Source organism: Papaver somniferum, chromosome 11 (assembly GCF_003573695.1).
Source record: "Papaver somniferum cultivar HN1 chromosome 11, ASM357369v1, whole genome shotgun sequence".
Classification (NCBI taxonomy): Eukaryota; Viridiplantae; Streptophyta; class Magnoliopsida; order Ranunculales; family Papaveraceae; genus Papaver; species Papaver somniferum.
Window position 1 is genome coordinate 52,342,199 of NC_039368.1, and position 72,089 is coordinate 52,414,287.

At 34.7% G+C, this 72,089-nt stretch overlaps 2 protein-coding genes across 2 annotated transcripts; both read right to left on the minus strand.

Moving 5' to 3' along the window:
- Nucleotides 1–19,935: 19,935 nt before the first annotated feature.
- Nucleotides 19,936–23,074, minus strand: LOC113320773. The gene is made up of 3 exons (XM_026568670.1): nucleotides 22,987–23,074; nucleotides 22,784–22,847; nucleotides 19,936–21,189 (listed from the first exon to the last, which is right to left on the minus strand). The coding sequence occupies exon 3, from the start codon at nucleotides 21,187–21,189 to the stop codon at nucleotides 20,494–20,496; it is 696 nt and encodes a 231-aa protein (XP_026424455.1). The 5' UTR covers nucleotides 22,784–22,847; nucleotides 22,987–23,074; the 3' UTR covers nucleotides 19,936–20,493.
- Nucleotides 23,075–49,622: 26,548 nt separating this feature from the next.
- Nucleotides 49,623–51,658, minus strand: LOC113320670 (WAT1-related protein At5g07050-like). The gene is made up of 6 exons (XM_026568558.1): nucleotides 51,253–51,658; nucleotides 51,033–51,149; nucleotides 50,686–50,935; nucleotides 50,400–50,558; nucleotides 50,166–50,317; nucleotides 49,623–50,082 (listed from the first exon to the last, which is right to left on the minus strand). Exons 1-6 carry the CDS (start codon nucleotides 51,516–51,518, stop codon nucleotides 49,818–49,820), a joined length of 1,209 nt encoding a protein of 402 aa, XP_026424343.1. The 5' UTR covers nucleotides 51,519–51,658; the 3' UTR covers nucleotides 49,623–49,817.
- Between the last annotated feature and the right edge of the window lie 20,431 nt (nucleotides 51,659–72,089).

The following is a 72,089-nucleotide window of genomic DNA, read 5'->3' on the forward strand; positions in this document are numbered from 1 at the left end:
CCTAGAGACCGGTTCTCAGTTTTTGAACCAGTACCTGTACCCCTTCCTCGGTTTGGACAAAACTAGGTACGGTTTCACCGGTTTTGGCACGGTTCGGTTTATCGACTCGATTCCTGTGCACTTTTAGTTAAGCAACTAATTGCATTTCAGTTTAATCCGCGAATTATTTGGAAGCTCCACAAAAGTCGCGTATGACTGTATGAGTGACGCAGTTCCGACAATACGAACGACTCGGCGTATACTTCTAGGGTGTGGATACCCCCAATCAAGACTCAAAAAAAAGAGAATGTTGTAGTGGATTGGGTTTTCTCGTTAGTGTGCTTCGTCATAAACCCATAATATTAATTTATCATTGGCTACCATTTCAGAAGTTTGAGGGGGTGTTCCAGGAAAAGGGTGCAAACAAAAGTAATTTTTCCTTCAATTTTGTTTAGCAATCAAAGAGGCTACAAAAGGACAATCACTTTATTAACGAACCCCATCTTTGGTTTACCAACCAACCCACATGACGTTTGGTTTATTTTATTTTTTAAAAATTCTTCTCCTTTCTTCTTAATTCCTAACACTTTCTTTTCGTACTATTATATAAAGATTAATTAAGTTGTGATTTGTTTTTTAACAAAGAAGAAAAACAGAACAACTTGGAAAGATATAATGCGTATCTCTCTTTTGCCATTTCTGAAGGCTTTTCTTTGATCTATAAATGTTTTTGTCGATTGTAAGTAAAATAAATATAATGCGTATCTCTTGAGAATAAGAATTCTCTTGCTTGCATCATATAATTATATGTTGTTAATGGATAATTAATCTAGTATACTAAACAAAAACAATTCTAACTTCAATGATTATATTCATGTTTGATGAAAAATTGATTAATCATTTATATAGTCTTCTTACAAAAATATGCTACATAATTTACCTTTACATGTTCTTAAATAAGTATAAGAATAACTTAAAATTTGGTAACGTTATTAACGTATAATTTTGAAATCATTTCAATCGGGTTAAAGCAAAACTTTAACTTGACAATATAGTGTTATTTCTCGGATTCTTTTTTGAAAATGTAGTGGAACGTCATAACAAATAAGGCTCATAAGATACCTCTAGATATAAATCACTTGCATCCGAGTAACGCGTTAAATTTCTCTTTGCTTTTACTAACGAGGTATATATTTTATAAACAGGTTTCTATTTTTAAAAACAGAAAAAACAGAAAACAGGAAAAAACACGTTTGGTAGAGGTGTGTTCTGAAAACGTTTATCATATGTTTTCTGTTTTTGAAAACAGAAAAATGAAAGCAACAAATAGTCGTTTTTCTGTGTTTTTTTTTCTTTTTCTTTTTTCTTTTTCTTCTTTTCAGAACAAAGTAAGAGCTTGCGGAAAAGATTGCACGTGCAAGAATTGTTTTTTATCATTATCTCGACGAGTCTTTACATTTGATTTTGTTCAGTTGATTTTCCTTGATTTTCAAAACAGTATTTAAGTTTCCTACTAAATAATTTTTAGAATGAAAATAATGAAAAAGGTATGTTTTTAAACAATAAAAAATTATTTTTTGAAAACTGCTTTTAAAAAATCCTACCAAACCGGCCCTAACATTTTCTACTGTTTTCGTGTAAAAAAGTTATTGCACTAGTACACAGGTCACAGTTCAATTAGTTCCCACATGTCACAATTCAATTAGTTCCCAATGTGTCTACAAAGTTAAATATATATCCAACCGTTCTTAAAAATAATTGATTTATTTTTATTAGAAGAAATGTACATTAGCTTTCCATATTAAAAAAAGAACTGAAAAAAAGAAGTGTGCATGATTAATAGAAGAAAAGAGAAAGTGGAGTATTCTTTCAATCCTTGTATGTATGTAATTTTTAAAAAGAAAAAATCAAGCCGGGTGTGGGGTGAAAAATTGAATAGAGAAACAAAACCCCATTTGCTCCATATCTGCTTATTCCAATTTAACTTTTACAAAATATTGTTCTGCAGTTCAATCCAATCCAATATATAGAAGAAATATAATAAATAATAAGCATGATAATTAACAAGCCAGACACATAACTAAAACAAACCAAGAAGATAATTACAGCAAGATTGAGATTAATCTATAAGATTAGATCGAATTAATTAGTAGTGGAAATCTGATTTTGCATAATAAACACATACTCCTATATTAAAGTTGATGCATTTCTCTTCTTCCTTCCTACAATGTCTCCTTTTAATAAGACAAATTAGGAGCTCGAATGAAAAGCACGTATAAACAAAGACAAAACCAAAAGTTGGCGGAATCTGTGGAGAATCGATGTAGTTTAATCACGCATTGCTTGTGTATGTCATTCTCATCTAGTGATTTCTATGCATACGTACAAAGTGGGTTATCTCTGTGTATCTGTTTCATTGTTAGGGTACAGTTATGTCATCTATCATATTTAATTTGATTTCGAATCAATCATGTTGATTATGACATGCACTCTTTTGGGCTCTTGTTGTGATAATAGCTACTATCTTATATTTAATGTAAGAAGAACATTAACTTACCAATTCCAGGGTAGTAGAAACAGATGTTAGGAGAAGTGTAATTAAACGATTCTTGATAATTTCCACGGCAGTTACAATATGTTTGTTTCCACGAATTGGATGTCGGGTAATCCAATTCCTAGGGAATGCATCCAATTCTTTGAACTGAACGGGAAAATGAACTATTTGTAATTAAGAATTTTAATTCTTACGAACCCAATTTCCTCCAAAATAGTAGATTTCATTGCATTAGTCCAATAGTGTAACGAAATTGGATTCCGAGATAAAAACAAAGATAATTGAATTACCTCAACTGAACATAAATTTTTAGGAATTCAATCGAATTCCTTGGAATCCAATTCCAAGATTTAGATTACCCCATAATTGAATTCTTAGCTTTCCAATTCTCTCAACACGGAATTAATACATCAATTATTTATAGCTAGCTATGCATGACATGTCGAACTTAACGATGATACATGTTCGCCTACATGGCATCAATGTAAAATGCATGTCACACATAATTATCCAAGGGGGATTATGTTCATCCAACATTGATTTTTATCTTAATCAAATTTGAATCCAGTAGAAGCATGAATCATTCTCGTGGTGGGCCATAATGATGGGCTATCTAAGAATGGTGCGGTTGTGTAACACTCTTCCTTGGATCACCACTATAAGAATGTTGTCTCGTTAAAAATCTTACGACAAAAATTCAACTGGGATAAAAACCGACTGAAGGAGTGCAATACTAATAGCTTGAAATGGTATTGATTGCCACAAATTTTTCCCCTCCACCAAATTTGTGTTAGGGGAGTCGCATGGGAAAAAACCTGCATACTTAAAGATCATAAATGAAGGTGGCTGCTTCCACAAATATTTTCTTTTGTTGAAATTGCATCAAGAAACCACTTGGGACAAAGTCTGAATACCTTCTACGAAAACCACTTGGTACAAAACCTGAACACCAAAAGCTCATAATAATGCTGACGTCGATTTTAATGTTGGTATGTTAAAAACTTTGTCAGGAAAACCACATGGGACAAAACCTGACTAGTTGAAAATGTTGGAGCACTGCTCGATTGAACTCGCAAGCGTTGCTATATATCTCAAGCTTGTTTTCAAATTTAGTTTCCAAAACTATAAGTCTTGATTTCTAGTCTACTTATAGCTAAGTCTCGGATTAGGATAGCAAGTGTAGTTGATCTTTAGACTTCATGGCGTTCATCGAATGAAGATGAAGAACTACTCAAGGGAACTTGTGGAACTTCATAAACAAAAAGTATGTGGAGACTTGAACTCATATATCACTCAAAAGTCTATCTACTCTGTCTCCTATTTGAGACAAAAAAGTCGTATTGCTATATAGACTTCAATTATACACATTTGGTATTTCGAGCCGAGTTTCTCTCGCTTATCTATTTATGTGTTGGGAAAGCTTTAACCAAGTTCATCTTTTAATCTTGACAGAGATCAAAAGATGATCATGTGAAAATCGCCTTGTAACATCTTACATGATTTGTGTGAGACAGTCATTTGACGTAGACTCAGAATGTTTCGTATTGATCATTCGATCACTTGAAAATTGCTTTGAAGCTAATAGTTTGTGTGAGACATCTATTGTCGTCTTCCAAGAATGTTTCAATGATTGAAATGAGGGTTTAGAACACATAACCATGATTGGATATAAACATAGTGTGTGTATTCACATTTGCGTAAAGTCCAAAATTCGTGAACTTTGGTATGCGTATTCGTACGCGTACTAGCTGATTATGGAAGTCCGGGAACCAAGTATGCATACCCGTACGCATACTGGCGGAAGTTCATGTTCCGTGAATATCTGCTGGAGTTTGGAAAAGTAAATGGTTTGCATACTCGTACGCGTACTGCGGTAACCAAACTCAGTCCGGCTACTTAGGTATGCGTACCCGTTTGCATAATTAAGTAGGCTATGTTCTAAAATCGGTTTGTTCATGAACTAATACATTTATATAATAAGGAATGCAATCTTTTGCAAACCGTGGCTATAATGTTGATGAAATGATTCGAGTGAATCAAAATCGATTTTGCTTCAATTGTGTCTTGTATACCTTCTATGAGAATATAAACAATTGAACAACTCTCCAACTAATTTCATTTGAGTCATTTGAACTAGTTATGATAAAGATGAATATGGTTGATATGAAAGTGCTCATATGGATAACCATTGGTTAACTATTGTTGAACCAACTAAGTGTACACGTTTAGGTACGGTTACCTTTATCTAAATGACGGTACATTTCATTTGTGTGTAACAAAATAAGTTCGATCTAGCGTTTGAAAGATATTAGCCTGAATCTAATCACGTTTTCATCTAACGATGAATATTGAATGCTTTGTTACCAAGGTAACATTGATTGAAAACCCTGATTTGGAGACAATATAAAGGATAAATCTAGCAACTGGGAAACCTAATCCCACACCTCCTGTGTGATACTAGTTGCGACTAGAGTCGATTCTCCTTTAACCTTAGGTTTTTCACGAAACCCTGTAGGTTAACGACTTGAAGACTTCATTGGGATTGTGAAGCCAGACCCAACTATTTTCTCTGTAGTTGCATGTTCTGAACTTGTTGTTTTCTATCGTGATTGAGTACTATCTTCTTTAAGATTTGATCGAGATTTATTCTCCGATAACAAGATTGAAAAGTAGTCACAAACATCTTCATCTCGTCGTTTGTGATTCCACAATATCTTATTTCATTAATCGATTAAGATTATTGTGAGGTGATTGATAATACCAGGCTGTTCTTCGGGAATATAAGTCCGGTTTGTCAATTGGTTCTTGTTCACCTTTGTGACGGACCAGTGAATTCTCCCTGTGAATGAGTCGGATTTCAACCCATCCAACAGGGTTAAACCCCGGTACGCCACTGAAAAAATATAAAGTTCACATATAAAAAAAAATATATGATCAAAATTACAGACTTATAAAAAAAAAACATCTGGCATTGCCAAAAATACACTAACTCAAAGAGACTAAATCACCACAGGTAAAGGGAAGAGTTCCAAATTCAAATACAAAATCTAAGGATTAGAAAGTTTACGGCTTAAAATGAGAATCCGGAAATAAGTTGAGAGTTTTTGGAAATATATTTACTTATACTAGCAAAGAAAATTTACACAGATTTGGCTCAAAGGAAAAAAAGAAATTTACACTTTTAGTTAAGCTTCTGGTACTAAAAAAATGACGATAAGCCTTTATCATTTTCATAAATAATTGAATCTAAAAGAAGTCGCGATGAAGAAAAACAAAGTATACATTTCCATAAACACTAGCTGGATTAAACCTTATAATTACTAATTTAACTCAAAGAATCAAAATGACATCTACTACTCTTGTACAGTTTAAGTTTAACCAAATACATTAAAAATTGAGAAACGTATGGAGTGTAAATTCAAGAGGATAATATGTATAGGAAGGTTTTGATAACCAAGTGGAGGAAAAATATACATATTCCTGTTACTGGATCCAACACAACCAGTGAAATATCAGTTCAAACATTTACTTGTCTTAACTCAGATTAAACAAACGAAATCCTTATAATTTCCTAGTAATATCAGTCGCCATACAAATTAAATGAAAAAAATAGAAACTCATATACCTTTGGTCTGACATGACATTTGCAATTTTTCATAAACAAAACATCATAAATGTTCATCTAGCAATTCAAGATTTAGAGAGTACATGACCCGAAGTCTAAACAGGTAGTAAAATGCAAATTGCGACCCAAGTTCACTGTGAAGTCTACTGCAAATCCCAAAAATCAGACCTTAGCATTGTTTTTGTATATACAACAAGACACGATAAAACCTGAGTCAAACACCGATATTAAAGCTATAAATCAAGCCAAGATCCCCACATTTTTATGTACAACAAAATATAAGAAAAGCATGGTTCATAGGAAACATAAGACTATCCTGGATCCATCCCCGTGATATACATATTATGAACAACAAAACTACTGACTTTTGATGCGCGAAAGCCTGCCGTAATCTCTACCCGGCTTACTGTTGCAAGCTCATCTCGTACTCTGTGGGAAAACAAAACCAAAACGAGGTGAGCCCACAGCCCAGTAGGAGTTATAACGGCGAAGGAATGTAAATTCTTGCGTAATATTAAATGAATGGACAAGAGTAACAGCTAAAATAGTTCCAAATAAAAAGCCTTACACAATTGAAGTTCATAACAAGATAAAGATCTATAAATCAACTTAGGTTACTCTACTATTCTTTGGCCAGCGACGATGTCAGGGTAGTTCTGATTACCAGCCACCGTTACAGCTAACGATCTTCCGGGTTGCCACTCGTAAGTGGGGGGCTGATCGAATTTTATATAATGGTAAGAAGGTTATCGTTCACTCGGACTTGATGATATTGATTTTAAGAATTAATAAACTAAAATAAAAGAAAAATATATACAAAATATTTTCACAAGATGAAGGGAGTTATTGGGACTAGGATTTCGTCGAATTCATAACATAGGGTTCGATTTATTTATTCTCAACAATTAAAGCTCAATAAATAAAATTAACATAGACTCTGATTTTGCCAAGATAGATTCTCAAAAGATTAGTTGTAAATCCTAAGCATGATGTATCAAAATATTTAAGCTAAGCATACTTCATCAAATTAAATGACAACCAATTAATTCAAATCATATTTCAATTAAAATTAATGCAAAAGTCTTAAAAAGAATAAAATACTTTTACCCATGTATGACACTCGTCTTCCTCCGTCGTCCCAGTGTTGGGGATTATCTCATCACGTTGAAAACACACTTAAAATATTTATTCATGGCTCAAAAAGTGGTTTACAAATGATGAAAATGTGAGAAAATTATTAAAGCAGTGATTTTCTTTTCTCTCCCAAAACTCTCCCCAAATGTGCTCTCTAGCTCTCTATTTATACACACAAATACACATCACTCAAATATATTCTTCCATAAATCCAAAATCTTCTTCTTTTTAATTAAAAATATCTTCAGGAATTTTTCCTTATCTTTATTCTATATATGTCTTTACTAAACTCATATCTTCTTTAATTTGCAGAATAAAATCCAAGATAACATCTTCTAAGGATATCTTTCTTGTTTAATACAAGATAACTTCCTTTTTCTTCAAAACTTCATGTTTGTAAGGCAAGAAGATATTCTTATCTTAAAGATAATAAATCCTTTACCGTTGAAACCAAATTTCCCGTCAATTTTTCTTTTCAAATCAAGGAAGAAGATGGAGCCTCCTTAACCAGTAATGGGGTGCGATTAGCCGTTGGCTCCCTGGGGTGCCCCTTATCAGTTAGGTTCCCCTTATCCAAAACTGAGAGCGCGAATAACATGTGTCCTCCGGGTGCCTATACCAACTTTTCGAGCCGAATTTTTCAAAAATACCTACAAACACATAAAACACCATAATAAGTAGAAAATCGAGTACCAACAATACTAGAAATTGAGGACAACTCGGTCAAAAAAATGTGTCTATCAAATAACCCCAACTTATTATTTGCTAGTCCTCGAGCAAATCTAATCTAGAAAAATAAAAATGGCTACACTTAGCACGTGCAGCAAGCCGTTAAACCGCTAGGTGGCCCTAACGGCGGAGTGTTGTCTCCGGAAGGTTTACCAGAGGTGTACCCACAAAACCTTTACTCTGGACCCTAGCTATTTATGCAAAACCTTGGAAGGCACTAAAGAATCTCCTTGGTTGGCATACTCTCATTGACTACAGGAGGAAGTACCCTGATGCGAAATTCCAATTGATGTACACGAGTTTGCACTCAAGCATACTAAAATTCATATAAGTGACAGAGCTCTACTCAAATAGTTTCTGTACATCATAACCGGAGTCAACCAATCACATGGAAAGATTAAGAAGATGTATGTAGAGAAAAACATAGATGGTTTTAATGTTGACTAAGGTGAACCTATCCTAATGGACTGAGATACCGGTCTGACTAATGTCAACACAGCTGGCATATACAAGGGAACCAACGGGTGATAATCCTAACTAAGGTGAACCTATCCTAATGTGTCAATTTTTTTTTTTATATCTCAATCACTCTATTTCACCCAATTACTTATAAGAAAATAAAAACAGAAGGTGAAAAGGATTCAACGAGATATGGCGAAACTACCATTTTTTTTTTAGATTCTAACACCTGAGCTCTATGCTTTTATAAATAGACTCTTTAGATGTTTCCATCTAATCAGATTGGTTCCTCAACTCCTATAACCAAGATGCGTCCATCCACTTAGATTGGTTAGTGCCATCCTTAATAAACATAAATTTCTAGGCTCTGGAGTTTATTTATTGCAACTAAAAAGTTTCTCCCATACCCCCAAACTTAAATCTAACATTGTTCTCAATGTTCTAAAGATAAAATTAAAATCATATGAACAAGGAGAAACTGTTACCATTTGAAGCAAAAGAGTTAAGGAAAGATATTACCGTATTGCATGAGATTGGGTTACCTCCCAAGAAGTGCTAAGTTTAACGTCTTCAGCCAGACCAAGAAAGGATCAGTCACCTTATAGAATCATAAAGTATAGCCGAAATAACTGCGGATCACCAAAACCAAATAGAGCTATCACAAGTAAAACGAATCTGCAACATGCCAAGAAAATTAACAAATAAAGCACAACCTTGTCTAGTTTCTTGTTTAAGACAACTACATCTAGCTGTGGTTCATATTCAGGTTCTATAACAGGGTCTAGATAAAATATTTCCATGGGTTGCATTTCCTCATAAGTTAGATCCGAATGTTCAGGTTCCAGAGTCTGGAAAAACTCAAATAAAAACTTAGAAGCACATAATAATAACCTGAATAACTAGGGATCCTCTAAGTCAATCATATTTGACTCACACATCTTACCACAATGAGAGTGGTGGTGTTCCTTAAATAAATATGTCGACCCTAATCTCCTAAAGTAATTAGGTTTAGTCTCAAAACTCAATAACTGACACATTTCAAATTAAAACGTTCCCACAATTGGAATAAAAGTTTTTGGTGGGAAAACAAAATCAATCTGGGTATCATATCCTGGGTAAACCACATCAACCATAGGATGGGTTTCTAACAACTGAACTTCTTCCTGGACATTATTAGGTTCAGCAGAGCTAGTATGACGGTAATCTGGCACAATGGTTGAGGCACATATATCAAGTCCCAAGTGAGGGACCTTTCTAAGAGTTAAAGCACACAGAGAATGATAGTCACCCCCAAACTTAGAGTTTTCAGTGTCTCTAGAAAGACTAGTCACAACTTCCCTAATTTCTAGGTCATCAGATTCCTGAAAATGGTCAATTGATTCTTCTAAGTCAGGTTCATCCTCACTCATCTCTACGATTTCACTTTCTTTGTCTAAGACTATTGTTTCTAAATCGCTAGACTCAAAATAAACTCATTCCTCTAAACCATCGTTGGCTTCGTGAAAAGGAAAAAATACATCGTCTAAAACGGGGATATTTTTAGTCAAATCCTCGTCCTTTTGAATAGGTGAATAATTATTAAAATTATTTGGATTTGTACTAGAAATAATATTATCATTATAAAGCTCAACCGGAATAACAAATTCCCGATCACTATGCCTATATATTTCATATTCTTCATCAATACTATCCTCATCATAATCATCATTATATGAAAATGGTTGAACCTCATCTAAACAAGTAGTGTTACCAATTATAACCTCGTCATCTTGATTATGTGAATAAAAACTATCCTCATTTTCAAAGGTGGTATTGGGAACACTATATTGGAATTTAAGACTATCTTGAGCAAATTTTTCCACAATCCTATTTGTACTCTCAGTAAATTGCTTGAGGGACTCTTCTAGAGACATCTTAGTTGACTTCTCTACGGACTCTTCTGGAAGCGGAATATTATAAGTATCCATCATAAATAAGTGAAACTTCTGTGTTGACTCATTGAAACTCTTGAGAGACTCTTCTAGAGAAATAGGAGGATCGTTTTGCTCGTATAACCCTGGGGTGTGCGAATAGTAATTGGGCTCACCATGGTATGAGCAACTTTCAATAGGTTGATGTTCCCAATCACTATTCACACTATGGTCAAATTAGTAATGTCCATTCTGTTCAGTCGGATATTCGTTGTATTGGCTATTATAATACCAATTCGACATTCTTAACACAAAATAAAACCCACTGACAGGGGATTCGTGGGTGGATAGAGTCTTACCTCTTGTACCAGACGGGCGATGAACCGTTGAAGTCGACTCAGGCCACCGACTCCAATGTCAGTGTACGAACCTGAGGGGCCGAGATAGTATCGTAACTGTCGTCCTTCCCTGCAGCAGTTTTATTTAAATAATCCCTTCCTTAGGGTTTTAAAAATAATAATGTCCAATGTTCCAAAAATAAAGTTCAAAAGGTCCAAAAATAAAAAATTACAAAAATTAATTATCTATTTACAGTTTCTAAAAATAAAATAACATAAAATATCTATATACAAAAATATTCTTCTTCACTCCTTTTGGATTCCTCTTTTCTTTCCTTCTTTGGTTTCACTTTTGTTTTCAGCACTTTCTCCCTTTTTCTTTAGCTCAGCTCCAAATCTGAAAACAAACAAGAAATACCAAAAGGCGTAAAAAAGAACAAAAATAATAAAAATAAAACCTAAAAACAAATCTATACAAAATCCCGCGTCGGCGGCGCCAAAAATTTAATCGAATTTTATATAATGGTAAGAAGGTTGTCGTTCACTCGGACTTGATGAGATTGATTTTAAGAATTAATAAACTAAAATAAAAGAAAAATATATACAAAATATTGTCACAAGATGAAGAGAGTTATTGAGACTAGGATTTTGTCGAATTCATAACATAGGGTTCGATTTATTTATTCTCAACAATTAAAGCTCAATAAATAAAATTAACATGGACTCTGATTTTGCCAAGGTAGATTCTCAAAAGATTAATTGTAAATCCTAAGCATGATGTATCAAAACATTTAAGCTCAGCATACTTCATCAAATTAAATGACAACCAATTAATTCAAATCATATTTCAATTAAAATTAATGCAAAAGTCCTAAAAAGAATTAAATAATTTTACCCATGTATGACACTCGTCTTCCTCCGTCGTCCCAGTGTTGGGAATTAGCTCATCACGTCGAAAACACACTTAAAATATTTATTCATGGCTCAAAAAGTGGTTTACAAAGAATGAAAATGTGAGAAAATTATTAAAGCAGTGATGTTCTTTTCTCCCCCAAGACTCTCCCAAAATGTGCTCTCTAGCTCTCTATTTATACACGCAAATACATATCACTCAAATATATTCTTCTATAACTCCAAAATCTTCTTCTTTTTAATTAAAAATATCTTCAGGAATTTTTCCTTCTCTTTATTCTATACATGTCTTTACTAAACCCATATCTTCTTTAATCCGTAGAATAAAATCCAAGATAAAATCTTCTAAGGATATCTTTCTTGTTTAATACAAGATAACTTCCTTTTTCTTCAAAACTTCATGTTTGTAAGGCAAGAAGATATTCTTATCTTCAAGATAATAAATCCTTTACCGTTGAAACCAAATTTCCCGCCAATTTTTCTTTTCAAATCAAGGAAGAAGATGGAGCCCTCTCAACCAATAATGGGGTGCGATTAGCAGTTGGCTCCATGGGGTGCCCCTTATCAGTTAGGTGCCCCTTATCCAAAACTGAGAGCCCGAATAACATGTGTCCTCCGGGTGCCTATACCAACTTTTCGAGCCGAATTTTCCAAAAATGTTTATTTTCCAAAAATACCTACAAACACATAAAACACCATAATAAGTAGAAAATCGAGTACCAAAAATACTGGAAATTGAGGACAATTCGGTCACAAAAATGTGTCTATCAGGGTCCCCAATGGGCCTGACATTCCTATAGTAGAGTCATCCAGTTTCCTATTTTGGCTTGTTCACAAGAAGGAAACACTCACAATACACAAGTAAAAAATTCATAAATGAAAATATTTCAGTCAACTGCAAACAATGAGTCACTTCATAGAATATTGCCAAGGCACAGACTGAGCGTAAACAGAAATACAAGGCATAAGCAGAAATATGCATAAGAGTTTAGAATGATGAGGTTATACATTTAATTCATTTACTTAACATTTCGCCAACTTTGAGCATAAAGAATCAGCTAAGGAAAATCATTGGATTGGCTTCTTCTTAGGGTTTCAAAAAAACACGGAGTTTACACAAACAAGTCTTATAATCCATAAAATGAAAACGTGGCATCGGTTAGGAGGACGGAAAGCACCCAACAAGGTATTCTAAAATTAAAGCAAATGTTCAACCCAAACCAAGATAAATGTGGAAGTGCTGAAATAAAGGGGGAAAATTAATATAAGATTGAAAACCAAATTTTAAGTGCAACAAGGTGGGTTTGGATTTGTAAAACAAATCAGGTAGAATAGACTTCATGGCCAACAATGAGAAAAACCATTTATCTCTAATCGTAAGTCAATTAACAGTAGCAATGTGTTTAGTCCATAAGGTAAGCATACATTTAAAATTGAGCTGTTGTAACAAAGACATCAGGGAATTGAGTTGGTATTGCAAACAAAATAAAAGGCAACATCGTTTGGGATAATTAAGTTTTGGGTAGAGAGAATAATAAAATAAGGAAGATTTACAAAATAATTTCAATTCATTTTTAGCTATCAGTAAATTAAGTTTTCAAATACTGTCTCAATGGGTCATTTTTGCAAGCAAGTCGTGGCTAGTTTGGAATTCAGTGCAAGGCTTAATTTAGGATGGAAAACAAAGCTCAAATAGCTTCATAGCATTTTAAATCTCAACAAAACCATTTATGACATTGAGAATTTTCCAGAATTAGACGTGCAAGGAGTAAACAAAAGGTTTTAAACCAAAGCTTATTGTGGTGCAAAAATCATTGAATGCATGTGTAATTGGCAGGAAAATTACGAGCAAAAATCTATCAAACCACGATTACGGAAACACCCAAATGTTCAAACCATTGATTTAAGTGAAAAGAAATAATTATGCAAGTGTGGTGCAAGATTAGAAAATTTAAATCTGTAAACATGAACAACAACAAAATTGAGAACAAAAGAACCCCTACCTTTGCAGAATACAAATTCAGCCGGAAACGGATGGTGGGTTATACTTGAATTTCATTTTTAAAAGAAAATAAAATTTCTTTTGCAGAAGAAGAGGGGAGAAAATTTCAGTGGAACTTAAAAGAAAAAGGAGGTACTTTCCATTATAAGTTACTGAGAAAAATATCTGAACTGCCCTAGCTGCTCATGTCCGCCACATGTGTTACATGCTTCAATTCCCATAACACCTACTAATTAGACAACATTAATTTCACTAAGGGAAGATCATTTAGTTATGAAAACCTACACTTGGTTCAGGGCACTCCCACTGCTATAAGCATCCGATGCTAGAGTCGCACACGCTCACTATAAATTTCTAGAAAAGTGGGTATTAGGCTCAAAGCCCTAGAAAATTTTAGCGTCGTTACATCATTACCCACTAAAAAAATAATTTGGTCCCCAAATTCAAAATTAAACAGAAGAGCATCAATCAACCACTATTGGGGTTGGAAAACGGTACTTGTATCTAGTTGAACACATGCAATAATTGATTGAAATCAAGGAAGTCTAAAAGCGCTCACTCACTAGTTAAATACATATTAAAGAAATGTTAAAATGTTTATATATTGTATTGATTGAAACCAGAAACGGTTGGTAGTACAACAACGTCAAAAACAAACAAAATGTAAAATAGGTTGGCGAATTTTAAGAAATTTAAAATTTTCTAAAACAGTAGCCATAAATTGAAATTTAGAGATCATGTGGGACAAAATAAAATGTTCAAAACTTTAAACATTTAAACAGTACTTCAAAAATCAGTAAAAATAATGTAAGCATTCTATTTTCATTACAAAACAGATGGTGTAAAAATGAAGTTAGTTTTGAACGAGGTTGTGTAACGTGAACAAGATTTTCTTTCTAGTACAATGAAAAATTCATTTTTATAACTGACATGAACGAAGGCTTCATCAAGTTAATTAATTTATCGGGCCATTAAATTAGAGATGCAACAAGATCTGAGAATAATAGAAAACCGAAAGAATCAAGTTCAAATCTATGAATACGGCTAAGTTAAATGATATGACCATGTGAATGAACGAGTAAAACCGGTATCGAATAAGGATTTAATACGAGAACAATAAATCAGGAAGTTACCCTCGATTATGGCATTTCCTGCTCCCTCCTTAACCTCTGCAACATGATTTATCTTTCCCTGGACATTTGGTTGTCTTGGTTGGAAGGGTGGCGCATTGGTACGTGGTTGGTAAGGCTGTCTCGCATAAAAGTTCATTTTCTGTTCAGTCGACTGTTGAGGTTGATTCACGTTCTGTGGAATAGGTGGTGGTGGAACGGGACAATCTTTAACAAGATGATCATCTCCACGTAAAAAACAACCCTTTCCTTTGCTTTTGTTGGTGGTATTCCCAGAACGAGAAGGATCAAAACGAGGACGTTTTCGTTGAGGAGATAAATCATTGTTATTCTTCTTCTTACTCGGCTCATTTTCTTCCCTTTCCTTCTGTACTTTTATCCAGTTAGCTTCAGTAGATAATGCGGCTCCCAAAACCTTCTTATAAGTTGGGTGTTGTAGAGGAAAAACTTGGGCGCGGATTCCTGGCTTCAATGCATCTTCTAGTTTACGAGCCTTCAATTCCGGGGTCTCGACAATATGTTTTCCATAACGTTGGAGTTCATTAAATTTCTTATTTAACTGAGTAACCGTCATGGTCCCCTGCTTCAAGGTAGCAAACTCAGCACACTTCAGGGATCGGATAGTGGGGGGAAAATACTTGTCAAGAAACAACTTTTCGAACTGCGCCCATGACGTACTTGTTTCGTCTCCAATTCTGTTTTTGGATTCCCACCAATCATCTGCATTACCTTGAAACATATATGTAGCAAAGCGTACTCTATCTTCCTCAGCCACTAAATATGCGTCAAACTCCTTTTTATACACTTTAACCACTTTACAACTTCTACGGTTTCTTCATTACCATGGAACACTCTCTCACCAACCACTTTCCGGAATTCTTTCAAGTCCATAACATTATTAGGCCGTGACTGGTTCTGGTTCCCAATAACACTAGCCATAGTTCGTACGGATTCTGCAAATTGCTCACAACTTGCTTTCATCATTTTTGCAACAACAAGATTTGGCTTTACCATTTCTCGCTGCAGCAACACCTTTTAGCTTAAGGACCCTCGAAGGCATCTTCGCAATACAAATACATTTATAAGAGTTAGAAAATGTTAGTAATGTTCATTACTAACAAGCGCATTAATATGTATATCACGGTTTTTGGCTTTCCCCAATACCCCAAGACAAAAAGACAAAATCAAATGACTCTTTCAACCAACAATCTGTTAGTTCAGATGAGAACACTCAACACAATGATGATTTGATTAACTCGTATCATAACAAACTATTGGAGTCTCATAACTAACCAGTACTACAATTGAAAATATTTTCAAATTCAGTCCATATACACGAATCACAATTCAGTGGTGTAAAATGAGAAGATAACACATTTTTACACAAAGGATCCAGAGTATGAAAATACGAACAAATTTTTGGGAAATCAATCATTTTAGTGAAAACGTAAACCAAACACAGTCCCTGTAAATCGGAACCTTTGCTCTGATACCAACTGTGACGGACCAGTGAATTCTCCCTGTGAATGAGTCGGATTTCAACCCATTCAACAGGGTTAAACCCCGGTATGCCACTGAAAAATATAAAGTTTCACATATAAATAAAATATATGATCAAAGTTACAGACTTATAAAAAAAAAGAAAACATCTGGCATTGCCAAAAATACACTAACTCAAAGAGTCTAAATCACTGCAGGTAAAGGGAAGAGTTCCAAAGTCAAATACAAATCTAAGGCTTAGACAGTTTATGGCTTAAAATGAGAATCCAGAAATAAGTTGAGAGTTTTTGGAAATATATTTACTTATACTCGCAAAGAAAATTTACACAGATTTGTTTCAAAGGAAAAAAGAAATTTACAATTTTAGTTAAGCTTCTGGTACTAACAAAATGACGATAAGCCTTTATCATTTGCATAAATAATTGAATCTAAAAGAAGTTGCGATGAAGATAAACAGAGTATGCATTTCCATAAACATTAGCTGGATTAAACCTTATAATTATTAATTTAACTCAAAGAATCAAAATGACATCTACTACTCTTGTACAGTTAAGTTAAACCAAATACATCAAAAATTGAGAAACGTATGGAATGTAAATTCAAGAGGAAAATATGTATAGGAAGGTTTTGCTAACCAAGTAGAGGAAAAATATACATATGCCTATTACTGGATCCAACACAACCAGTGAAATATCAGTTCAAACATTTATTTGTCTTAACTCAGACTAAACAAACGAAATCCTTATAATTTCCTAGTAATATCAGTCACCATACAAATTAAATGAAAAAAAAAATATAAACTCATATACCTTTGGTGTGACATGACATTTGCAATTTTTCATAAATAAAACATAATAACTGTTCATCTAGCCATTCAATATTTAGAGAGTACATGACCCGAAGTCTAAACAGGTAGTAAAATGAAAATTGAGACCCAAGTTCACTGTGCAGTCTACTACAAATCCCAAAAATCAGACCTTAGCATTCTTTTTGTATATACAACAAGACACGATAAAACATGAGTCAAACACCGATATTTAAAGCTATACATCAAGCCAAGGTCCCCACATTTTTATGTACAACAAAATATAAGAAAAGCATGGTTCATAGGAAACATAAGACTACCCTGGATCCATCCCCGTGATATACATATTATGAACAACAGAACTACTAACTTTTGATGCACGAAAGCCTGTCGTAAGCTCTGCCCCGTTTACTACTGCAAGTTCCTCTCGTACTCCGTGGGAAAACAAAACCAAAACGGGGTGAGCCCACAGCCCAGTAGGAGTTATAACGGTGAAGGAATGTAAATTTTTGCGTAACATTAAATGAATGGACAAGATCAGCAGCTAAAATAGTTCCAAATGAAAAGCCTTACACAATTGAAATTCATAACAAGATAAAGAGCTATAACTCAACTTAGGTTACTCTACTAGTCTTTGGCCAGCGGCGATTTCAGGGTAGTTCTGGTTACCATCCATCGTTACAGCTAACGATCTTCCGGGTTGCCACTCATAAGTGGGGGGCCCAGTGGGCTTGACATTCCTATAGTAGAGTCATCCAGTTTCCTATTTTGTCTTGTTCACAAGAAGAAAACACTCACCATACACAAGTACAAAATTCATAAATGAAAATTTTCCAGTCAACTGCAAACAATGAGTCAATTCATAGAATATTACCAAGGCACAGACTGAGCAGAAACAGAAATACAAGGAGCAGAAATATGCATAAGAGTTTAGAATGATGACGCTATAAATTTAATTCATTTAGTTAACATTTCGCCAACTTTGAGCATAAAGAATCAGGTAAGGATTGGATTGGCTTCTTCTTAGAGTTTCAAAAGAACACGGAGTTTACACAAACAAGTCTTATGATCCATAAAATGAAAACGTGGCATCGTTTAGGAGGACGAAAAGCACCCAACAAGGTATTCTAAAATTAAAGCAAATGTTCAACCCAAACCAAGATAAATGTAGAAGTGCTGAAATAAAGGGGAAAAATTAATATAAAATTGAAAACCAAATTTTAAGTGCAACAAAGTGGGCTTGGATTTGTAAAACAAATCAGGTAGAATAGACTTCATGGCCAATAATGAGAAAAACCATTTATCTCTAATCGTAAGTCAATTAACAGTAGCAATGTGTTTAGTCCATAAGGTAAGCATACATTTTGAGCTGTTGTAACAAAGACAACGGGGAATCGAGTTGGTATTGCAAACAAAATAAAAAGCAACATCGTTTGGGATAATTAAGTTTTGGGTAGAGAGAAGAATAAAATAAGGAAGATTTACAACATAATTTAAATTCATTTTTAGCTATCAGTAAATTAAGTTTTCAAAAATTGTCTCATTGGGTCATTTTTGCAAGCAAGTCGTGGCTAGTTTGGAAATTCAGTGCAAGGCTTAATTTAGGATGGAAAACAAAGCTCAAATAGCTGCATAGCATTTTAAATCTCAACAAAACCATTTATGACATTGAGAAATTTCCAGAACTAGACGTGCAAGGAGTAAACAAAAGGTTTTAAACCAAAGCTTATTGTGGTGCAAAAATCATTGAATGTATGTATAATTGGCAGGAAAATTATGAGAAAAAAATCTATCAAACCACGATTACGAAAACACTCAAATGTTCAAACCATTGATTTAAGTGAAAATAAATAATTATGCAAGTGTGGTGCAAGATCGGAAAATTGAAATCTATAAACATGAACAACAACAAAATTGAGAATAAAAGAACCCCTACCTTTGCAGAATACAAATTCAGCCGGAAACGGATGGTGGGTTATGCTTGAACTTCACTTTTAAAAGAAAATAAAATTTCTTTTGCAGAAGAAGAGGGGAGAAAATTTCAGTGGAACTTAAAAGAAAAAGGAGGTGCTTTCCATTATAAGTTACAGAGAAAAATATCTGAACTGCCATAACTACTCATGTCCTCCATACGTGTTACATGCTTCAATTCCCATAACACCTACTAATTAGACAACATTAATTTCACTAAGGGGAAGATCATTTAGTTATGAAAACCTACACTTGGTTCAGGGCACTCCCACTGCTATAAGCATCCGATGCTAGAATCGCACACGCTCACTATAAATTTCTAGAAAAATGGGTGTTCGGCTCAAATCCCTAAAAAAATTTACATCATTACCCACTAAAAAAATAATTTGGTCCTCAAATTCAAAATTAAACAGAAGAGCATCAATCAACCACTATTGGGGTTGGAAAATAGTACTTGTATCTAGTTTAACACATGCAACAATTAATTGAAATCAAGGAAGTATAAAAGCGCTCACTCACTAGTTAAATACGTATTAAAGAAATGTTAAAATGTTTGTATACTGTATTGATGGAAACCAGAGACAGTTGGTAGTGCAACAACGTCAAAAACAAACAAAATGTAAAATAGGTTGGCGAACTTTAAGAAATTTTAAATTTTCTAAAACAGTAGCCATAATTTGAAATTTAGAGATCATGTGGTACATAAGAAAATGTTCAAACCTTTAAACATTTAAACAGTACTTCAAAAATCAGTAAAAATAATGTAAGCATTCTACTTTCATTACAAAATAGATGGTGTAAAACTGAAGTTAGTTTTGAATAAGGTTGTGTAACGTGAACAAGATTTTCTTTCAAATACAATGACAAATTCATTTGTAGAACTGACATGAACGAAGGCTTCATCAAGTTAATTAATTTACCGGGCCATTAGAGATGCAACAAGATCTGAGAATAATACAAAACCGAAAGAATCAAGTTCAAATCTATGAATACGGCTAAGTTAAATGATATGACCATGTGAATGAACGAGTAAAACCGACATTGAATAAGGATTTAATACGAGAACAATAAATCAGGAAGTTACCCTCGATTACGACATTTCCTGCTTCCTCCCTAACCTCTGCAACATGATTAGCTTTCCCTTGACATTTGGTTGTCTTGGTTGGAAGGGTGCGCATTGGTACTTGGTTGGTAAGGCTGTCTCGCATAAAAGTTAGTTTTCTGTCCAGTCGGCTTTTGAGGTTGATTCACGTTCGGTGGCATCGATGGTGGTGTAACGGGACAATCTTTAATAAGATGATCATCTCCACATGAAAACAACCCTTTCCTTTGCTTTTGTTGGTGGTATTCCCAGAACGAGAAGGATCAAAACGAGGACGTTTTCGTTGAGGAGATAAATCGTTGTTATTCTTCATCTTACTCGGCTCACTTTCTTCCCTTTCCTTCTATACTTTTATCCAGTTAGCTTCAATAGCTAATGCGGCTCCCAAAACCTTCTTATAAGTTGGGTGTTGTAGAGGAACAACTTGAGCGCGGATTCCTGGCTTCAATGCATCTTCTAGTGTGTGAGCCTTCAATTCTGGGGTCTCGACAAGATGTTTTCCATAACGTTGGAGTTCATTAAATTTCTTGTCTAACTGAGCAACCGTCATGGTCCCGTGCTTCAAGGTGGCAAACTCAGCACACTTCAGGGATCGGATAGTGGGGGGGAAATATTTGTCAAGAAACAACTTTTCGAACTGCGCCCATGACATACTTGTTTCGTCTCCCATTCTCTTTTCGGATTCCCACCAATCATCTGCATTACCTTGAAACATATATGTAGAAAAGCGTACTCTATCTTCCTCAGCCACTAAATGTGCGTCAAACTCCTTTTTTATACCCTTTAACCACTTTTCATCTTCTACGGGTTCTTCACTACCATGGAACACTCTCTCACCAACCACTTTCTGGAATTCTTTCAAGTCCATAACATTATTAGGCCGTGACTGGTTCTGGTTCCCAATAACACCATCCATAGTTCGCACGGATTCTGCAAATTGCTCACAACTTGCTTTCATCATTTTTGCAACAACAAGATTTTTGGCTTTATCATTTCTCGCTGCAGCAACACCTTTTAGCTTAAGGACCCTCGGAGGCATCTTCACAATACAAAGAAATTTACAAGAGTTAGAAAATGTTAGTAATGTTCATTAGTAACAAGCGCATTAATATGTATATCACGGTTTCTGGCTTTCCCCAATACCCCAAGACAAAACGACAAAATCAAATGACTCTTTCAACCAACAATCTGTTAGTTCAGATGAGAACACTCAACACAAAGATGCTTTGATTAACCCATATCATAACAAACTACTGGAGTTTCATAACTAACCAGTACTACAATTGAAAATATTTCCAAATTTAGTCCATATACACGAATCACAATTTAGTGGTGTAAAATGAGAAGATAACGCATTCAGAGTATGAAAATACGAACAAGTCTTTGGAAAATCAATCATTTTAGTAAAAACGTAAACCAAACAATGTTCCGATAAATCGGAACCTTTGCTCTGATACCAACTGTGACAGACCAGTGAATTCTCCCTGTGAATGAGTCGGATTTCAACCCACCCAACAGGGTTAAACCCCGGTATGCCACTGAAAAAAATATAAAGTTTCACATATAAAAAATATATATGATTAAAATTACAGACTTATAAAAAAAAAACGTCTGGCATTGCCAAAAGTACACTAACTCAAAGAGACTAAATCACCACAGGTAAAGGGAAGAGTTCCAAAGTCAAATACAAAATCTAAGGCTTAGAAAGTTTACGGCTTAAAATGAGAATCCGGAAATAAGTTGAGAGTTTTTAGAAATATATTTACTTATACTCACAAAGAAAATTTACACAGATTTGGCTCAAATGATAAAAGAAATTTACTATTTTAGTTAAGCTTCTGGTACTAACAAAATGACGATAAGCCTTTATCATTTGCATAAATGATTGAATCTAAAAGAAGTTGCGATGAAGACAAACAGAGTATACATTTCCATAAACACTAGCTAGATTAAACCTTATAATTATTAACTTAACTCAAAGAATCAAAATGACATCTACTACTCTTGGACAGTTTAAGTTTAACCAAATACAATAAAAATTGAGAAACGCATGGAGTGTAAATTCAAGAGGATAATATGTATAGGAAGGTTTTGCTAACCAAGTGGAGGAAGAATATACATATGGCTGTTACTGGATCCAACACAACCAGTAAAATATCAGTTCTAACATTTACTTGTCTTAACTCGGACTAAACAAACAGAATCCTTATAATTTCCTAGTAATATCAGTCGCCATACAAATTAAATGACAAAAAATAAAAACTCATATACCTTTGGTGTGACATGACATTTGCAATTTTTCATAAATAAAACATCATAAATGTTCATCTAGAAATTCAAGATTCAGAGAGTACATGACCCGAAGTCTAAACAGGTAGTAAAATGCAAATTGAGACCCAATTTCACTGTGCAGTCTACTGCAAATCCCAAAAATCAGACCTTAGCATTTTTTGTATATACAACAAGACACGATAAAAAATGAGTCAAACACCGATATTTAAAGCTATACATCAAGCCAAGATCCCACATTTTTATGTACAACAAAATATAAGAAAAGCATGGTTCATAGGAAACATAAGACTACCCTGGATCCATCCCGTGATATACATATTATCAACAACAAAACTACTAACTTTTGATGCGCGAAAGCCTGCCGTAAGCTCTGCCCGGCTTACTGCTGCAAGCTCCTCTCGTACTCTGTGGGAAAACAAAACCAAAACGGGATGAGCCTACAACCCAGTAGGAGTTATAACGGCGAAGGAACGTAAATTCTTGCGTAACATTAAATGAACGGACAAGAGCAGCAACTAAAATAGTTCCAAATGAAAGGCCTTACACATTTGAAATTCATAACAAGATAAAGAGCTATAAATCAACTTAGGGTGATCTACTATTCTTTGGCCAACGCTGATGTCAGGGTAGTTCTGGTTACCAGATACCGTTACAGCTAACGATCTTCCGGGTTGCCACTCGTAAGTGGGGGGCGCCAGTGGGCCTGACATTCCTATAGTAGATTCATCCAGTTTCCTATTTTGGCTTGTTCACAAAAAGAAAACACTCACAATACACAAGTACAAAATTCAAAAATGAAAATATTCCAATCAACTGCAAACAATGAGTCACTTCATACAATAGTTCCAAGGCACAGACTGAGCATAAACAGAAATTCAAGGCAGAAGCAGAAATATGTATAAGAGTTTAGAATGATGAGGCTATACATTTAATTCATTTAGTTAACATTTCGCCAACTTTGAGCATAAAGAATCAGCTAAGAAAAATCATTGGATTGGCTTCTTCTTAGAGAAGAACACGGAGTTTACAGAAACAAGTTTTATGATCCATAAAATGAAAACGTGGCATCGGTTAGGAGGACGGAAAGCACCCAACAAGGTATTCTATAATTAAAGCAAATGTTCAACCCAAACCATGATAAATGTGGAAGTGCTGAAATAAAAGGGGAAAAATTAATATAAGATTGAAAACCAAATTTTAAGTGCAATAAGGTGGGCTTGGATTTGTAAGACAAATCAGGTAGAATAGACTTCATGGCCAACAATGAGGAAAACCATTTATCTCTAATCGTAAGTTAATTAACAGTAGCAATGTGTTTAGTCTATAACGTAAGCATACATTTAAAATTGAGTTGTTGTAACAAAGACAGCATGGAATCGAGTTGGTATTGCAAACAAAATAAAAAGTTACATCGCTTGGGATAATTTAGTTTTGGGTAGAGAGAAGAATAAAATAAGGAAGATTTACAAAATAATTTCAATTAATTTTTAGCTATCAGTAAATTAAGTTTTCAAATACTATCTCATTGGGCCATTTTTGCAAGCAAGTCGTGGCTAATTTGGAAATTCAGTGCAAGGCTTAATTTAGGATGGAAAACAAAGCTCAAATAGCTGCATAGCATTTTAAATCTCAACAAAACCATTTATGACATTGAGAATTTTCCAGAACTAGACGTGCAAGGAGTAAACAAAAGATTTTAAACCAAAGCTTATTGTGGTGCAAAAATTATTGAATGCATGTATAATTGGCAGGAAAATTATGAGCAAAAATCTATCAAACCAACATTACGAAAACACCCAAATGTTCAAACCATTGATTTAAGTGAAAATAAATAATTATGCAAGTGTGGTGCAAGATTAGAAAATTTAAATCTGTAAACATGAACAACAACAAAATTGAGAACAAAAGAACCCCTACCTTTGCAGAATACAAATTCAGCTGGAAACGGATGGTAGGTTATGCTTGAATTTCACTTTTAAAAGAAAATAAAATTTCTTTTGCAGAAGAAGAGGGGAGAAAATTTCAGTGGAACTTAAAAGAAAAAGGAGGTGCTTTCCATTTTAAGTTACAGAGAAAAATATCTGAACTTCCCTAGCTGCTCATGTCCTTCACATGTGTTACATGCTTCAATTCCCATAACACCTACTAATTAGACAACATTAATTTCACTAAGGGGAAGATCATTTAGTTATGAAAACCTACACTTGGTTCATGGCACTCCCACTGCTATAAGCATCCGATGCTAGAATCTTACACGCTCACTATAAATTTCTAGAAAAGTGGGTTTTAGGCTCAAAGCCCTAGAAAATTTTAGCGTCGTTACAACCTTGATTTATCAAAACACAGAACAAAACTCAAAGGTTTATCTGTGGGAGATAGATTTTTCTATACAATAGACTTTTCTGTGTGATACAGATTTGTTTATCAAGTCTTCGACTTTGTGTCGTAGAAATTCTTAGTTATAGGTGAGATCATCTAAGGGAATCAAGTGCGTAGATTCCTGCTGGGATTCAGAGACGTAAGGAGCGCAAACGTACCTTGATCAGTGTGAGATTGATTAGGGATCAAATACATTCCAGACCGAAGTTATCTTGGTAGTAGGCTAGTGTTTGTAGCGACTTAATACAGTGTGGTGTTCAAATCTGGACTAGGTCCCGAGGTTTTTCTGCATTTGCGGTTTCCTCGTTAACAAAACTTCTATTGTATGTGTTATTTCTTTTCTGCATTATATTTTGTTATATAATTGAAATATCACAGGTTGTGCATTGAATCGATCAATTGGTGAATCCAACCTTTGGTTGCTGATTGTAATTGATTGACACTTGAACATTGGTCTTTGGTACCGTTCAAGTTATTTCTCTTATATTCAATCGGCTCGCAAATTCCTATTTATTTGATTACAGATTGAATTAAGAAATTGATATACAACTCTTGGATATACTTTTCTTGAGATTGAGTCTGTCTGTTTAGTTGATTATCTCGACAGTATATTGGAGTTTTTCCATACAGATTGCTAAGGGAAATATTGGGTGTGCTTGTTAGACCCCCGCCTTTTCAGAAAAGAGTACAACGTTGGATCGTGTTACTCTGGACAATTTAACAAACAATAAATTATCGAGGAATTTACTTGTAAATTATCCTTGAATGTTGGTAGTCAGGCTAGTGTCTGTAGCGGCTTAATAATCCTGTGTTCAAATTTGGACAAGGTCCTAGGTTTTTACTGCAGTTGCAGTTTTTCTCGTTAACAAAACTTCTGGTGTCTTGTGTTTTTCCTTTTCCGCATTATATTGTTTTATCTTTATAATAGGAATAACACAAGTAGTACGTAATCAATCTTAGTAGATAAGTTCATATTAATTATGATCAATTGTGAGATTCGTTCTTGTAGAATTCGTATCTTGAAATACAGATAACAAGTTTCATACTTGAAAGACTTCAGATTCAATTATTTGGATACGACTAGATTGATATTGGATATTGACTTTTGAGAACGTCCAAGTACTCGTCTGCATAATCAGGTTTGCGGGCTTTATTGTCTTGGCTTCCTGATTATGAAGAGATAGTGATATAAACTCTATATACATATTGTCAAGGATTTTTAATCAGGTCTACTTGCAATTGGAGTATTAAATTATGTTTATACAGAAAGTTGGTGGTGTACTTGGTACCCTCTCCTTTTCATTTCGTGTCTTGAGTAATATTACTTGAAATTCCATCTCCTTTGATGTTTTCTTCTTGTAATAATGTGTGGATCCTAGTTATGACATTCTTTATCAATTGTAGCCACTAATAAAAGGGAATAAGATGAATCCGGGTTAGAGGTCACATACCTTGTCTGGTTCATGACCCAGTCAACTGAAATGTCAAAACGGTGAGTTTAAAATATAATGACTAGCAATAGTACTGGCGTCGATGCTAACTTTGCTTCGTGCCTGTACAATTTATTGTTCAAATATATTCCTTGTACTCAGGGTGAGATCCCAGTAAGTAAGGCATATCTCTGGAGAATATATTAGTAAAGTATACTTGTATGCTAGCTAATATTAAGTTTCATCCATGAGAGAATTCAGTATATTAGTTAGATATTAGCTGGAATTAAACAAAACCAAATATTGGTATTTATTGCATATATTGATGTTTTCAGTTATGGGAATTCCTTGGTGTCCAAACTAACTTGGTCTATAAATAGTGAATTTTGCTTTTTTTACAAACTTATCGCGAGACACACACTTCATTTTGTAGTCAGTGTGATAGCCGACTAGTAGTATTATTCTTAATACTTACTTGGAGAGAAAAGTAACCTAATTAGTCGAAATCTCTTACGTTAGTTTTTTAAAGACTTCTCTGGGATCAAGAAGTAACGATTGGTAGAAACTAGAATAATATTGTTATTTTGGTTTTCGATTATTGATTTGATTGAGTAACGGTATTTGAACCTCGAATGCACCTAGTTGTTTATTCTGTGATCATTCTTTTCTGATATAAGGTTACTCGAACTGGATCAAGGATCGACAAAGTTCAGATTTTTTTTTTAGATCTGAAGATAGGCTTGTAATTATCCATATTTAACAGACTCTGTTATATACGTAATTCATCATGAAGGAATCAAGTTACTGGTGCAGGTACAATGAAGATCGAAGACAAGAAGATTTATGACTGGTTTCTGATCTCTGTGATTATACTTCGTGTACACTTGATTGGCTGGGATCCAACAAGTTAGTTGATCTTTGATAGACTTCCATAACTTATTGCGCAGATCGAAGATCTATCATATGGTGGTTCTCTTCAGGATCTGAATCTAATATCTTGTGAACTAAGATTTTATTATCTCGATAATCTAGATTTTGGTTGATCTAAAACGATACAAAGGAGCTTATGATTTTAAAGAATACCCTTTGTAAAACTCAACACATATCTCTAATTTATTTCTTGATATTTAAAACGATTACCGAATATAGATTGTTCCTTTATTGTTTTGGAATACGATCCAAAGGAGTTGGGTGCTAGAAGTCTTCATAGAAGATGAATCAACTTAAGATAGTAGAATCTATCCTAGGATTCACGTGCATTGACCAGATTGGTAGTAGGCGCAGGAATAATGAAGGAATTAGATAACTTTAAGTTAGTTCACTTGGTCTCAACAATATTAATTTGGTAGTAGTACTTGTATAACGGCTTAATTATGAGAGTATTCAAAACTACACGAGGTGTTGGGGTTTTTCTGTATTTGAGATTTCCTCGTTGACAAAATCTTGTCGTGTTATTTACTTTATTTCCATATTATTTAGCTTGTATTTATAACTAACGTAAATACACTTGTACATTAATTGTCACTTCGTCTGATCCCTTTGTTAGTTCATTCCGGACTAGCCCTGTTCCAAGTGGACACCTTGTTAAAATAATCTTTTATTGATTTTTTCTTAAAGGAGATTATACAAGGTGGATCTAGAATATGTTGTATATCGAAAAGGTTGTGGTGTACTTGGTACCCCCGTTATTTCAATTGGTATTAGAGCGGGCAAACAAGAAAAGATCTAACAATCTGGGTTTGGTGCGATCGAACCTATAAAACTTGAATTTAAAAATGGTTATGGAAGAACTTGAGAGTGATCATGTTAATGTATCACAAGATTACTGGAGTATAAATGTTGGGTATGTTGTTGCATCTATATCTCACTCTCGAGATAAGATATCTAAAAGAAAATATTCGATGCCCAATTCTGATATCGAAAGAGATGATGAAAGAAAGTTGGCCAAATCCTTAAAGCCTATTAGTTTTCAGTCCACCGAGGTTAAAAAATTAAAAGTGAAAAATAATACTCTTAGACAGGTAATCAGATAAAAGGACATGCAACTAAATAATCCAGCCGAAGAGAATAAGTGTCTCTCAGTTAAAGTAGAAGTTCTTTATAAAGCTCTCACTCAAGAACAAGCGTTTCAAAATAAGATATTGACTAATGTATCTGTTATAACTTATTCTTTTGAAAAAGCAAAAATTTCTTGCACGAATTTGTCATATTGTGATATTGAGCCTAGTTTTGTTAGATCTGAAACAGATCATGATTCTCTTGGTAAAGGTTTACAACCTGCTAGAATCATATAGTCAGAATTTTTTTTTTTTTTTGAATTCCTCTATCTACTACTATTATTGACCGTCCAAAATCTAATGTAAAGGGAACCGCGAATTGATCTGTAAGGGCAGATCATAAGGAACATAACTTTCAGTCATTCGATAAGAAACTAGTGATACTTAAAAAATATCTTGTGAAAGTTTTAAAATAAGAATCTTGTCGTAAAGTTCTGAAAGATCATTCTGCAGTAAAAAAAGTATCCAAATCCCAAACGAAACATGTTAACTCTGAAGATCTTGGTGAAAGAGTTGATAATCTCTTCCGAAAAAGATTCCTCCACACTCATGTCGGAACAACTATGACTCACATGAAGGTTTATCACCTGTGGAAAATATCCAAAAGAAATGAAAAAAGAAAGATTATGTCAATAAGAAAATTAATCAGAAACTGGTTCTAAAAAAGCCTGTAATAGCTTTTGATGAGAGAACTGAAATCTGTCATATGAAAATCCTTAAAATTAGAAAATCATACAAAAATATCGTCTATAAAATAAAAAGAGATATTAAGGTGCCAGATATCTTTTGCTTCAAATCATATCTTACTAATGATCCTCCTTGTAGCATCTCAAAGAAAGATCAAAGTGGAAAGAGGAAAGACAATCGTATTGAGCAGAAGTCCTCAAAGGGAAATTTATTAGAGCACTGCTTGGTCGAACTCGTAAGTTTTTCTATCTTAAGCTTGTTGTCAATGCTAGTTGCACAACACTATATTTTTATTTCTAGTCCACTTAAGTCAAGTCTCAGACTAAGATTAAAGTTCGGTAGTTAAGTATCATACATCACTGAATAACCCTCGAAAATTGAATACTGAAGATCAAACGAAGACATATTGGAACTTCATCAACAAAGAGGTATCTGAAGACCAAACCATTTTATTTACCCGCAAGTACTACTATTCTATCTGTATGAAAATATGTCGTGTAACTTCTAGTAGATTTAATATTACAAAGAAGAAGTTTCCAGTCAAGCTTGTCGTATTAAACATCTTGAAATATGATTCAAGCAATGGATGATTATCTATCCGTAGAAATCTTAGTTCAAAACAGTTTATTATTCAAGAACTATTTTTGTGGATCATTTAAAAATTTCCGAAGCAATGTTATTTATATCTATGTCAATTGGGAATATTTCAAATATCAAAAAGAGAGTTTTCAGAACTAATGGAATCTGGACTCAGGGTAGATACGCATACCTAGTACGCGTACCATGGATATATGAAGTTCCGGAACATAGGTAGGTCTGCTTACCCAATACGCGTACCATGGTGTTCCGCATTCGTGAATAAGAGGTACGCATGCCCATTACAGGTACCTAAAGAGCTTGATTTTGTGAATAACCTTAGGGTACAGATACCCAGTACGCGTACCTTAGCCATCTGAATTCCGAACTGGTTCATAGGTACGCGTACCCTCGCATACCTACTCAGTATGAATTAGAATATGCTCATGAACTATTTAATAAATACGTTCAGGATTGCTACAACTCTCATGAACAACTCTAAGACATCTTTGATCACTAAAACACCTTGTATGTGCGCATCACAAATCAAGTCTTAAGTGTTTAAATGAACACTATATTGCTTATTAATTCTTAAGGCACACTCTCCATGAACTTTCATTATACATTGTACCAGTATTCCAGACCATAATGTATAATCTTTTATGTAATTTCAAGAAAAACTTCTCACATGGTTACATGAACTCCTAACAAGAGTTTCATCTTAACAAACAAGTGTTTGCTTGAATTTCAAGTTATCTTAATTTGAATTCTAAGCAACCCTAGTCTTGAAAGTTTATAAATAGAGAGGCTCAATCAACTGGGAAATTCAATCCGTCAAACTTATGTGTCTTTTTTGTTTGATAGAGTTTTCCTCTATGAACCTAGGTTTCTTCCAAGAAATATAATTATGTTTACGACTTAAAGATTTCACTTAGGGATTCGTGAACCCAGGTTTGACTATCTTACCTTGATAGTTCGTCTAACCTGATTTTTCGCTTTCTGTTATCGAGGTTTTAGTAATCTCTTCAGGAAATAGATAGATAAAACTCATAAATTTATCTTCATATTAGACTTTGTGATTCCTCATAGATACTGTTGATGGATGAAAACGATTTGCTGGTTTTTGAGGAAAAATGGAGAGATGAGCAATCAGTCCCTCAATCAAGAAAATTGGTTAAACCTTTTGCAAAAACATGCACTGCACAGCTATGTTTTGTAACGGTTGTTGGAGTGAAAGAGTGGGAAAGTGGAAAATCGTGGTTAAACCAGTTCCACGTGTGTGGGAGAATTGGTTAATTGTCCATCCACTACTTTGCTAACTCCTTCAACTGCTTGCACGACTTACTCACATTTCTCATTGTGGGTGTACATACGTGCCGTAGGCCTCCATACCAAAACCCTAGTGAATATCCCCCCATGTGACATGATTGATGTCTCATGAATGTGGAGTCTGCAAGGAATACATGTATTTAATTGGTCAATTGTTGACTTGACTATACATGAGTCTTAGCCTTGATGAGTCAATCATAATGAACGAATGTGGTATATATGCTCTAAAACTCTTGGATTGAGCATAAGGTGTCTGCTGAGACAGAATGATGGACATACGTTGAGTCTTGATGAATTGTGATATATCATTTTACCAGTTGAGGTGGAATAATGTTTTGATAATTAGGATTGATGCGCGTCCGATGAGATTGCTCGAACGTAGAACTGTTCTGATACGTCGAGCATTTGACTGGAAATCATACCTTATTAAGTTATGAGTTATCTAGCGTTCTCATTCCTGATCTAATATGTCATGAATGGTCGAATGACAAAGTAGGAATCAGAGTATTGGATTCGGTGTAAATATTGAATGGTCGTCTGTTCAAACCATGTTGCTCGGTCGAGCAAAAATGTTGGTAGCAGGACCGAACACTAAATATAAGCTAAGATATTGATTGCTGGATCAATACATAAAAGTTATCGACTTCATGGAATTATCGTAAATCAAAACCCTAATTTTGGAAAACTCTGGATCCTGTATATGGAGAGTTTTCCAATGTGGGTGGATAAATATCGATCAATCAATAGGCACGAGAGCCGTCCATTGGTGGTGGATGGTCGTCTGAGCGTGCATAGGAATTTCCCTGAATGAGGATTAATTATTGGAGAATTGTGAAAATATGAATTATTATTAAATAATAATGAAGAGACGTGGGACCGACCGGACATGTCCGTTCATGACGGTACACGGGCCACCATGACCCTCACACTGCATTCCTGAGAATTTTAGGTATTTTGTTGTTCATTTGAGCAATATTTTGGATTTTCAAAAGAGTTTGATCTTGACTGAAACTCTTATTTTTTGATTGATTGAGCAAGTAAGACTTTTATCACCAATATTTTAAGAATGTTAAAATAACTATATTTTAATATTTGTCGTGAGAAGCCCGGACGGTCGTGTGGCCATTTGAGTTTTTGGCTTTTTTGGAGATTTGAGCAATATTGGAGAAATATGGAAGCCAAAAGTTTTCTCAAACGAGGGAGTTTCATGAGATGAGAGAAGCAATAATGATAAAATAAGGAATTGAAGAGGCGTTGGACCGGCCACGGCCGACCGGCCGGTGGGCCTAGTCCCGTGACGCTCTTCCATCTGCATAAATAACACCCGAAAAAATGAGGAATGACGTGTCCTTTTTAGGGAATGATGGATCATAGTTGAATGCCAGAGGATATTACAAAAATAAAAGTGTGAAATAGATGTTTTTTAGATAGTTTATTTCATGGTTTGCATAAAATGACAATTCCATCATTTTAAATTGGTTCTTACCTCCTGCAACCTACTTGGTTGTCATAAGTTTCTTATATTGGTTCTTGCACGTCAACGTTAGACCAGTTGGGTTTCTACGGATTGAACAATGATACTTAAATGATTGAATTTCATAACAGTTATATGTTTAACTCATGGTCAAACAATCCAAAGTCAAACTTACAACCCAAACTCAAAGTGATACAAAAACCTAAAGTTTCTCTTTTGTTTATTTAAAAAATGGCTCTTTAAAATACTCTCAGTTCTCATGTATCTAATTATTTATCATATAATGACATGCACCTTTATCGATGCTTGGCCACTGAGGTTATCCGATAATGTGGTATTTTTAAAGGGTATCGTTGCGGTCATCCATCAGGAGATCCCAGAAAGTCACACATCTTTGGATTAACTGCAAAGTTTTTTTTGCAAACTGTGGATCCAATTGTTCTGAAAATAAAATGAAAAACCATTACCTAATTTTTTTTATTTGGAGAACCCTACCTGCAGAGCGGGGTATTACAATACTCCCACCTTAAATTGAGCCTTCCTCCTCTCCAGAATATATTCAAATCCAAATTGATGACGTCCCGTGCCACTCATGAGGCTAGTACGTAACCCAAACAATCCAGTGTAATCTCTTATCCTCAATAGGTGACCAGTCATCCGCTCTGATACCATTTGTAATAATCCGAACCTCCACCGTTATTGTCACCATACAGCCACTACGGTCACCCGGAAGTGTGAAGTTTTCATCAACGTGCGCTGTTTCGGTCATCCAACAATATCTTCCAAGGTGGTCACCTGATAGACGCATTTATGTGTCTATTTTTTTTCTCAATTATGTGTTTTTTTAGTGCTCAATTTCGTATTTATTATGTTGTTTTATGTGTTTGTAGGTATTTTTGGGCAATAAACGTTTTTGGAGAAATTCGCTCAAAAAGTAGATAAAGGCACCCGGAGGACACCTACTATTCGGACTCTCAGTTTGGATAAGGGACATTTCAATTACTAAGGGGCACCTCACTGCTATTTGTACCCTAGATGTGCTATTTACACCCCATAGCTATGTGCACCCCTACTTTGGTTAAGGGAGGCCTTTCTTCTTAAGTTCAAATCTGAAAATGGCGGGAGAAGAACCAGTCAGCTGCATGAATTTCAGGGAGAGATTTGAACGAGATTTTCATGGGATTTCTTTTGGATATGGAATGGCATGAATCGTATACATCAAAACAGGGTTGCTAGCTGTATTGGAATCGAAGAAATAGGAAGATAACTCAAGTTTGAAAGAAACATGGGGATGCATTTTTATCGGGTTTTCTGTGGATTAATTATGGGAGTTACGTGAACAATAGGGGAGGATATTCGGCCTAGTTTCATGTATATCAACTTTATAAGAGCTTCTCCAATGGTGGTTGTGTGTGTTTCCAGGTGATAACCCAAACAAGACATCCTCATTCCAATTTTTTCTTAAATTTAGGGGGAAGAAACATTTCATCTCCAATGGTGTTGTTGGTGATTTTTTATGAATTAAATGCATTTTTTATTTTTAGAAAATTTTAGATTTTATTACACCTAAATAAGAATATTTAATATATTGGAATTAATTTTAGGAAGCAAAAGCTTACTAGGATAGCTTGACATTGTCAAGGTGAATGTCTAAAACTTGACATTCACCTTGACAATGTCTAACAAAAATTAAGCCATGTCATCTTCACATTGATTTAAAAAGTTGGGTTGGAGAAGATTTTTATGGCAAATGAATATCTATCCTATGTGGACTTAGACATTTATCTTCACATACATTCCGTTGGAGAATCTCTAAGAGTTTGGGAAAGTCAGAGAAGCCGCGTTGAGGATAAATGGAAAGATTCTCGGGATTTAGTTTTGACAATAGGCAAGAATTTCTTCTAATGGAAAGAATATCTTCTCCAAAGACAAGTCGATCTGTTGATAGGGTTTTGGGTCACAATTAAACAGAGAAGATGCACAAATAACAGAAAACAAGAAAGAAAAATCCCGGAGGATTGCTGGTAGACACATTTTTGTGTCTGAATTGTCCTCACTGTCTCTTTTGATAGTACTCGTTTTCGTCCTTATTATGGTGTTTTATGTGTTTGTAGGTATTTTTTTGGAAATAAATAATTTTGGAAAAATCGGCTCGAAAAATTATGCGGAGCATCCCGGAGGACATTTGTTATTCGGACTCTCTGTTTTGGATAAGGGGCACCTCAATTTATAAGGGGCACCTGAGTTGGACACCTGCTAGTTACACTCCACAGACGGTTAGGGGGCAGTCATCTTCAAGAATTCAAATTCTGAATTTTGGCGGGAAATACTTAAACAGTTCTGGAAGAATTTCAATTGAGAAAATGAAGGGGTTATGGGTCGATTCAATGTCTAAAATTTGGTAGAGAGATGTGATATAGGTTAAGAAACACAGTATGAGTGACAAGATCGATTAACTTTGGATGGAATTCTCGGTGTGATTCACAAGCCCAAAACAGAGTACGTGGACTGTAACACGAGCAAAAATATGTTTCTGCTGTGCATGGAGAAGTTCTGCTAGCGTTAGACGAATTCTGAGGCGTGTATAAGCTGAATTGGAGCGTGTTACAATGAAGTTTACGTGTGAAATTCCAAAAATGGTAAGAAAATATTCTCTTCACTGTCCGAGTAATGAAGGATTATTTGGAGTTATAGCGATGGATTTCAACGTGTTTTTGAGTATAAATATGCTCCTTGGGTCTACTAGAAAGGTTGGAAAGTGAGAGGGGATATAATAGAGCAACACAGAGTTCAAGGGAATCGATAGAAAAACTTCCAGAGAAGAAAGTTACTACTGCTTATGGAAGGGAAGAACGCCAAGAACACACTAACCAAGACAGTCGTTTATCAACAGTGACAACGACTGTCATCTGTGGGTCGTAGTGTTCTAAATACTACTACACTTTAGGGATATCGTTCTTTGTAACGGTGTTTGCAACAGTTATAAACGTTGCAAACACCCGATTTTATCATTTTTCTCCATTTCATCCTTGTAAACATCTTTTGAGCAATGAATATCAGTTTTGAGCAAGTTTACACAATGATGAGCTAAACCCATCCTCTGGGGCAACGGAGGAAACTATTCGACCAATGAAAAATGGGTAATTTCTAATTTAATTATTTATGCAATTTATTATATTTAATTATTTGCCTTGAAGAAAGAGTTTTTCCAAGGATTTTTATTAAATAGTTGTCATTTTAATTGATGGTATATGCTTGACTTAGAGTTTTTGATATTCCATGCTTTTAACTTACATTTATTCTTTTATAAAATCCATTTTTGCAATAATTAAAACTATTTAAAAGGAAAAATTTGCATAATAATATTAGAAATATCATTTTAAATTGGTAGAAAAGTGGAATCCTTAGCCCCAGTTTCTCCAAAAATATTCGAATCACTTTGCTATTTTGCTTCACTTATAAAATTTATTTAAATCTAAAAATAATTATCTCCTTCACAAGTTCGAAAAGAACCCCAGTTCTTACCACTATCCACAACAACTTTTGAAAATACATCAAATTTTTGGCGCCGCCGACGCGGACCTGTGCTTAGGTAGAAATTTTTTTTAGGTTTATTATTTTATTTTTATTTTAAATTGTTTGTTCCTTTTTACGTTTCTTTTTATCTTTATTTTGCAGGTTCGAAGTGAAAACTAAGGACTTGGAGAGGAAAAAGCTTAAAGCGAAAAGCGAAAAGAGAAGAAAAGAGAAGAAAAGAGGACAATTTTAGGATTTAGTTTTTAATTTTTTAGAGTGTGTGAGGAAAACTGTAATTTTTTTTTTCTTTTTGAACTTTAAATTGGACTTGGACTTTATTTTTTTAAAACCCTACGGAAGGGTCAAATTAAAAATATATATATATTAAAAATTGTGTGTAGAGAAGGACGGTGACTACAATATCACCTCGGCCCCTCGGGTTCGCACACGGCATAAGAGTCGTGGCCCGAGTCGACAACAACGGTTCATCCCCCGTCTGGTACGGGAGGTAAGTCCAATCGAAACACTCGCGAATCCCCTGCAAGCGAGTTACTGTACTCCTTAAGGTGCTAATTGTTTGAGGAAGAACCAGACTGTCTTTATTTTCCTAGTAAAGGGCAAGGCCTGGCCTAAACAAGATAAAGGTTCGGATTTCATCACCGCTCCCTTCTTGCCCGCTTTAGGAGAACAAAACCTAACGTGAACCCAAGCTTTAAAATCTGATTAGAAAGAGACCTATAGGGTATCGAGCTTGTTAGGAAAAATTTTCGAAGGATATTGGTTATTCTTTTAGCATACTTCGAAGTTCATGACGGTTTTTGTGAGTTGAATGCGTGACTGCGCTGCCTTGTACTGCGGTGAGGCCTTGGGTATCAAAGCTCCACTAAGCTTCCCTCGCCTCGATTCAACTTACTTTGACTTGGATTGATTCCAGAGGGGTTTGCTTAAATTGTAACGAATTCCCTTTCGAGATATAGAAGCTAGTCTAGAAACAATCTAAGTGAGCCATCATGCTTGTTGTTTGCTAGAAATCTCTAGGTTTGTTGTGGTAAAGTCGAGTCAGCCTGCTGTGTAATTGCTAGAACCTTCCTGTTAGGATTTTTATTTCTTTTTGATTTTTCTTAGTGTATGCCCGATTTTGTTAATAGGGCTTGGAAAAGAGATACTCTAGGTCGATTGATTAGCGAAAAACCTAGTAGTTCTTCTGATATAAGCAGGGAGCTCGAAGATTGTTCTTTTGAAAGCCCTGTTTTTGGAAACTTCAGTTTTGAGAATATGTCTCTTCGTGAGGAAAGTACCACTAGTACTTATGTTGTGCTAGAGATGGCAACTTTGAAAGATTACATGTTCCCAACTAGGACCAACCGAGCTTCGTGCATTAAATTGCCAGCCACTACGGCTAATTTCGAGATAAAACCTAGTATTCTCCAGATAATCCCTATATTCTTAGGAAAAGATGATGAGAACCCTTATTTCCACATTAGGGACTTTCAGGAAATTTGTGGGACAATTAGAATAAGAGACCTTACTGATGAAGTCTTGAAACTTAAGATGTTTCCCTTTCCCTTGAGAGATAAAGCCAAGACCTGGCTTAACAACCTACCATCTGAATCCATTGAAACATGGCAGGAACTTATTGCTGCTTTCTATATGAAATTCTACCTTAAGCATAAAACTGTAGCTGTTAGGCAGACAATTAGTGCTAGTGTGCAACAAGAGGGAGAGTCTCTTTATAGATTTTTAGAGAGATTCAATGATCTCCTATCTCAGTGTCCTCACCATGGATTTGATAAGATGAAACTCGTGCAAATTATTTATGATGGTTTAGACTATTCGACCAAAGCCATGGTTGAGTCTATGTGCGCTGGTGAGTTCACTAGTAAAAGTGTTGATGATGCTTTTACCTTCTTAGAACTTATCGCTGAAAAACAGTGGGAATCTTGTGTTGAACCCCCTAAAAGACTCTTGGTCAATAGAAGTAGCACCGATGTGGTAGATACGAGTTTTGCGTCTGATGCTAAGTTTGCTGCTTTGTCTAGAAGGTTAGAATCTTTGGAAATGGGTCAGTCTAAAAATAGGTCCCTTGTTGAACCTAATAAAGCCTCTCAAGTATCTAGTTGTGGAATAGAGCCCGATAATTCATTTTGGGAAGGTCAGGTTAGTGAAGAGAATGCTCATGCTGTCTATAACAATGCTAGGTTTGAGAACCGTCAGAAGATTGACCCATACTCAGAGACCTACAATCCTAGTTGGAGAAACCATCCTAATTTTTCTTGGTTTAAGGGTCAGAATCAAGGCCAATCTAGTAATTTTCAGCCTCCCCCAGGATTTGGTTTTCAGAAGTCTTCAGGTCATACTCAGTTTCAGAACACTTCCGAGAAAAAGATCTCTGCCTTAGAGGAAAATCTCATAATGCTATCAAAGAACCACATGAGCTTTCAACAAGAAACTAGGCAAGAATTGAAGGATAATTCCCAAAGTCTTGCCGAATTAAAACTTCAAGTAGGACAAATAGCTAAGTTTATAAGTGAGAGAGAAGATGGAAAGTTTCCTAGTCAAACACAACCTAATCCTAAAGGAGTTCATGAAATAGGAGGAAGATCTTATGATCATGTGAATGCTATTACAACCCTTAGGAGTGGAAAGAAAGTTGACAACAAGGTTGCCATGCCTGATAGTGAACATGTTGTAGTTCACCCTGCTGAGCCAGAGAATGAAGAGATTCATAGAGTCTCTAAAGAGACCAATGAGGGTCCTGTTGAGCCTCACTTCGTTCCCATAGCCCCATTCCCACGGTTGCTAGTACCAACGAAAAATGAATCCAACTTCAATGACATAATGGAGGTTTTTAATAAAGTTACCATAAAGCTTCCGTTACTAGAGGCAATTAGGCAACTACCGGCTTATTCCAAGTTCCTTAAGGATCTTTGTACACGGAAGCGTAAGCTTAATGTCCATAAGAAAGCCTTTTTAGCTGGTCAAGTAAGTTCAATTCTTATGAACCAAAAACTCCCTAAGTACAAGGACCCTGGATGCCCTACCATATCTTGTGCAATTGGTAATCACATGGTCGATAAGGCATTACTTGACTTAGGAGCTAGTGTTAACTTACTCCCATATTATGTATACAACCAGCTAGGTCTTGGTAAGCTGAAACCGACCAACATGACACTAGCTGATAGGTCTGTCAAAGTCCCTCGTGGTGTCATAGAGGATGTTCTGATTGAGGTTGATAAATTTATCTATCCAGTGGATTTTGTTGTTCTAGACACCCAACCAGTTCAGGACCCAAGTGCTCACATCCCGGTGATTTTAGGTCGCCTATTCTTAGCCACATCTAATGATATTATCAATTGTAGAACCGGACTTATGAACATATCTTTTGGTAATATGACTACTGAGCTAAATGTCTTCAATGTCATTAAGTCTTCTGAGATAGATGATTTAGAAATGGTGAACATGATTAGCACTCTAGTACCTGATCTGTTAGCCTGCAATATGCTTGATAATCCATTGTTTGATGAACCCCCCAGTGCTTCGGAGGAGGTAGACTTGACAAACACCTTAGCTGATGAGCCTATGCTAGAGATGTTCTTTAATAATCCATTATACGAGGATATTGTTCATTTAGATGAACAATACCCAAAAGAATCTAGTTATTGTGCCGACTTTATGGACCCTAGAGTCCATACCATAGACTTTGGTCCATTCGAGGAGATTGTTCACCCTAATTTTGGGGGTAAAGACGATTCTGGCGATTGTCGAATATCTCTAATCGAAGTCCCTAACTTGGGACTCGAGTCTTGTACGTCTGAAATATTACTAGAGTTTGTTCAGACTCCGCAACCCGATCCTCCTGATACTGTCCAGGAGGTAACCCAGGTATTAGAGACCCATTTTGCGGATGATTCTAGTTATCAAGAGACACATTTGAAGCTCAATCATGCGAACCCAGTTGTCTTGACAGAAACCTTAGATGAGGACGTACTCCTTCTGTTCATTTTTCTAATCCAGTGCAGTTGTCTCATGCTTGTGTTAGCTCTGTTTGGTCTTATGGACCCACAATTGTTTCGACTGTTGGTATACGACTTTGGAAGGTGACAATTCTTTTAGAGGTACTTGATGTCTATCTAATGACTATAAATTTAGCATTTACTGGGAGGCTCCCGCACTCATGTGATTCGGTAATATCCTTCTTTATTTCTTTCCCTCCAGTGGTATCAATTTCTCCTTGTTCATGCTTTTAATTTCATCTTTAGAACATTGAGGACAAAGTTAAATTTAAGTTTGGGGGTGGGGAAGAAACTTTTTGTTAGCTTAAACTCCAGAGCCTAGAAAATTTATGCTTATTAAGGAGGGCACTAACCAATCTAAGTGGATGGAAGCATTTTGGTTTTAGGAGTTGAGGAACCAATCTGACTAGATGGAAACATCTATAGAGTCTATTCATAAAAGCACAGAGCTCAGGTGTTACAAATAACATGATAGTTTCGCCATATCTTGTCGAGTCCTTTTCACTTTCTATTTTTACTTTTCGTTTTCAAGTGATTCGGTGGGGCACACGATTCAAGTTGTTACCATTGCTAGGGTGAAATAGAGTGACTGAGTACCTTATACAAAAAAAAATATATTATTATTATTTTAGACCAGACCAATAGACCAATCGGAATAAATACTAACACTTGGATAGAAATATGTGTGTGTTCTCCCTGTCTCCGTCGCCTAAACAAGCGTGGAATGCAGGATCCACGGGAATTACCATGTAATCTGCTGATAAGAAGCATGCACTTGGATCCACAAGATCTAATCATGTTGTTAGTTCTTAAATAAATGTGTGTTCAATAAAGTCGACCACTGGTACCCTTGTATATGCCAGTTATGTTGACCTAGAGTTAGGATTATCGACCACTGGTTCCCTTGTATTTGCCAGTCGTGTTGATATTAGTCAGACCGGTATCTCAGTCATTTAGGTTAGGTTCATCTTGGCAGAGGCCTTCAGACAGATATGGGAAACACCGTTCACTTTTCAACCATCTACATTTTTCTTTTTCCATCTTCTTGATCTTTTCATGTGATTAGTTTGACTCCGAGTATGATGTCCATTGTGAAACTATCTTAGTAGAGCTCTGTCACTTTATATGAATTTTAGTATGCTTGAGTGCAAACTCGCGTACAACAATTGGAATTTCGCGTCAGGGTACTTCCTCCTGTAGTCAATAAGTGTGCCAACCAAGGAGATTCTTTAGTACCTTCCAAGGTTCTGCATAATTAGCTAGGGTCTGGAGTAAAGGTTTTGTGGGTGCACCTCTGGTAAACCCTCCGGAGACAACACTCCGCCACTAGGGCCACCTAGGGGTTCAAATGATTTTCCTTTCTAGAATAAATTTGCTCGAGGACTAGCAAATAATAAGTTTGGGGGTATTTGGTAGACACATTTTTGTGTCTGAATTGTCCTCAATGTCTCTATTGATAGTACTCGTTTTCGTCCTTATTATGGTGTTTTATGTGTTTGTAGGTATTTTTTTGGAAATAAATAATTTTGGAAAAATCGGCTCGAAAAATTATGCGGAGCATCCCGGAGGACATTTGTTATTCGGACTCTCTGTTTTGGATAAGGGGCACCTGAGTTGGACACCTGCTAGTTACACTCCACAGACGGTTAGGGGGCAGTCATCTTCAAGAATTCAAATTCTGAATTTTGGCGGGAAATACTTAAACAGTTCTGGAAGAATTTCAATTGAGAAAATGAAGGGGTTATGGGTCGATTCAATGTCTAAAATTTGGTAGAGAGATGTGATATAGGTTAAGAAACACAGTATGAGTGACAGGATCGATTAACTTTGGATGGGATTCTCGGTGTGATTCACAAGCCCAAAACAGAGTACGTGGACTGTAACACGAGCAAAAATATGTTTCTGTTGTGCATGGAGAAGTTATGATGGCGTTAGAAGAATTCTGAGGCATGTATAAGCTGAATTGGAGCGTGCTACAATGAAGTTTACGTGTGAAATTCCAAAAATGGTAAGAAAATATTCTCTTCACTGCCCGAGTAATGAAGGATTATTTGGAGTTAGAGCGATGGATTTCAGCGTGTTTTTGAGTATACTCCTTGGGTCTACTAGAAAGGTTGGCAAGTGAGAGGGGATAGAATAGAGCAACACAGAGTTCAAGGGAATCGATAGAAAAACTTCCAGAGAAGAAAGTTTATGCTGCTGCTGGAAGGGAAGAACGCGAAGAACACACTAACCAAGACAGTCGTTTATAAACAGTGACAACGACTGTCGTTTGTGGGTCGTAGTCTTCTAAATACTACTGCACTTTAGGTATATCGTTCTTTGTAACGGTGTTTGCAACAGTTATAAACGTTGCAAACACCCGATTTTATCATTTTTCTCCATTTCATCCTTGTAAACATCTTTTGATCAATGAATATCAATTTTGAGAAAGTTTACACAATGATGAGCTAAACCCATCCTCTGGGGAAACGGAAGAAACTATTCATCCAATGAAAAAGGGGTAATTTCTAATTTAATTATTTATGCAATTTATTATATTTAATTATTTACCTTGAACAAAGAGTTTTTCCAAGGATTTTTATTAAGTAGTTGTCATTTTAATTGATGGTATATGCTTGACTTAGAGTTTTTGATATTCCATGCTTTTAACTTACATTTATTCTTTTATAAAATACATTTTTGCAATAATTAAAACTATTTAAAAGGAAAAATTTGTATAATAATATTAGAAATATTATTTTAAATTGGTAGAAAAAGTGGAATCCTTAGCCCCAGTTTCTCCAAAAATATTCCAATCACTTTGCTATTTTGCTTCACTTATAAAATTTATTTAAATCTAAAAAAAAATTATCTCCTTCACAAGTTCGAAAAGAACCCCAGTTCTTACCACTATTCACAACAACTTTTGAAAATACATCAATTGCTGTGAAAGAAAGGAAAGATATTTTGAGGATTTAATTTTGGTTTTCGGTGTTGTTTCCTATATATAAGTTGGTTCCAGACCCAAAAAGGATTATCGAAAGTTTGGGGAAGGTTATCGAGGAGTTGGGTAAATTTTAGATCCTTGCAGAGCGAAAAAAGAAGATGTTATTACTGTTGCAAGGGAGGAAGAACACGAAGAACATTAGGCTATTAGTGTCAGTCGCAGAAGCAGTCTTATTTTCAACAGCAGAAGAGACATATCGTTTTTTATTATCACTTGTAAAAGACTTCCGGCGACTAGCTGGATACCTTTAGCATCTGTATTTGCGGTTGTTTCAATATTTTTCTCTCTTTTCATCTTTGTAAACGCCATTTAAGCAATGAATCAATATTTTGAGCGTGTTCCCAACAAGAAGAGCTAATTCCTCATAACCAAGGCAATGGACGAAGATACTTACACATGATTGATGGGTAACTATTTTATTTTATTTAGTTTTATTATATAATTCACTTAACCACTGCTTTTGCAGAGTTTTAAACTGTTTGCATGATTTTCCTAATTGTTTGTCATTCAATTTGATAGGTTATGCTTTGTTAAATCAAATTGATAATCTATGCTTAAGGTTTACAGTAATTTTTGAGAATCTTTCTGATTTTAGTGAGTTAAGAAAAGAGGACTTAAAAGTTGACTAGAGTTTTGAAATCCTTATCATTCAATCATGAGTATTAGTGGAATCCAGAGTCTTGGTTATTTCTAAGACCCCGATATCACTTTTAATTTAGTTTTATTTATTATTAGTATTGGAAATTAAATTCTGAAACCAAAATCTTCACAAGTCTTGATCGAACTTTTCTTATCACTTAAAAACTACATCATCACCCATCTATGGATTACTCCCGCTCGAGCACGCTTAACTGCAGATTTTTTGCCAACCGTGAAGTCAATTGTGCTAGGAATGGAAAAATCATTCCCTATATGCCATTTAGCGAACCCTATCAAGGTATAATATGTCATCCAAATACCAACTAAGCGTCGGCACACTTTTAAAAGAATGTTTATACATTTACGCTTAATATTCACAAAAACTTTTTTTTACCCAAAAAAGGACGGTTTATGAAGAGAAAAAAAATAAACTCCATCACATCCAAATGAATGACACTCAATTCAGGAGATAGTCATTTACAATAGCATGCATGAATATGTCACTCTGAAGATACTAAAGAACGATACAACTTTTTATACCATCTATTCTAGTCTCTGTAGAATTATATTTACACCTTCAAACTCTTTCATTACTTCTTCTCAAGCATTCCAAAATACGACATAACATACATTCAACCACATCCCTTTTACTCTACTTTTGTAGTTGCAATAGGACCAGTCCATAGCCGGTTGGATAATTGTTGCACCCATTCTATCTAGTTTGAAGGAACTGCAAAACCATCTTCATATTTTTTTATGTTTCGCGACGATAGATGATGGTTTGGTGTGTTGATTCCTCACTAAAGTTGCAAAAGATACATAAAGGATCAAGATTTATACCTCTATTATTTAATATCGACTTGGTAGGTAGGGTTTGATGAAGATAACCCATATTATAAATGAGACCTTTAGAGGCAGATTCTTCCTCCAAATGAGCTTATGTTGAATTTCCGAATCATCTATTTTTTAGTAAACACATATAACACTCCTTTTCGCTGAAATTTTGGGTAGGAGAAAACACACTTTTTCTTGATTCTTCAATTTGTGATAGAGTTGTAAAATTTCCTAGCTATTGTCTTATATTTTCTTGCTATTTCATATCAACAGTTGTAGGAGTTCGTCTCAAATGTTAATCCCATTCGTCATATGTAGAAGCAATATCAGCTATACTTTTATTTTTCTTTGAGTTGATCTTGTACAAATTTGGATATGAATATTTCAAATTACAATAATATTCCGCTTATCCAAAAGTTAGTTAATTTAGAATCGCCCAATTGAATCTCAGTATTTATCTTTAAAGATTTATTTGCATATCAAAATTTCCTTCCACTTGCCTTTACCATGAGGCTAGCTAACAAGATTTATGAATACTAAAGTTATGGGTTTTGAGAAGAACCTTTAAGCACATTTCTAGGTTTTTCTCCATCATTGAGATGACCTTATTCCAGCTTGACGTGTTTCAGACACTTACACCAATTGGAAGACACAAGTATGTAACTGAAATTAATACATTGTTGCAACCCGATATTTCATGCTTTACACTATTGTGTCAGCACCAACACAACACTAGAAATTGAACTCTCACGGGGCTTTTCTGAGGCAGTGCAAGGCGTGCGACACATGGTGTTATGTCCAGTGCTTTTTTCGGATAAATCAGACCATTCTCCAACCCCATAACTTATGTATATTTCTCTTCTTTTTTTGATTTAGTTCTACACCTTGTTTATCTAAGGGTTTTTTTTGGATAAATCAGACCTTTCTCCAACCCTATAACTTGTGTATATTTCTCTTTTTTGTTTGATTCAGATGTAGACCTTGTTTAGCTATTATTACTCTCTTATTTTCTAGGACCTTATCCAAATTCCAAAGTCCAATTTCCAATTCATTCACTATTTTGTTATAAAAAAACGTTTTTCCTTGGAACTATCGAGATTTGAACATTATGTATATTTATCTTTTTTGTTTGGTTAAGTTCTGAACCTTGTTTATGTATTATTACTCTCTCATTTTCTAGGACCTTGTCCAAAATCCAATTTCCAATTCATTCACTATTTTGTTATAAGAGAACATTTTCCTTAAAACTAACGAGATTTAAACAGGTAACCTCTGGGTTGTAGTAGGATTTACTCATCCACTAAGCTACAAATTTCTGGATGATATATATATATATATATATATTGAAGCATGCATTGTATATAAGAAGGAATATTAGGTTACAACTTTGCGTGGATATGTGGTACCCATAGAGTCATGGAAGATGATTTGACTAATAAAAATGGAATTTGCTAGTCCCAAATTTTTGTTGATAGATTTCCCATTTGACTTCCGTCTGCCGCATGATTAGCCATGCCATCTGCCGCCTGATTCTTTCTCGGTAATTGCGCTGGATAGCTGCTTGCGAAATTTGTTCCATCCTATTTTTTATTTCATTAACCATACTCGCGATGTACCATACTGGAGTAATAAGTGATGTGATGAACCATAGAAGATTTTCCGAGTCCGTCTCAAATAGGACATGTTTCCAGTTGCAGATGCTAAGTTTCCACTATTAAGGAGATCGTAATTCCAAGAGGTTGAGCCAGCGCCATCACAACTCGTGCTTCTGAATCTCTGCAGATGAATCCTACACCTACGTAACCTGGATGGCCTCTAGACGCCCCATCAGTGTTGATCTTTATCCAGTTTAGGTTTGGGTTGGACCATCTCACGTAGATTGTTGATGTCCGTTGGATGCTTCCTGAAAGATTAGGTATCAGAGAGTTACCTGGTAACATCGGAGGTGATGATTTTAATGCCTCAGAATATTCATGTTGTTTTATGGCGCAAGCTATAATTTCATCTGACCATAATTTCCAAAATAGAAAGCAGAGTGGGGATATGCAAGGTGTTGATGCAGATTGTTGTAAGAGTTTGTGAATGATTTTCTGCAAAGTTATGGCGATTGTGGTGCATGGTTTGATTGGAGGAAGTTGTGTTTGAGATCTGAGTAAGTAAGTTGTTCCAAGCTACAACTGCTATTGGGAAGTGAAGAAGCATGTGGTTTTCCGTTTCTTGATTAGTGTTGCAATATGGAAAAATCTTAGAATTCGTCATATGGATGTGATGTAGGATAAAGAAGGTTGGTAGGTCTTTGTTTATTGCTTTCCACAAGAAAAGATGAATTTTTTGTGGACACGGTAATGTCCACGATAATTTGGTATCTGGGAGGGGTTTTTGAGATGGTTGATCAACTTGATGGTTAAACATTTGTATCCCGAAAATGTAGTGTCTTTACCAGATTTTGAATGGGGTTGTATGATTTTGTCCCGGGTGTTATCTTTCGGCAGGTGGATTTTTATGATTTTTTGGGCTGCGAGATAGGGGAGAGTGTTTTTTTTCTTCTTGAATCCAGTTATGCGAGATCGGATCGATGATATCTGCAAATGTTTGGAATGGGTAACGTTGTGTTGGGTCTAGGTTTGGGTAGTGTGGAATCCAGTTTGCTTCGATAGGAGTTGTTAGACCATTCCCAGTACGATGAAAAAGAAACTGTTGCATGGTGGGTACTAGGGATACTAGTTACCTCCATTGAGCGCTTGTGGAAGAAGAAATAATATCAATGCCTTGTAGGATTGGTTGCTGGTTGAGATATTTCTTGTTGCATATGCTCCCGTATATTGAGTCACGTAGTTCAAGAAAATTTCATATTCGCTGAGAAGATCTTTTTTTATGTTCATTGATTATCCTTATGCATAGTTCTTCTTCAGATATTGGTTTTGTTACTTTATCCCAAGCAATTGGGTGAAGCTTTTTTACTAATGAGTCATGTCCCCAGAGAAAATTCCTGGTGATGCAGTCTATCTGTTTGTGTACTTTGGTGTGTGGAGTTTGTGTTTGCATAAGGTGGTTTGCTATGGGAGTTAAGGATGTCTTAATGAGCATCATTCTTCCTGCTTGGGTTAGACATTTTGTCGTCCAACCCTTTGCATTTCATGCGATTCTTTGAAGTGAATGAGCAAAGGTTTGTATAGAGGCTCTTCCTTGTTTGAATTGAACCCCTAAATAAGTAGGAGGGTTTGACGTAGTTAGCATGTAAAAAAATTGTTGCAGCTCAATTACCTTGATTGGGTTTAGTTTCAGGTGATGAATAATCAGCAAATCTCCGATATTAACATGTAATTCAATTATTAGAAATAAAAAATAATTCAAATTATTATTCTCATATCGTGAGCTGAATTTTTTGAGTTTTCCTCGTCATATTTTTTTCTTGTTAGTCGACAATAAAAGATTATGATTTTCTTGTTGTTACAAAATTATAGGGGAAAAGAAAAATTCACTGTATAATAGGTCCTATAATCAAGTTTGCAAAGGTCAGTTGTAAACTCACAATAGGCTGAGGTTGAGCTTGAGACTAGTCATAAAATCAAACACCATCAGCATGGTTTTCATGTATTCCTGAACCTAGTGTTCTCAAATCATTGTACATGAAGATAAAAAACCTGGCATTTTTAGGGGCGACACAATATGACAAAATAGGTTGAAAATACTTATATGTCCCTTCATAATCTGTAGTTTAGAAAAAAAAAAATATCTACCGATTGTGACTATGTTCTTCTCTTCCTATCTTTGTTTTGAAATAATTAAATTTGGGCCTACTACCATAATCGGGAAGTAATAAACATCATGAAACTACCGATTGTGAAAATAGAGAAATCTAAAATTCCTACTGGTTTTTGAAAATTCCGAATTTGGGGATACTACCACAATAGGGAGGCAATAAAAATCATGAAACTACCGATTGTACAATCGGTAGGCAATAAACATCATGAAACTACCGATTGTGAAAATAGAGAAATCTAAAATTCCTATTGGTTTTTGAAAATTTCGAATTTGGGGCTACTACCATAATCGGGAGGCAATAAACATCATGAAACTACCGATTGTGAAAATAGAGAAATCTAAAATTCATACTGGTTTTTGAAAATTTTGAATTTGGGGCTACTACCATAATCGGGAGGCAATAAAAATCATGAAACTACCGATTATACAATCGGTAGGCAATAAACATCATGAAACTACCGATTGTGAAATTAGAGAAATCTAAAATTCCTATTGGTTTTTGAAAATTTCGAATTTGGGGCTACTACCATAATCGGGAGGCAATAAACATCATGAAACTATCGATTGTACAATCGGTAGGCAATTAACATCATGAAACTACAGATTGTGAAAATAGAGAAATCTAAAATTTCTATTGGTTTTTGAGAATTTTGAATTTGGGGCTACTACCATAATCGGAGGCAATAAACATCACTAAACTACCGATTGTACAATCGGTAGGCAATAAACATCATGAAACTACCGATTGTGAAAATAGAGAAATCTAAAATTCCTATTGGTTTTTGAAGATTTCGATTTTGAGGCTACTACCATAATCGGGAGGCAATAAACATCATGAAACTACCGATTGTGAAAATAGAGAAATCTAAAATTCCTATTGGTTTTTGAAATTTCGAAATTGGGGCTACTACCATAATCGGTAGGCAATAAACATCATGAAACTACCAATTGTACAATCGGTAGGCAATAAACATCATGAAACTACCGATTCTGGTTGTTCTCAATCATGTGAAAATGGAATCTCCTATATATAACAAATTTCTCCCGATTGTAAACTTAACTACCGATTATGAAGGGCATATTTGCCATTTCGAAAAATTTGAAATAAGGAATGACTTTGTTTTAGATTTGGATGATCTTTTTTATCTTTTTGTGTCGCCCCTAATTCTTTTGGGGTCGCCCCTAAAAATACCAGGATAAAAATCACATTTTCTCCGATATAATAAAATTAGTCTCTAGACTCTGTGCATAAGAGCCCAAGGGAATTAGCAAAACCTCATATTCATTTCGTTAAGATCAAAGCTTAAAGATTGTCAATCATACATTCAAAATCAATCACTAGGAAAAGATTCATATGTTTAGTACGACACGAAAAGCCAACAACTATGATTCCATTTCTTAGTGGAATTAGTTCGGTTACGTCATAGATTCTGCCACGTGTAGAATGAAGAAAAGAGTTCCAAGAATTATTCAGCTTGACACAATAACACACTAACAAAAGAAACAGGAGATACTCCTCAGATTCTCATTCGTTTTTCAATCTTACATGATATTATTAAACAGAATACAAAAGTTATTATTAAAACCTAAAACATAACCCTCCAAACAAAAAACTGAGATGGGAAGTAGCAAAAATTCTCATTACCCCCCATACTAAAACACCATCATTACTGCCTTCTTCTTTAGTTTAAGCCTTGCGTGAGGCTTCGTCTCTCATGGCTGAGTCCGATAATGGAACGGTAACATTGACGGACGAGAGTGTATCAACTTCTGCCTCTTGCATTTCTACAACACTTTTTCCCGTTTCAACGTCTTCAATAACGAACATTGTCCCGTTTTCGCGGACATCTTTAATGGCTTCTGGTAGTTCGTTTTCTTTTTCCTTGAATTCCTTGTACTTTCCCCATAGAACAGAGTATAATCCTGCTACAATCAAAACTGCGCCAAGAATTCTGCAAGAATAAAATAAAATTTGTAAGCAAATTTGAAAATTACAAAATACTCTTTTGTGTTGGGAAGGGAGTGAGAATATTACCCTCCAAGAAAAATCTTTTCAGCTAGAATGAAAGATCCCATGATGGCAACTATGATCATCATAAGAGGACTAAAAGCAGTGACGAAAACTGGTCCTCTTTTCCTCATTACTAGCCCTTGCACATAATAAGCTAAACTTGAAGATACAATTCCCTGATCATCATGAATATATGAAAACAACTTAGGTCAGTAAAGATTAGGAGAGAGAGAGAGGGAGAGAGAGAGAGAGACTAACCGCATAAGCTGCAGAAAGAAGGTTCATATCCCAACCGATGGACCAGGCAGAAGGAGTGTGTTCCATTACTAAAGTAACCGCAATAGATTGTAGTGTACCGATGAAGCAAATTAGAGTTGTAAGAGTTAGATGGGCTGGGTATTTCTTCAATGTTATTGCCTGAAAAATGGAAAAACAATCGCACCCGTATCAATTCTCCAATCAAACTCAAAAGTCATGTACGTAAAGAAAAAAAGTCGCAAAGTAAAAAAGAAATGAAATTGGCTAGGTTTTTAATGAAAGTAACCTGCAAGATAAAGAGAGCAGCCCAAGCTAAGGTAGCCAATATGAGAAGGATTGAACCTTTAAGCCAATCCTTGTCATCAGAACCAGATGTGTTAGTGGTATAAGAGGCATTAGTGTGGATGCTTTTCGACCATATCATCTCAATGATAGGTCCTTTGTACAATGTCATCAACATTGCTCCAGCTACCGTCACTATTGTTCCGATCACTTTTGCTTGGCATCTCACTTTCTTTATGTCTACTATCTCCATCCTACGAAAAACCAATTGTAATTAGCATAAAAAAAATGAGAAAAAAGTTTTCTCGATGATGACGTACCATAACTATATGCATGTACGTAATAATATACCTGCATAAGAAGGCCATGACGAATGTCATTGCAGGTAACATGTTACTCATAGCACATGAGAAAGTCGGGGAGGTGTATTTTAACCCCATGTAGTAAAAGTTCTGATCAATCACCGGTCTGTGTACATCATACATAAAACGTTAGAATAAGTTAACAGTACTATACTGCTACTCTATGTAATCACAGTTTTAGTGACAAAAAATATGGATAGAAGACCAACCCAAGCAGAGCCATAGCAAATATTTGCAAGAAGATTAAGAATGTCATCTTGGGTCGAATTTTTCTTTCAAGAAATATTGCAAAAGGAGCAATAACAACAGTAGCAAAAGCGTGACGGTAAACAACGAGAACGTAATGACTCATTCCACGATTAAGAGAAACCTTCGTGAGGATATTCATTCCTGCATATCCAAATTGTAGAGATATCATGGCAATATAAGGTTTGCATCTTTGAAACAAGCTGCTGTCACTTCCTTGGTTCTCCATCTAATTTTTCTTTGTAAGAAATATCTTAGTACTAAGCAAGCAACTAAGAAGGAAGCAGAAGGAAGAGAAGGGAGATAGAAAGAACAATACTCTTTGGAAGAAGTAGTAGTTCTTAATGTTTATGTCTCTCTTAAGGATAAATGAAGATACATCACATATTTATACGAGTTTTTGGAGAGGATTCATTTCCAAATTAATTAATATAAAGGAATTTGGGTAATATTTTGAGTAAGTGTGTGGAATTACTTTTACTCACACGTGTAAAAGTAATAACTTTTCTTTTTACTTTTGCTAAGAAACAAAAACAGAACTCTCTTTAATCAGAGTAGCCAAATCTGCCAACCCAAACACTCACAAAAGATTGTCTTTTAATTAATACAAATATAGTATGACACAGCATATTTACAATTTGAAGCACCGTACATAACCCTGAGTTATAAAATATGATTAACAACATTCATACTGTGTATACTGTATAACACATTCTTTTCGATAGTAAGGCCAGGCACTATGGTTTGCTATATCCCTTGGCTATCCCTTGTTCGTTGTTAAGGGATACGGCTCTCAAGGCAACCTTGTTATGATCTTCTTTTATCTCTTAGTCACACTGCATGGAAACTTAATTTCTGTCAAAGGGAAAACTAGTGTAAAGATCTTCGAGCTCGTGAACACTATTAGACTAGTCAAGAGACGTCTTAGCCGATAATAACTCGATTAGTTTAACACGCACATTAATTTATAGGAATTAATCTAACAACGATCTAGATATGAAAATAGTACCGTTGAATAGGTCTCGAAAAGTTATGCAGAATAGACTACTCGAACGTTTCAATCGAACACTGGACGAATAAGATATCGATGGATAAATATGAAGGGCAAAATAGTCTTTTATCCTTTGGACCGACCTTGGCTTCCGTTATCAAATGTGGTTCGTTCCTTAGTGTTTTCCTTGGTTTTATCTCCCAAAATCGACCGAAGAAAATCATTTCCTTTTCTTTGTTTCTCTTTCTTATTTATCATTTCTTCTTCTTCCTTCTGTTTCTTCTTTTCTCTTATTCTTCTCCTTCTGCGAGTGATTTGAGAGTTGTTTGTGAAAGTGATTTGAGAGAATCATTTGATGATTATGAGTAGATGATAAAGGGGATGTTGTAGCTGTGAATTATGATGAAGAATAGTTAGGGTTTGAATCTGGGAAGATCAAAATTAGGATTAGAAATTCGATTATTGCTTTGAAGATTTAGAAGATAAGATATAGAGCTATGGCTTGATGAAGAATCACTGGTTGGTGTTCAATTAAAGTATTGAAGTGGATTCAACGATGAATAGAAGAATTAGGGTTTCTCAAGATGAACAGGAAGTTAGATTTAGTGATGCTTAAGAAGGATTGAAGTTGGGTTTTCATTGATTGAGGAACGGGGTGGAGTTAATTAGATGTTGGAGCTTTAATTTCAGTTTAATTGTGAATTTGAGAATTAGGGTTCTTGAGTCTCGATCTCAGATAAGCTAAGGAAGATGAAATCGAGAGTTTAAAGAGAAGATTTGAGATGGGTTTTGATCAGGTATGAAGTAGAATTGTTAGTATGAGTTTAATTTTGATTTCAAAACAAATTAGGGGTGCTACAGTGTTGGTATCAGAGCTCACTATTATATCTTATATGGGAAACAATAGGAATAGCAGTGCCAGTTAGAGAACTAGATTAGTTTAGAACTGGTTTGGGTTTGTGAGATAAATCTTAATCACTAAAAGCTATCAATAATTAAAATATTTATTTGATTGATTTGTTTGTTTGATTGTTTGTATAGGTAGTGAAGTAGAAATTGTAGAGTAAACCAATAATTTTAACTAATAAGGATTTGAGAATAATTAATCTAAAAAGTAAGAACACGTAAATAATCTAATACTATAAAAATAGTGAGATTAGTATGATTGATAAATCTTGAAAGTCACATAGAAACTTACTAAGTACCTTGACCTATATGTAGAAGCATTATTTTATAATTGCATAAATGTTAATAACATTTTTGGGACTTAATAATTTTGTAATATTAATTAGAGTGATAGTTCAACCATCAATATTATATTATAATAAAAGTATTATAATAGTAAATATAAATGAAGATAATAGTAAAAATAATTTTAATAAAATTGAGTTAGCATTTAACAACTAATATCACGTTGAACTTAACTAATATTTTGTTAAAGCCATATAAGGACAAAAATAATAATTATGAGTAAATAGTTATGGAATTTGATAGCGCTTATTTACAATTAAGTTTTGTAAATGAAATTAATTACAAAGTAAAGATATATGTTTTACGTCTAAACTAGATAGTCGATATAATACATATTAGGTGTTAGACTTAAGGAAGCGAGGATATAATATAAAATAAAAAGACACTTGCTAGGAATCTTGTACCTTTAAAATAAAACAAATATACAGGAAGTAGTAATAATAGTATTCAGATGCTTAGTGTAATATTATAATTATATGTTTTATGTTTGAACCAGATATTAAATATAAGACTTATTAGGTAGGATTAAGAACGTGAGGTTATATAAAACATAATACAAAGTCTAAACTTGTTACCGATCTTATACCCAGATTATCTTTAGTCCAATAAATAATTCACTAAGTCACTAAAATTATACACATGAAGTGATACTTATAGTACTTCAATGCGTACAAAATTAGACTTAAAGGAAAATAAATCTGCCTGTGAATAAGATACTTATTATTAATACCAAAATCTAAGACTATTAAGACATATTAAAGTTTTATGCAGACTCAAATTTAAATCATATTAAATTACCAATGCCAATATTTAACAAGATATAGTATACAGATCCAATCTGAATAAATAAGATTTATTATATCAATATTTACGTGAATGTAGAATTAAATTTAGAAGCTTAAGGCTTAGCGCACCAACTCGGCTATTGACTTAATAATAATGAAAATGATAATATAATTAAGACAATAATTCTTGATAAGGTAAGTAAATAATAATATTATATAATTTAGCGTTATTGTAAATATCTTTTTGATAATAATTATAGAACAGGAATAGCAAAATGTAATTTTTATTATTAGTACAACTTAAGGATTATTTAGCAATCATAAAAATTTAAGGAAATAAAATTAGATTAAATCAAATCTAGTATTAATAATAAATTCAGATGACTAAATTGTATAAAATGAAGTAAACTATTTATATATTCTACGAAGTAAATTTATCAGACTTACATCGGTTACGATAAAAGTGTAGGCACTAATTAATCTTAAATAAATTAATACTTAGTTGATCGTAATAAGTTTGTATTTGGTTAATCCAGCACTGAGGAATAGTGAAGGTTGTGTTTTTTCTGTTCGTAGGAAGGCATTGTTGGGCTTGGCCAACCTTGACAGGGCAACTGCATTCAGAGATGACCGATCATAAAAATACGTTGTAATTTAATCTTGAAAACCAATAGATGTAAGTTAACTTAGAAGATTCGTAAGATCCTTTCTTGAAGTTACAGTTTGATATTTTATAAAATAGAAATTTACGTAAGAAACTTAGAGACTAAAATTTATAGTTTTCCATTATAAAGATTAGTGTAAGAAACTTAGACTTTCATATTTGATAGAATCTAAATCAGCGCAATTGAACTTAGAGCCACAAATTTTAGTTATAGAAGCCATTTAGGTTTGTGCTTTGTTTATTGTTGTGTGCGCTTAGACAAGAGATGGAACAATTCTATAAGGTGGGGACTTTTGAAGACTAGAAGGATGGTTCGATTTTCGAGGACGAAAATATATAAGGTGGGAAGAATGTAAAGACCCTCGAGCTTTCAACACTATTAGATTAGTCAAGAGACGTCTTAGACGATAATAACTCGATTAGTTTAACACGCACATTAATTTATAGGAATTAATCTAACAACGATCTAGATATGAAAATAGTACCGTTGAATAGGTCTCGAAAATTTATGCAGAATAGACTACTCGAACGTTTCAATCGAACACTGGACGAATAAGATATCGATGGATAAATATGAAGGGCAAAATAGTCTTTTATCCTTTGGACCGACCTTGGCTTCCGTTATCAAATGTGGTTCGTTCCTTAGTGTTTTCCTTGGTTTTATCTCCCAAAATCGACCGAAGAAAATCATTTCCTTTTCTTTGTTTCTCTTTCTTATTTATCATTTCTTCTTCTTCCTTCTGTTTCTTCTTTTCTCTTATTCTTCTCCTTCTGCGAGTGATTTGAGAGTTGTTTGTGAAAGTGATTTGAGAGAATCATTTGATGATTATGAGTAGATGATGAAGGGGATGTTGTAGCTGTGAATTATGATGAAGAATAGTTAGGGTTTGAATCTGGGAAGATCAAAATTAGGATTAGAGATTCGATTATTGCTTTGAAGATTTAGAAGATAAGATATAGAGCTATGGCTTGATGAAGAATCACTGTTTGGTGTTCAATTAAAGTATTGAAGTGGATTCAACGATGAATAGAAGAATTAGGGTTTCTCAAGATGAACAGGAAGTTAGATTTAGTGATGCTTAAGAAGGATTGAAGTTGGGTTTTCATTGATTGAGGAACGGGGTGGAGTTAATTAGATGTTGGAGCTTTAATTTCAGTTTAATTGTGAATTTGAGAATTAGGGTTCTTGAGTCTCGATCTCAGAGAAGCTACGGAAGATGAAATTGAAGATAAAATTGAGAGTTTAAAGAGGAGACTTGAGATGGGTTTTGATCAGGTATGAAGTAGAATTGTTAGTATGAGTTTAATTTTGATTTCAAACCAAGTTAAGGTTTTTGTTCTTCCCATAATTAGCAAATTAGGGTTTTGTTATTCATATTTGATATATGTTGAATTATTTGGTATTTGAGTTGTTAATAGTTAAAGAATGATGGGGTTGCTATCAGTTGAAGTTGTCGATTTGATTTGAAGAAGATAAATTCAATGGTAAGGTTCTAACAAGAAGCAGAGTTCTGAGGTTTGGCTAAGTTATTGGTGTTGGAGTTAAATTAGTGGGAATACATTTGACTCTTTTGTAACCATTATTGTTTCTTTTACAAAAGTCTTTGTTTAATAAACTCATGCATTGTTTGTACGTGCATTCCATGCTTTGTTTAAATTGCAATATGATAATTATGTTGATTCTGTGAATCTTTCCACGATTTGGAAAGGACTTGTAATGTTTTGTTTGTCATTATGAATTGTTATGGGAAATGAGAATTTCCATTTGTGGTATATAGGATACGCTCCTTCACATTTATACCTACATGAATTCTGTTTTTATGCTTAGAGTGGGTCATCATGGTCTTGGTGATATCAAAATCTATTGAGTGTGGTTAGCACGAATATTATACATTGTTTGAAGAAGGAGTTTGTCCATATACATGTTTGTCTGTTTCAGTGACTTGGTCACTTTTTAATGTTTGGGAAAACATTATTGTTTTCCAAATCTTGCCACGATTACTTGAAAGTTAAATGTTATTCCTGCGGGGCACCCCTTTTAGGGATGATGTGCTCACCCATTCCCACTTTCAGTTTCAGAGACAAATCAGAGTTGCGCAGCGAAAGCTTCAAGGGTTGTTTTCGTCAGTTGGTTAACTTCTATTATGTTTATTATATTACATATTGTATCTATAAACCAAATAACTATTGTATATGTATCATTTGTGAGGACTTCTTGTATATATATGTTTCAGAGAGGTTTAGTTTTGGGTTAAGTTTTGTATCGCATTTCTTAATTGAATGCTTAAGTACATGTTTTAGATTCTTAGTGACTCTTTACTTAGTTAATCTCTTGGATTAGTCAGTTGCTAGCTTAGGGGGTGCTACAACTAGTATCTGTTTTTTTCTTTCCCAAACTTTTTTTTGTGGCTGGAATATTTGTACAGGAAAAAAAAGATAATTTAGAGTAAAGAAACAGAGATATAATAGGTGAAAAAAGAGTGTTAGTAAAAAAAAAGTGAAAAAGGAAAGTTTTAGTGTAAAATCAGAAACGGACACTTAGTTTCCGTGTAAAAAGTCACGGATACTGAGTATCCGCTTCAATTGAAAAACAGAAACTGAATATTCGTAAAGTGAAAAAGCACATGGAAATTGTGTTTCCGCGTGATTTACTTTCTCTACAAGAAGGATCAGATGTGATCCACTTCTAAGTGCAGAAAAGGGATATCGCTACTCTAAAAGGATATGGGAGACCATAGTAATTGCATTTTGCTACAATCATGGGATAGCGTAGCGAAATGGCACATCATATTTCTCGGCCTAAGAAACTTGAAAACGGAAAAAGCCTCGGTCATTACAAGCAAAAGTGGGCAAAAAGGACAAAAAATCAGGACAATTACATCATCAATATAAGCTTCAGCCATAAATATGGAAGAAGAAGCCCATTGAAAGGCACAAAATCTTCGCTTCAATTATCAATTTCTCCGGGTTTTTTCTTTTTAACCGACAAAAATGCGAGATTTCTTTCGATCCAAAGACAATTATTAAGGGGCAGCAAGACTAAGTTTCAACACTTATGAGAATAAACCTAATGCACGGGTTAACAAAAAGAAAAAAAAATTCAAACTGACAGAAGTACGAGATTTCTCTTGATCCAAAGACAATTACTAGATTTTTTTTTTTTGATGCCCTATACTAGTGGTCCCTAAATCTATATCCAAACTCCTTAAATTGGAGTGGATTTCAACAATTACAGGGTTCGAACCCTTACCTCTACAGTGGGAGGGAGCATGTCAACCACAAGACCACTTGATGATTGACAATTACTAGAAATTGTTAAGAGACAACAAGACTATGTTTCAACACCAGTGAAAATAAACTTATTATACGGGTTATCAAATTCCATATAATTAAAGAATTAGTTTTGCTCGGTGTACTGGTTATCAAATTCCATATGATGGAAGAATTAACTTTGCTTAGTGTACTAGAATTATGTATCATTAGTGTACTAGAATTATGTTATTTGAAGCGCCAAGTTGATTAGAATTTGGATTAGATCAACTAATTTTAGCTTTAGAAAAAATATAATCTTGTTATTCTTGCATTTATACGTGGGACCCGAGATCATCGAATAAGATAATGCTGGAGATTAGATTAGAGTAGAGGGTAATCGTATGTGCTTGATCGACACGTGGCGACAACAGATGACAGCTTAAGTGCAATTGAGTTGGACCTGTTACTTTGATTTAGTGGTAACTGATTGGAGATGCACCCAGTTTTCGTTTGGTGCATGCTGATGTTATAGCTCTTTTTATTTCCAATCTTTCGTTTTTCTAATCGATATGGTGGAGGTTGTTATACGTGTAGACTCAAGTCTGGTGTAGGAAAGACGCGGCAACTAGACGCCGACGCCTCCACGGGTATCCAAGAATTTTACATGACATCAACACAGCACACATTCTTCTCGAATCCTTACGCCCCACTTTACACTCATAGCTTAGCTTATCTCACTATTCGATTCTAACTTGGCTAGGCGATCTGTTCACTGTTGAGTCATATATATATATAAGATTGTCCGTCTCACTGTAGCACAGTAGTAAGGTCATACCTGAGTTTGAAACTGATTTAGAAAACAAGTAGCATTGATTTAATGGTTGGTTTTTATGAAAATGATTTATCATTATGATTCATGTACATGATTATGAAACGTCCTCGAAACCTTTAGTCGACGCAGATGGTTTCTGAGAGCGAAATGTGACAACCATGTGTTATAAAGCATGGTGCGATCGTCATATTTTACATATGATTAATGTAGGCAACAATCCATCCAAGTATGCAGTGATTATGTAATCCACTAAACCATGTATAGACCAGGGGGCCGGGTGGTAGGAGAACTACCACCAGTAGCTAGTCATCTGGCCAAGTATATCATATGACTGAAACACAACATCCAGTCAGTGAGTCAGTTGTTTGACGACCAGCTTGATTGAATAGTAGTATTTGAGAGTGAGTGTCAACTGTCAAGTGTGTCTGTGGTCGTTGGGAGTTTACAGCTACTTAGCGAATGAGTGATGTTTCCTTGTTTATTCAGATATAGCATAGACCATGACCGGATAATTCAACTATGCTTTGTTCATTACAACACATTTTGGACAACTTTTCCAGATTTTCCACTGTTCTTACTTTTTTACCTACATATCATTAATGAAAATACTTAACATCTGAAACCCTGAATTACAAACCCTTAATATTCGTTTCTCCCATGGTTTTATGTTTTAGATATTTTGGTGGAACTGTTCTTTTCTCGATACACCGTATAGCTGGAAAAGAATGTTGCTTAAACGATTTTTATTTTAATTTGATCAGACAAGCACATTCTAGTGTAGCCCTTTTTTTTTCTTTTTTTTTTTGTTTGCCGCTTCATGAATCAAGACATTTGTATCCTCCCTGGTTTGAGGTCTATAGGATTTGTTCGAGGTCTACCATTAGAAAACAAAAACAGGTCACGATAAAGTAAAATCCAAAACTCCTTACCCATATATTTGTATTAATGACTAATTTGTCCATGATTAATTAAAATTAATTAATTGTATTAGTTAATTGATTGACAAAATTATAGTTAGTATTAGATTATCAGTTTGGGTGTTTATGGTCGTCAAAACATGATTTTTTTTTTCTTATCAAAAAAAATTGATCTATTGAAAACACCAATTTTCTGATTTTTATAAAAAAAAAAACTTAATGATCTACACATTAGGTCTTTTAATCATGAAATCTATATTTAATTGATATTTTCATGATCCATGTTTACGTACATTTTTCTGAAATTAAACCAAAATCGGTGGATGTCAATGGTTATGTCAACCGATTCCGAGGAAAGCTCGTCATTTCGATGAACATTGAATAGTACCGGTTGATGTAAACATTGACATCTACTGATTCATTCAGTATTCATCCATCAGAATTGATTGAGATATATGTTCTTATAAATCGATTATGGGCTCAACAGTTGAGAAATAAAGAGTATATGATTGGTTAATGTGAACATGATTTGAATGGGTTTTAATTTTGAATAGGTTTAAAATCCAGAAGGATAAGGCTTAAAATTGAATTTTGTTAATGAGGGTAACTTAGTACTTCTGGGGGTAACTTAGGAATTTTAATTTATATTGGATAAGGTTTAAGATTGAATTTTAATAACGAGGGTAACTTAGTAATTTTAATTTATTTTGGATTATTTGATACGCAAGTATTGGAAGTATATATATAGCCGGATGACAAAGTTTAAAAGACGAGTATACTTTTGGGGAACTAGTAATGCACTATCTCTGACAGCTTGACTAGTATTAGTTCAGTAACAGGTAATGAATTCATCGTTCACTAATTTGATGAGAATTAATACAAAGCCAATACGAGTAGATATATTGTTTTCTCGGTAGATTACAAGGTCCGCTAAAGCACTTGACACACATATACGTACATGAGGATGGATCTATTGATAGCCTATTATTTAACAATATCTAAGAAATGTCCATCATTAGATTATGAATCAATAATGTTCATACATGGTACATATTATCCGGATAATCTGAACAATCCAAGATCCGGATAAACTTTGGCATAAATGCATTGAAAAAGAGTACTTAAACGGTATCTCGCCCCTATAAATACAACAAAAACAAAACAAAAAGGATCGAATTTAGAATTGATCAATCAAAACAGAAACACAAGAACAAAGAGACAAGTGAGAAAAGTAAACATAACTTATACCAATCGTTTCATGTACAATTCAAAGAGACTTATATAAATTCCAGTCACGTAAATGTATCACCATATTAGTTGTTAACCCAACATTTTAGTGTTTGATTCTGTCCAAAAATAAACTTGAATTTTGATCTTTCATTATACTTTCCAAATTCCTATTTTGGTAATCGAATTTGGGTTTATTTTTTATCTTTCAAGTTTTTATGTTAGGTTTCAATGGCAGTTGATAGGTTCGGCAACTCTTGATGTTAAAAAAATAAAAAAAAAAGTTAATTGTTAATTGACATTGTATAAGTAAAACTTCATATGTAATGTTTTGGAAGAGACCGGATTATTTAAAAGCTTAATGTGGCTTTAATGCGACCAATCTTCTACCAATATATCTACAGAAGTTTCTCCCTCTTTTTTGGTTTCACGGGCATACAAATGTACAACCACAAAATTGGCAAACATAACAATGGTTTTTTTTCAATCGATTCAAACGCATAAACCAATTCTTGATTATACTTCATCTTATAAAAACACGATGAAAAATAAATATTAAAGGAATGACATAAACTGCTTAATGCACGTCGTTGGTCAGTTACCAATGGTCTTCCGGGTTTCCACTCGTAACTGGGGTGGTACCCGTCCTGACAATGCATACTGTTCCAAATGAGTGGGGATGATCAATCCATTCTTTACCTACAATTCTGAACGTTCTTCGGGGTCACTAACTATCTGATGGGTTGTTATTTAAGGCATGACATTCTATCGGGGTCACTAACTATCTGGTGGGTTGCAATCTAAGGCATGAAAAACTCACAATACTCGACTAGTCTAACGAAATTCACGTAAAAGTTGGCTTGCTTTTCCGACTGATTTTTCCCTTCGAAGGAACATTTTGTAGTCCCATTACAAAATACTTGCTAATGAGTCCATGACGCATAATCCCTAGTGTTATCTCAGAACTTGTCCTGATACCAACTGTGACTGACTGGAAAATTACACCTGCAGCGCCTAGACGCACAAGCCGAAAATTCTCGATGCGCCACTCATAACGCAGCAATGGGTCCTTATATATTCACTTATTACTAGGAAAATGAACGTTCATTTGTCTTTGTAAGCATGCTTCACAAGCAGGATGTATTAAACGTAGCTTTCACATCGTGTGTACTCACCCTTGTTATGTGAAGAGTGCAGGACCATAAAGGCTAATGTTGATGCACTCTTTCATGCATCACTGACTTCCGAGTCTTATCCACACATATATATGCCTTGGACTTGCACATTAGCCATTGTAGGCATATTCTCCAACTTCATTACTCTGCTTCGACATTGTTGAAAGCATGCACTGATCTTTCTCGTGCCAAGAGTGCATTAGTACTCATGTCATCCATTCCTTGCATTATCCTCGTGATGCAAATGCGTATATATGCAAGCTCCTATTCACTTTCAAACCTTTTAAGGTTCTTCTTTAGCAACCCAATTCGTAAAAAGTGCATGTGTACCTCGAATAGCTAGATATGAAGTACGAGTATCCAAGGAAATGGCCTACAACTTACGTCATCGAATATGAAAACAACCATCTCTTGCATCACATTTCCGATCCAGATGGTATGGGTTATCATAATGTCACTATTACCTCGCATTTAGATGATATGGACGACAAAATGCTGGATCACTAATGCTGCAAATCGTTGTGGGTTCCCTTATACTCTTCCCTGTACCTTTAAAGGATCAAGCACAGACCGTAGTTCATCAATGCTGGGACAAAAAACTAAAGTTAACTCGTAAGATCAAAACCAACCACATAAGCCAAAGGGTATTTTGCAAGAGTGTATATCATTGGTGTTTCGTTCGTTTCGCACCATGACGATGCATTCTTAATCTAGCAACACAACAATAATGACGCATACTCATCATACGCTACATTGGCAAGGCTACACAACAATATTTCTATTTACACACCAAATATGCTTCACTACATGATATATGGAGGTTAATGACGTAGTCCTCCTTAATGCACCTTCAACCAACTTCCTCCTACAAATTAAAGTTGGGGAGCACTTTGACATGTTTGTTCACTATTCATGGTATTTATGCCATGTATACCTGGGTAATGCATGGTGCTGTAATTTAAATTCTTGACCGATGGACAACGACTCGAATATTGCACCATGGTGGTGCAATATCTCTCTTGGCCAACCTTCTATGGGTGTGAAGCATCGTTGTAGTGAAACTTCTGTCATGGGCCAACATGTCCATTAACGTGCAACACTAGCTTAAAATGAAGCTTCATCTCATTCAATAACGCATCTTTGAGCATGTGTCACTCGAAAAGTGTAGGTCTTACACAAGTACTTATTGGCACTCTAATAATATCATTTGTATTACGGTTGTGGGTCCATCATGGTATTTCAGCTTCTATAGTACATGGAAGACAGAGAATTAAAATTGAAGATGTTCGGGCATCTTAAGCTACAAGATCCACTACGATATCAACAGTTCTGGGTGGTTATCAAGTTGTCCTTAACGCAATTATGCGTAGGTACACATTAAGAATGAACGATATGTTAATATACACCCCACCCCCCACCCCACCCAGTGTAGTTGTGGCCAAGATAAAACTGTCTGATGCAACCATCATATAGCATTACAATAATTACCCACTATGAACTAAGCAACATAGATTAGTCAAAAAAGAAAGTAAACACTCAATACGCAAAATTAAGGAAGAAAATGAAAAAAGCTAGCGATAGTTTTGGTTCCAGTCCAAAGTCTAATAGTAGGATAGTGTCTGTAGCAGCTTAATATACTATGGTGTTCAAGTTCTGGACTAGGTCCCTGGGATTTTATGCACATTGTAGTTTCCTCGTTAACAACATTTCTGGTATCTTGTGTTATTTATTTTCCGCATTATATTATTTATTTTTATAATAAAAATTTCATAAGTAGTACGTTAAATAACCCAAACAGTTTTTTTACCTAAAAGATTGTGTAGAACCTACAATATTTATTCTTGAGAATTTGTATTTTGAAAGAAAAATTAAAAGACTTGTTCTTGTTCGAATTCGTTTCTTATGACATATCGAGTACATAATAGGTTATTACTTGTATATTGATTTTTGAGATCATCCAAATAAAACTTGTCTACTTATCAGGTATCAGATTTTTACCGTTGATTTGTGCTACTGATTGTGACAAGTTTGTATAAACAGGCTTTCGAACAAAAAGTTGATGGTGTACTTGACACCCTCTCTTTTTCAATAGTAGCCTGCTTCGGCATGAGTTTTGAAATGAGAAATCCAATAAATTGAAATCAAATAGTAACGTGATAAAAATATATATATATTAAAAAATAAATAGAACATGTTATCGTAAAAAAAAGGTAATATCGCAGTTTCTCATTGGCAATTATGCCAATTTTTTTTTGATAAGTATGCCAATTGATACCAGAGTTGCTAACAATTCCAATTTGGATCCAAAACCGAAGTATTTGGTTTGGGTTCGGTTCGGTTTCAGGTAAACAGGATGTCCTAAATCGTTTTGGCTTTAATTGCGCTATCATTTATCGAGTTACTTCGTTTTCAGGTACACCACTGAAATCTTGGTTGTCAAGATCAAGACTTTCGAAAAAATACTCCATTAAAACTATCTTTATCCAGAAGAATTTATCGAGTTACTTCGTTTTCAGGTACACCACTGAAATCTTTTCTGTCAACATCAAGACTTTGGACAAAATACTTCATCAAAATTATCTTTATCCAGAAGAAAAATCAGACAAAAAGGTGGATTATACTCCAAAAACTAATTCCCTCCTCAATTTTATCGCTTTTCCCATGCTTAATTTTGATCATTTTCTCGGGGACCGAGTTACACTAGGTTTTGTAGGGACGATTGTTCCCCTAGAATTTCCTAATTATCATACTATGCTTGAAAAATTTAGGTGCTTACCGATTTGTCATCCTCTAATTTTAGATATTACTTAAAGAGCCTCGATTCGTACAAGATTTTATATAAAATTTACAATTTACTCTAAAAATTACAGGCTTGTTTCGTATAAAGAAGTATAATGAGAAGTCCAAAAATTATTAAGTCTAACCATTAATTAAAAATTCTTTTAATTTTCTAGTATCTAAGTGGTATCCTTTGTAGCGAACACCAAACAAAATTAAAGCCCTAAAAAAACTTGCAACCTTCTATTTCCTATTTTTGCAGAATTACTAGTTCACCTATACATATTTATCCCCAATATTTTTCGGTGTACTGGCTATTTAGATATTATACTGATCTAATGTTTCTTCGTATCAAAATAATAGGCTGGTTTTATGTGTAAAATTATACATAAAATCAGCCTATTATTTTACAGCGGAATGCGTATGTCCTTCTTTAATTTTTTAATGATATACCGAATAACAAGGCAGCTGGATGAGTTACTTTTAATGAGAATATTGAAGCTTTTTCTAAAATTGAACAACGTATATGCAAGGCTGCTAATCGGGGGTGTCATTTTGCTTAGGGGTATACCAATATACATATAGGACAAAAAAGGCAAAATATCACCCCATCAGCAGTCTTGGGTACATAGACTGGATCGATTTTCAATAAAAGAATACCACACTACCATGTTCTTCTGATCGACCAAAAAAGAGCTCTTGCAAGTCCCAACATGTGAAAAAAGCGAGCAGCACCAAAACCGTGACGAAATGGCTGTCTAATCAGTAATCACCCCAATCATATCTTTGCTACCGTCACACAGCCTGCCACGCCCAACAAGCTACGTCCCAAATCCCAATGTCGCGACAAATTAATATAGGGACCAACATGCAAAAACGAGATACAGTGCCATTCATAAGGTATGTTTGGTAATTATAGGAAAAATAGAAAGAGATGAGGGAACATAATGAGTTGGATAGCCAAAAATGGTCGTAGTGAGTGTCCTTCGAAGTGAAAGAGACGAGACAGAATAGTACTGGTTATTGTGAATGTGAGTGGAGAGGTATAGATATGATTCCTGAATAGAATTTGGTGAGGCAATTCAAAGGTGACGGATAAGATGTTTCATTTCTCGTCATGTTTCTCTTTTTTTTCTTTTCCGTTTGATCTCTTTTTTGTTTTTTATGACCAGGTGTTTGTATAGGTTCCATTAAGGAATGTATGGGATTAAAACGGTCTGGTATTGCAGTGATGGTGCAGTCTGATCGTCAGTTTTGGTTTCTAAAAGCAATCTGATTTTGTTCCGCAGATGTTGGGGTTCCCCTATGGTTTTCTTGTTTCCCCTCCTGTCCTCATATCAAGTGAAGTGATAGGAAAGAAGGGTTTGATCCTTTTATAGTCACACATATTTAAATTAAAGCATTTTACTTGGATCAACTTATACTAGTTGTCCAATTTTGTGTGGTAGTAGTAAGATTGTGTGAATCTCATGATCAAACAGCTTGTCAGTTGTCCTAACTAAAGGTAGCTTTATACATTGGGTGTTTTCCATAGCTCTCTGGAGTCTCTACCTACAAGATCTATGCTCATTCGAAGAGGTGTGCGAACGTCCCTTCAGAGGAGTTCACGCTATATGTGTAATTCTCGGCCTGGAACTACTGAACACCTGCTGCTTCCCTGCTGCTACTCGCATGAGGTTTGGATGTAGTGTAATTCATTAACTCCTGTCGAATGTCTTAGAGCCAGCCAGAGAATTTTCTTGATATGTGGTTCAACGCGAGGACCGTTCTTTGGTGCTGAGACAATTAGAGCGAAAACAAGATCATTCGTAAATCAAACCAGCAGCTCGATTGGTATGCACGTAGATGACATACCTCTACGTGCTTATGTAACTGATAACATGTATACATAGAAAGTGTTCTCTGTATATTATACAGAGAAGTCTTATACCGTTATACGTACATTAATTCACGCGTGCACTATTTAGCCAATGAATGAAGTTAAATTAGTATCGTATCAGCATTCAGCATGCACTTCATGCACAAGCCATCTTCCTGAATCCTGATTGATAAATTATAAAGTTGCACACTTACCATGTTGTCTAATAGTTTGTTCTTTTTAAACAACCAAGAAACCCACTTCGCATTGCAATTTGCAAAAGTTGGCCTTGAATTATTAACGTATCACCTAAACTCATTTGGTGTCTTCAATGGATCCAAAATCTAAAGACACGCTTCCTTTAATTTCCACCCAAAGTTCACATCTCCATTGTCCTCTTTGCAATAACATTTCAAATATAATTGTTTAGAAGTCAATAACAAAAGGACTGAAAATATTATTGCAGCCTTTAAGCAAATTCATGTCTTTATAGTCCTCCTTTTAGTGACCTTTCTCTATGGCCCTATATGAACCCTAGGTTTTAGCTTTTTGTTTCAATAAAAATGTTTATAAGCTTGTATGATTAAAAAGTTTATGATGTACTCCTAGTCAAAAAGGTTTAGCCAAAGATTCACTCATCTAACACTAAATTTATTGTTTGATCTTTATATTCAATCACTTGGTCACTGATCAGACAAGCCTACGGGGATTAGTTTTGGCAAATTAAATGGTAATCGTTCATTGAATCATGGTGAAATATAGATGTATCCTTATTTTTTTAGTGCGTATACAAATATCCTCCCGTTCTTTTGGAATTTACAAATGTAATCCTATTTTGACCATTTTTTTGAAAAAACGGTAAACGGAGAGTTGTCCTCCATGTCACCAGTTAATTCCACTTAAAAAGATTTTTTTAGTCCTACAAATCGCTGAGTTGACAAATAATCTATTAACTCAGTTCAAATCTCCGATTTCATTCATTGAAACCATTGTTGTGATTTCTTCTTGATGTTTTAGATTTACACTTAAATCCCACAATCAATATAATCAAAAAATAGACCTTTTTAGTGTAAATCTAAAACATCAAGAAGAAATCAGAACAATGGTTTCAGTGAACAGTGAAATCGGCGATTTGAACCGAGTTAATATGTTATTTGTCAACTCAGCGATTTGGAGGACTAAAAAGGTCTTTTTAAGTGGACTTAACTGCTGACATGGAGGATAACTCTCTGTTTACCGTTTTTTCAAAAAAAACTGTCAAACAGGAGTACATTTGTAAATTCCAAAAAAACGGGGTACATTTGTATACGCACTAAAAAACAGGGGTACATCTGTATTTAACCCTTGTTTATTTCGATAAATATAATTTGTGTGGACCTGATAAGTGGTTTACTTAGGTAAACATACACCTTGTTTAATGAGAAGTTTGTGATTTATCACAAGGGTAAAGCTTGTAATTGAATGGATTACTTCGGTAATCATAAATATTGATTCATCTTCATCAAGGAGATTCAAGATTTGATTATATCTTAATATTTTATATCTGAATGGAAGAGCTTTGACTCTTGACTTAATCATATAATCTCTTAATTTTGATTTTGTGGTGAGTTGATTATCCTTTAACTGTTTGGTAGACGTCCTAACAACAAGGGTTATGGGATAAGAACTCTCATTCAAATTGAAGGAGTTTGATCAAAATAAACCAAATTAGGTGGTACTATAGGATGAGAATACTCACTCGTTCATCCAAAATCCTTCGCACACTTTTTCACTTGAAAGAAATTCCAGCAGTCGAGACTAAGATGCTGATCTTCAACCGCTTGGAAAAAAACCCTCCTTAAGCGACTGATGTTCAGCTTCTCAGGGACATATACCAGTTTTTACATGAGTTGAAATATTTCACGTGTCCCACAATGATTTTACTATTAAAAAAGATATACTTAGGAGGCACATATTTAGCCGAATAAAGATTTTTTTTCTCTTCAAGCGGCTGAACATTAGCCTCCTAGTCTCTAGTTTTGCTCTCACTGTTAGAAAATCACTCTTTCACCTAGTCCTTTACTCGATTTGATGGTGAATGACTATTTTTAACATTAGCATAAGAACTTATATTTTGTGTGACAAGATTATACATTTCTCCAGCATAATGTGGATTATTGATATTTGGAGGTAAATTCATTAAAGCGGTATTGGAAAGAAAAAAAAACATTAATATTAGAATGTAGAAGTTATTATTAATTTATAACTGGCCCAATAGAACTGCAACTTTTTATTAATATGTAGAGGTTATTAATAATTTAATATACGAATATTCCAATATATTAAGACCCCTGGGTTGAACCCACTGACAATAATATGAATTGGATGTCGGAAATTTGAGGGATCTTCATGGGCTTAATGTGACACGGTCTAAGAACTCAAAATAATGATGGTTTGGATAAATAAAAGTCGTTTTTTCCTCTGCTAAGAGCTCATAATAATAATGGTTTGGATAATAAAAATCGATATTTTTCTCCTTCGGTATAGATTAGAAGAGCTTACAGGAAGTAAGAAAGATAATAATACGTAAAGACTGGAAAGGTAATAGCAGCTACGGAAAAAAACGCCATATAATCCCTACTCACAACACCCAACGACAACAAAGATACCTGACCCCATTTATTTTTTATCCCAATACTAGGTTACAGATGCCCGACTAGATATTGGATTATCGAAATAACCTTTTTTAAAGCTTCATAATTTCCAAACCAGTAACAAGACTGAGATTTACTTGTTGAATCACCTAATTCGCATTGTAAGTGGCGTCTTCAAAGATGAGTTTATTCATACGCGTCCTGATTATCCATATGATGGTTGTTAGGAGAATTTTTCATAAAACTTGACCTATTGTTGATAGGTTTATGAATATTCATCCCTTAATGATTAGGTCGATGCACTTGCACATTACCCATGCCAAGTCAACATAAGAAAGAAAATAACTTCAAATTCCAAAAGAGATAGGCCAGGGACGAAGCAAAAAAATCTCCCTATTGGAAATTATTATAAATTTATTTATTTAAATTTATCTATTGGAAGGCAAACAAATTACACTTTGGACATAAATGGGTTTGGAACCCAAATTTTTAAATTAGGCGTCAAACATCCTAGAAAGGTGGGAAATCCTTTCCATGTTAGCCATAGTCTGGCTTCGGCACTAGACAAGTCATACTATCACATAAAAACATTTGCAACAATAAAAAAGGCATCTAGGCTTATTTATATGCACCATATCAAAAAATTCTATTTGGAATACCAGGTGGCATGGAAAATTAGTTGCGCCACTATAGGAAAACAACTGAGCGATAGTCTATCTATTGACAGATACTACCTGACGCTGTCATCCCCATCGCTCGATTGACACTATATCGTTCGACAACTATTTGTAACGACTATGTCCCTACTTCATTCCTATATATACTCCCCTTCACTTCATCAAATTACTCACACCTATTTCTCCATATATTTTACCAATTTATTTACTTGTATTCTCAATTTTAAATTTCATAATCATCAATGGAGAGATCCAATGAAAAGAGGAATATTCATATGTATTGGTTTAAATTGCAGCAAGAAATGCATCAACGGAGGTTGCAACAACTTGATAATGAAGAAACTGAAGATAAAGAACTAACCGAGACTCTAATGCTCATACATTTGGGCCAAATACCTAGAGTTCCAGAGCCAAAATAAGTACTCAAAATAAGATATACATATCCAGAGAGGGAATCGTTCCACCAGAATCTAACACACCCTTATTTTCTTCCCAATTGTGTGTACTCTCAAGATTTTCAACGTCGATTCCACATACGCGGCACCTGGTGATAAGTATTATTAATGAGCTCTGTCGAATAGAACCTCAATTTAATTATCAATTTGATAAACTAAATATAAGAGGTCATAGTCCTGAATAAATGTTACTTTGTCTTCAAGGATTCTAGGTTATGGAAAACCAACCGATGCGAATAACGAGTACCTTCGTATGGATAAAAAAACTTCATTCACCATTTTTATCCCAAATATTTACGAAAACCAACCGAGGAAGATGTTAGACAAATGTTAAGGGTATGGCAGGATGCCCTACTTATTGGGTCGGTCAATATAAGGTCCGTTATCCAAAACCAATTGTTATCCTTGAAATTGTTACTTCTTATGATTGATGGATATGAAACCTTTTTTTGGTCTTCCAGGTTCACATATGATATTAATATTTTGCACACATCTTCTCTATTTGATTAGTTTATAATGTTTTAGATTAGAAGAATACTGAAATATTAAGAAATTTTATAGAGATTTAGAAATTCTTGTGTGAGTTGAAATGATTTTGAAGTTGGGTATGTAAGGGTGAATTACTGACCGTTAGATGATGAGTTGGAAAACAATGATCATACTGACGAGCGACATCAAATGACCATCGAGCGTTGTTATGACCATCGAGAAATAGACTTTCTATCGCTCGCTAGAGATTTTTTTGTGTGTGCCTAAATAATATATTTGACACTTTAACACATACGTTTACCACTTTGACATACCCATAATGGGTAGAAAAATGACAAACCATAGCGTATGACATGTGCATAGGAATAGGCCTTAACAATTGGTTTTCTTTTTTTATGAAGACATAATTGCCATTTTCCCATAGAAAGAATTTTACTTCGTGAAACCAAGTTCTTTACCAAGGGCTTAAATTCTTAGTTTCCAGGTCATGGTCTTTGTTATTTTACCTTCTCTACTCGGTGTCTATATAAAACGTTAGCATCATATCTTTATTTTTAGGGTACTGATTAAAACGCTAATAGATTGGACCTCATGATCAAATGATTTTTGAAGGCATAATAAATCCGTCAGATGTTATTTCATCCGGTAAAGGGGGTAAAGCGAGTGAACCCCATTTTCTTTACAAAGGATTTGGTGTGCTGAAGAATCGAGTTTAACTTTGAAATCGGTGGGAAAATTTTTTTACCTAGTAGTGCTACAGCATTATTGAACTAGCAGACTTCTAACCGTCAGATCTAGTAGATATGACGTCATCTA

Bases quoted from the DNA above. Each gene is read 5' to 3' on its own strand.
- LOC113320773 (XM_026568670.1), bottom strand. From the start codon at position 21,189: ATGCCTCCGAGGGTCCTTAAGCTAAAAGGTGTTGCTGCAGCGAGAAAT.
- LOC113320670 (XM_026568558.1), bottom strand. From the start codon at position 51,518: ATGGAGAACCAAGGAAGTGACAGCAGCTTGTTTCAAAGATGCAAACCT. The intron at 51,150-51,252 runs GTTGGTCTTCTA...TGATGTACACAG, and splicing joins TTTGCTATGGCTCTGCTTGG to ACCGGTGATTGATCAGAACT. The intron at 50,083-50,165 runs GTAATATTCTCA...TTATTCTTGCAG, and splicing joins GAAAAGATTTTTCTTGGAGG to AATTCTTGGCGCAGTTTTGA.